This window comes from Miscanthus floridulus, chromosome 7 (assembly GCF_019320115.1).
Source record: "Miscanthus floridulus cultivar M001 chromosome 7, ASM1932011v1, whole genome shotgun sequence".
In the NCBI taxonomy this organism is placed as follows: Eukaryota; Viridiplantae; Streptophyta; class Magnoliopsida; order Poales; family Poaceae; genus Miscanthus; species Miscanthus floridulus.
Window position 1 is genome coordinate 26,699,582 of NC_089586.1, and position 65,768 is coordinate 26,765,349.

Here is a 65,768-nt window from a genome sequence, read left to right on the forward strand (position 1 = left end):
GGAGGGGCCTCCCTGTGCCAATGCCGGGGATCGAACCCGGGTCACCGGCTTGAGGGCTGGGCCGGCTGGCTCATGGAGCCACTCAACTCACCAACTCTATGTGGTGAACTTTACTAAAAGGGGCGTACCCAGTGCAGAGAGCTCCCGCTCTGTGCGGGGTCTGGGGAAGGGTGTCAATGGCAAGCCTTACCCTCGCCTGTGCAATGCGAGGAGACCGCGACTCGAACCCGGGACCTTCCGGTCACAGGCGGTAAGACTCTACCGCTTGCACCAGGCCCGCCCTTCATGTGGTGAACTTTACTAGTTAGCAAATTTACGTTCCTGTTGATTGAACATTAAGAGTTCATCAGAGACCATATTGATTTGGATAAAATGCTTAACACAGCGGAATGTGATCTAGACTCAATGGCAGCTTGGGCACACCTTAACGTGCTGCGTGATCTTATATTTGTGTAAAACTGGTGGTGTCCTATCCCATATGTACAGGGTGCAGTTGATAATGTTTGTTCTTCTATTTAATATGAACCATTTTGGATTAGGCCTGTTAAAAATGACCATCAAGCCTTTTTATAGGTGAGCATCTCCAGCAGTCCCCCTTTCCTGACCCCCAATGAGAAAAAACCGTTATTTTGGAGATCTTGTAGCTCCAGCAGTTTCCCAAACCCAACCCCAATGAGAAAATAAAATTCTCAGTCCCTCAAATCATAGCCTCCCACCTAGTGGCGGAGCCAGGAATTCGTGGCTGGGTATGCCAAATGTACAAAATTTTGAAGCAAATATGTAATATAATGGACGATAAATTATAATGGCCATAACATTTAACAAAAAATCCATAATAGTAACCAAAGTACAAGTTCGAAACATAAATAATTAAGAAATATTACAAAACAGTAACGGCTACTACAATATAACTCTACGATCCCCTTGTTGGAAGAGATTGATGATATCCTCATCTTTTACTTGACTGAAGAATTCCCTCTCAATAAATGTAACCAAGCAATTGTTCAAATATTCATCACCCATTTTGTTCCTTTGCTTGTTCTTCACATAATTCATCGTGGAAAACACTCTTTCAACACTAGCCGTGGCTACGGGAAGAATTAGCACCAACTTAAGAAGCTTGTAAACAACATAATATTGTTCCTCCAACTCTAATGCATCAATTAGTTCCTCAACCTGAGCCATTCGAAGCATTCTCATCTTTTTACAAGAATTGCCAAGAACATTTAACAAGATAGCAAGCTGTCCAGAAAACCATGTGCAATCCCCACTCTCCTTAGCAAGTGCTACCTGCAGATTGTTCTCAATCTCAACAGGAGGAGGATTTGGTGTAGATGTGGAGTTTTTTTTTTCCTTTGCAGCTTTCTCCCATAATGCAAATATGCTGCTAGTACCCTTCTTCTTCATCTAGATTACAATTTACAAAGAACTGAATGTTAGAAAATTACTGAACAAAGTAACACGCATCACAGCAGTAGCAGGAACAAATCAATTAGAGGAGAAAAATGAAATCTTTACCTAGCTGCCTGCTGCAATTGCGACGACGATGCGCTGCTGCCTGCTGGTCACCGCCTCATCGGTCACCGGCCGCCCGCCGCCGCAGCAAAAGCAGATCGAGATGTGCCGCCGGCCGCCGGCAGCCCGCTGCCCGCAGCAGCACGCCACTGCTTGGGACGGGAATCGTGACTTGTGATCGAGACGAACAGGATTACGGGAGTCGTGACTTGTGAATGGATGCCGACGCGTGGAATTCTGGCCGCTTGGGCCATGGCCAGGTTGGCCTGCTCGCTGCTACGTTTGTGGACTTTTGGTCCAATTAAAAAATAGAATATACATGTATACTAGTATATGTATTTATTTTTTGTACCAAAATCTTAAGCATACCCTTAGCGCCGCCAATGCTCCCACCCCTCAAATAAAGGGGAGACCTCTCCTCCCCCAATCCACTATTTTTCTCATTGGGGATTGGATTTCCTCGTTCTGCTGGAGGGAAGACCTTCAAAACCCCAAAACACGTTTTGTATATCCCCCAATAACTAGTTTTTGGGGTTGGAGTTTTCTCCTACTGCTGGAGATGCTCGGGTAAAAGGAGAAGGTAGGGTTGGGAAAAGTTGAAGAAGAAAGCCACAGCCCACAATTAGTGTTTGGTACCCTCATAAAATTATTTGAGTCTACTGTACTAATTTTGCACAGGAGTACAGTGCAATATAGGCCTAAACAAATCTTACTCTATATGTATTAGTGTGCGATGGTGTTGGAATTTCCGTATCTTGTTTGGATTAGACATGTATTGTATATTACCTGATGCCTCACATGGATCGAACGAAATGCACGTCTTCTGTGTGGATCTGAGTAGTAGGCTAATTACTTCTCAACTGCAACAGCACACTCTATCATTAGAGCTTCCTGCCTGCACTCTAGCTATGTGCCTATGTTAGTGGAACTGATTTTTTCAGACCAATATTTACGCAATATAAGATTATGCCTTAGCTGTTGCCTGTGGGATCCTATGATTGTGGTGATGTGTCCCTCATAATAACATTGTAGGATATGTTCTGGTAATGAATCAAACATTGGTAATGTGACAAGCATTCTGGTCTATTGCAATGCATAATTTCCATTTTGAGTTCTTCTGGAATCTTGTTGTGTTGAGACTCATTTATCTAATTTCATGACCATTTCATCTGTATGTGTTATATTGATTCTCAACTTATGAAACTATGCAGGTTCTCTTGGCCATAAGATCTCAAGGTGGTGAACAAGCTCTCATGCAGACAATGAACCGAGCGCGTGAACTATATGCGCAGAGATTGCAGGCCACTCCTAGTGTTGATGAGCTTGCCTCTTTGCTTGCCCAATGTGCCATAGCAGAGGCTCAGTCATCAAATACTAACCCTCCACAAGGACCTGGGTCAGACCCTGTCGATATGCTGAATTCTGATGAGGCCTGCATTCTTGCTGAGAGTGGAAGGAAGCAGATCATCCTGGATGCGTTTGCTGATGGGAGCAGCTTCATTTGCTTGAAATGTGGCGGGCTCTTTAGCACATCTCGCAAGGACGAGCACTTAGCCTACTGGTGCGGGACTGCATGATCCTGGTTACATCTTGCTGTGGTTTATCTATGGTCACACCTGGCAATGAACCGATGATCATGATACCCGTGAGATTTTGTAAAACCTTTGTTCTGTTCCTATTACTGCTTCTTTACTGCAGGGATGCCAGAGATGCATCTGTTAAGTCGTAGTAAATACATTGCCGATGCCTAACTTTATGAACGAAAGTTTCCATCTCTATCTGTTGTATTTTTCTTGTGCTTTCGGCTGATGGAAGGTGTTGATATGTTTGGCATGGTCATCAAATTCCAACAGTTGAATGTCGAAAGAATGTTCTTGCGGTTAGCTTCGACCGCACAAATACTGAAACTGGATAGAAAGTATGGAGGAACTGGTAGTATGCCCCTTCGCTTTTGATTTTTCGAGTTGAATACTGGCTTTAGCAGTGATATTCTTTAGAAAATCTGCAAAGAAGAGCATTGCCATCACTACCTGCTACCATAAAAGGTTCGTTTTCGCGTCCCTCTGTCTGTTTATCAACTAATCTTCTGTTTGGATGAGGATGACTAACCCATGCTTTTATGGTATTGTTACTGGCGTCGGTATGTTGCGTCATCGAATTACTTCCTGTAAATGTGAAATGGTTCTGGTCCTTTTGGACTGCACAGGGAATGGGGGCGGGCGATGCGTGTTTCATGCCCGGTTTTGCCGAGGCTTCACTTAAGGCAACGGAGAGAGAAGCTGAGAGCCACCTCCTATCTGCTCCTGCCACGCCTTAGGCCCTATTCGCTTCTCTTATAATCCGTACTTTTTAGTTTGTTTTTTTAGCCGAAACAATATTTTTCTCTCGCAATAAATCTGCGAGAACAGTATTTCGGCTTATTTTTTCAGCGAAGCGAACGGGGCCTAAGTGTTTGCTGCTGGTAGCATCTTGCGATCAGTCAAGGAATTCCAATCTTCATTTGTTAGCGCAGTTTTACTCACCAAACCTGATATGCTCAGCTGGCTGCTTTTGTTTCATATACGTCTGGTGGTGCTCAGAAAGCTGCCGGCTGCCCTTCCAAAACCGGTCTTCTGTTGCTTTTTGATGATGCTCTTGTATCATCACTCATCAGGCAGTGGCAGATTGGTACTGTGCAATGCCACAAACCATGGGTCCTCACTCTGCCTAAAAAAGTGTCATGACTAGGTTGTCCGGGGAATATTCACATTCATCTCATTCCAATTTTTATGGGCCTATTTTCAACTTTGAAGGATCTTCATTTAGGAAACACAAGAGTTGAGAAAAAAATATCGCATTCTAATTTCCAAACGATTTTTTGTTGTGCTCTCATTTTCATTTTTTTCAAAAACAGGTTAGAAAGGAAATGTTATAGTTAATGTTGTGAGAAAGATTTGGTGTCAAAATCAAAAGAGCGCCATCAAAACCTACCCAAATTTGAGCCACTCTGAAGCAAAGCCTTGCAGGTTGCAACCCTCGAGCAATTTTTAACCTGGTTTGCTTTCCTACCAAACATGCCAACTACTAATCCAACAGAAGCTTATTTAACTTTGCTTAATTCAGCTAGCTTGGCATGCTGTCAGTCCCTCTCAACCCCCATCCCATCCCAACCTCCATTCCTTCCTCCCTTGCCAACTCTGATCTCTCACCTGAAAATGTCAGTGTGAGTGGCCATTCCATCTGCACAACATCCTTCATCTACTAAACCTTGTTAGTGTTCACTCCAGAGTCCGGACATACACACGAGCACACAAAAGCCAGAGGCGGAGATGATGAAGGCAATGGCCGGGCCGAAGCTGCTCGTCGTCCACACGCCGTCGAACAAGGCCCTGAACGGGATGGTGCCCACGTCGCCGGCGTCGCCCATGCCGTTCCTCGGCTGGTCCCGGTGCCTGTGGCTTGTGGTCTTCCTGGCCTTGTTCACCTGCGTGTCCCTCCTGACCGTGTTCTCCACGGCGCGCGCCTCGGCGGGGGAGGCGTACCAGGCGGCGCCCTTCACGGTCAGCGGCGGCGCCGGCGCCGCGGAGGCTGGCCTGCCGCGGTACGTGTTCGACGCACTGGTGCATTACGCGGCGGCGGCGGGGAACTCGTCGTCGAGCATGCCGGAGCCGGACGTGCGCGCGATCGCGTCGGTGCTCCGGCGGCGCGCGCCGTGCAACCTGCTGGTGTTCGGGCTGGGCGCGGAGACGCCGCTGTGGCGCGCGCTGAACCACGGCGGGCGCACGGTGTTCCTGGACGAGAACCCCTACTACGTGGCGCACCTGGAGGGGAAGCACCCGGGGCTGGAGGCCTACGACGTGGCCTACGCCACAGCGGTGCGCGAGCTCCCCGGCATCCTTGACGCCGCCCGCGCCGCGCGCGCCGCCGAGTGCCGCCCCGTCCAGAACCTGCTCTTCTCCGAGTGCCGACTCGCCATCAACGACCTCCCCAACCAGCTCTACGACGTCGCCTGGGACGTCATCCTCGTCGACGGCCCTCGAGGGTACGTGCCAACGCACACGCACCATTGCATGCACGTCGGATACTCGGATGCCGCGTCGTCCATGGTTTCTTGGATTGATTAAGGAAAGAGTCCAATTCATTAATTAGCTGATGATTTTGTCATGGTGTGAAGGTTCACGGAGGGGTCGCCGGGGAGGATGTCGGCGATCTACTCGGCGGCGGTGATGGCGCGGACCAAGGGCACGGAGACGGAGGTGATGGTGCACGACTACGAGCGGGAGGTGGAGCGCGCGTGCGGCCGGGAGTTCCTGTGCGACGAGAACCGGGTCACGGCGACCAGCACGCCGTCGCTCGGGCACTTCCTCCTGCGCGGCGGCGCCGCCGTCAACCGGGAAGCCTTCTGCGGGCCGCCCGCCGCTCAGAAATCGAAATCGAACTAAGCGACGAGTAGGTACTTCTCCTTCCCCCGTTTAGCCCCAACATGCTCCAGTTTTGTGATGCATGCATGATGCGTAAAGAAATGTTGATGCTTGTGACGATCTGTAAAATTGAGTTCTTTGAGCGATGATCTTCCTCGTCCAAGCAGAAGGTAAATTGACAAGGAAAAAGTAATGAACTCGCAGAATTGCGTCAATGAAGCATAGAGATCAGTGGTTCCTTGTGTTCTTTTCGAACAAATTGTGGTGGTCCAATGATCTCTCCCATATTGTAATGCCTGACGTGCCAACACATTTGACACACTTAAAGAAATTTTGCACTTACGATTCTTATATATCCAACTATTTAAAAAGAAAAAAAAGTCTACGTAACCCCCACCTATTGCAACTCGACTACTTCACCCCAACCTATAAAATCAGGTATTTAACCCTCTCACATTTGCAAAACCGTTCAAATAACTCTTCTGATGGTTTTACAAAATGGTTTTGTCATGCCGACACGATGAGGTAGACTTTAATGCTAACGTGGACGACTGATAAGTGGGCCCGTTTATAAGTGGGTAGGTCTTTACCCATGTTTGGGCTATTTAGGTTTGGGTTTTTCTGTAGGACCCACAGCTTATAATAAATTAAAAAATGAAACGTCCTTATCCTTCGTCCCGGCCTGGCTGTTTCGTCCCCAATTGGAGCCTGTTTAGTTACCTTCTATTTTGCAAAAGTTTTTAAGATTTTTTGTCATATCGAATTTTTAGATGCATGCATGAAATATTAAATATAAATAAAAAATAAAACTAATTACACAGTTTAGACAAAATTTACGAGACGAATCTTTTAAGTCTAATTAAACTATAATTAAACACTAATTATTAAATAACAACAAAAATGCTACCGTACTATTTCGCCAAAAATTTCACCAACTAAAGTTTCCTTCGTCCTGCTGTAGCAGCAAGCAATTAGAGTACCTCCTCCGTCCTGCTTGCCAACAAGAAAGAAGCCTTGCTCTGGCAGCTTCGTGCGGGGGGTGTGACCTGCAGCGCCGGCGGCCTGTGCGGCGGCTTCGGTGTCCTCCCGCGGACGGAGCTCCGCGGCTTTCTCCGTGCGCCTGGCCTCCTGGACTCGGCGTGGCGCGGACGGAGCTCAGCGGCCTTCTCCGCTGGACGCGGCGCGGACGAAGCTCACCATGAGGGTCTTGGCACGGGACAGGCGCGGGTGGTACGAAATCGATGGAGTCCAATCCAGCCAGCCGCACGGTTTCCTCGATCCAGTGGAGCGTCGCGCCACTTTCTGCTTCTCCCCGGCTGCTGTGCTACATACAATAACCAGAGCTGCGCGGAGGCCTGTGGCGGGGGCGCGGCGGCAGGACGAGCTCTGCTCTGCTCCAAGCTGTGATGCGAGCAGACTTCGGCAACCCACGCGATGACGACGGCGACCCACGCGATGACAACGGCGACCGCCTGCAGCACGCTCCTACGCCGTGCACCAGCTCACGGTCAGCTCGCCCTCGCCACGCCGCCGTTGCCGAGAAGAGGCAACTCCCGGCCGCTTGGCGCCGGTACCGCCATGGCCGCAGGCCTCCAGCGCCCAGCGCCGTCGCCGAGCGAGCCACGGCACCACGCCCCACGGCGCCTCGCGCTCCACATCTTCCCCACCTACCTGCTCCGGCGTCGACAGGCCCCTCGCCCCTGCCCCTGCCCCTGCGTAGCTCTGCCGGCCGCGCTCAGCCCCGGCGCAGCTTGTCCGGCCGGCCCCGCGCGGCTCCGACCGCAAACCCTTGCCCCGGTCGCGCCCAGTAGCGACTCCACCTGCATGCCCCTCCCCCGGCCGCCATGGCCGCCGTCCCTGCACCATCCGCCGCGTTCGTGCCGCCGCCCCTGCTCCGCCCGCCCCGAGCACGCGAGCAAGCCCGCGCCAGATATCGCTAGGGGAAGATGTGGAGCGCGAGCTCGCCGGCCACGGGTGGGGAAAGAAGCGCCGGAGAAGAGGAAGAAGACGCCGTCGGGAGAAGGAAACGTCGTCATCGGCTGGCAAGCCGGCCGCGGGAGGTAAGGGGAGAAGACCTGCCCACTTACAAGGCCGCTTGTCAGTCGTCCACGTCAGCATAAAGTCTATCTGAGCACGTCAGCATAACAAAACCGCTATGCAAAATTACTATTAGCGTTATTTGAACGCTTTTACAAAGTTGAAGGATTTAAATATCTGATTTTATAGGTTGATTGATGGAGTAGTCGAGTTATAATAGGTAAAGAGGTTAGGTAGACTTTTTCGTATTTGAAAAGGTACTGCATCTGGATCGCAAGTAAGTCGGCAAAAATAAATGTGGTCCTTTGCACAAATGGCAAAATCATTATTACTGTTATTGATCTATTGAGCGGCATTTTTTTAGCCCCGGTTAGCTTGTGTCCCCAGTGCTTTCAGGTGAACATTTTGTAAGGCTTGTGATTTTTTCTTTAAAAGCAGGGTTTACCTTCATAAAAAAATTATTAAGCTATAATAAGGAATATTTTTTATTGAAATTAATGATATTTTATTGACACCAGAAAATTATGCTTCTATCGACAAAGTCGTCCGGAGACGATTTTCTAAAATCCCAAACAGTGTTCCAGTACAATGCAGACGCTCACAATGTGCACACACTCTCACCTCTACAAACATACGTACGCAAACTCTACTCCTACGAGCTATGAATACACGTACGCAAACTCTACTCCTATAAGCACCTCCGAAGACACTCACCCCTATGAACACACGTACACAAACTCTACCCCTATGAGCACATCCGAAGGATTGAGTCGGCAGATCTCGAGATTCACGAAGTCACCACTGGCGCCTCGCGGTCGACGGGGACGTTGCCTACCACTGAAAGCATAGCGGCAGATCTCGAGATTTACGAAGTCACCACTGGGGCCTCGCTGTCGACGAGGACGTCGCCTACCACTGAAAGCGCCTTGTTGTCGATGGGGACGTCGCCTACCACTAAAATCATAGCGGCAGATCTCGAGATTCACGAAGTCACCACTGGCGCCTCGTTGTCGACGGTGACGTCGCCTACCACTGAAAGCATAGCGCCGTTAAATCCTGGAATAAATCCAGAAAATACAAGCACCCGTGCCAAGTCGAGAACTTGAACCCGAATGAGTAGGTTCCAATACAAGAAACCTAACTAACTGATCTATGATTAGTTCACCCATTGATTTTAAATTTGAATATAGGTGAATTACAACCACAAGTAAAAAAGGAAAGATTTTATGGGGAAACAAAACTTGTGTTTTTTTCATTATCGATGTAGAATGCATTATGTAGGCTGAATATTTTTGGAGAACTTGAAGGTAGAATTCTGTACAATTTAAAAGTTTTCATAATTTGAAAGGTGTCTTGAACATTGAGAGCAAATGAACATAACAACATTACGAGTTTCGAAAATTTTTCCTATTGAACGGGCGACTTCACACTTTCTTCGCAAACTTTTTCAAACAGCGCCCTAATAACATTAAGAATATAGTAAATTATGCGTGCATAAAACAACTTGACAGGTGGATTGCAAATTGATCCAACAACTTGTAATGGCGTTAGGTTAAAAAATATTCATTTTTCTAAAAAAAATCTCGCAAACAGGATGCAAATTATTGGGCCTTCGACTGAGTGGCATGGACAGCCCATCTCTTAGGTTTCGGCCCGTAAAAACGCACTGCCACCTACACGTGCCCCGAGACAGACAGCGCCTTGGCCTGCCACCATAGTGGGACGAGCGGGGCCAATTTTTTTTTATTTTTTAGCCTTTTTTTTGAAATTTTTTCACAAATATGCCTCTGGAGGTATGAATTCAAAATCTGGACCTTTAGTTCGGCGCCATTGTTGCTGGCACCGAGCTTACACTTCTTGGCGCCATCGTTATTGGCGCCGAGGTCTTGGGCTCGATGCATACGTGGCGGTGACTTGGTAGGCAGCTCGGCGCCATAGATCCTGGCGCCGTATATCCTGGCGTCGAGACTGGCGCCGTAGATCTTGGCGCCGAGGTGGTGTTTTAACCCGGCCCCAACCTTCCTGCTCGAGCCTTCTTCCTCTTCTTTCTTCTTCTTCTCGAGTTTTCTCTCTCTCCACTTCGCCCTACCTCACGAATCGGCACATTGGACCTTGGAAACTTTGATTTGATCCGTAGATCTTCGAGAGCAAGGTATCCTTGCTCCCCTCCTAGTTTTTTTGCATCGATTCGGTATATATTAGTCGGATTTTTCAACCTAAGAATCGTCATTACTTAGGGTTTCATGCAATTTTTAATATTTGTATTATACAACTGTAGGATGCCAATGCGTGGAAAAGCTAGCAAACCAAGGTAAACGCAGCGCATGTTGTTATGTTATGGGTTCATTGTTGTGCATCAAATGGAAAACCCTAGGTTTAAGGTTTAATGTTAATTATTTTTGGTTCTTAGAATGAAATTGGTTGAATTGTAGTTATGGCCGGATGACCGAAAATACCTTTGACCCATTGCCTTTGCCTAGTGGTGTTCCAGTGCCCATGTGCTTTTACAGCGATCCTTGCAAGGTAGCCAAGTCCGATGAAGAGGGCACTTATAGGCAGAGGTATTAGATATGTTCCAATTTTGTGTTTGAGCCTACACTTCGTCAGCGCCACATTAACAAGATAGCGAGGAATTGATATTTGTGTCATATAACATCTTGCATGATTTTTTTGTTTTGTAACAATTGCATTTTTTGCAGACCCCTCCACCGCTCTGTGATTTTGAGCAGTGGATCGACACTGAGATCAAGCCTGAAGATAAGGAATGGATACAGAAACTGTTGCAGTGGGAGGCAGAGGATAAAGAGATGATGGAGAAGATACACAGAGAGGAGGCTGTAAAAAAGGAGCACAAGGAAGAGGAGGAAAGGAGGCGTGTTGCTACGTACAGGGAGGAGAGGGAGAAGAAGCTTGAGCGTGCACGCCGAGCGACAGCAGCGATGGAGGAGAATTCCGATGTCCTAAGGAAGGAAAAGTGGCCTCATTGCACTTAGTAGTCTCCATGACTTGCTAGTTCTATGGTTTGTTCATGAACAATGTTGTTTACTATCGGCACGTACTTCTAGTATTATTGTGTTGTTTAATGTGGCATAGTATTGGACTTTTCATTATGTAGTTGTTTTCATTATTTGTGATTATAATATTCAGTATAATGTTGCGGACGTAGTGAAATATGATCACGTGCTGCAAACACAACCTAACAAAGTAGGGCATTATATAATTCAACACACAAAACATATGAAATGGCATGTGAGAACATGTACCGAACTAGGGTACAGAGTTCCTTTGACTAAACCTAACATGCCTTAGGTAATTAAACCAAACAACAAACACATGGATATGTTAGGTGAATAAGATAGGGTCGTCCTAGTAGTGTGGCCATATAGCAAATTGTGTTGCAACTTCTCCACAGTAGCCTCCCATTGTTGGTGGTGGTGGTGGCTGGGGTGACGGCGGAGGCCCCTTGTTCTTGTGGTTAGGGTAGGTACAATATGGATCATTGCAAAATGCCTTCTGTGAATCGGCACCATTGTTGTTGTCATCCTGTTCGTTGTCCTTATAACCGCTGCTAACTTCCCTTTCTAGATCGAAGATACGGTCCTGCAGGTAGTAGATGTACTCTGCATGTAGATAAATAGGTCGAGGATCGACCCACCTAGTGAACTCATAATTTTCTTCGGCCAAGGAAGACTGCAATAAGTATGTCATATAAGTTGTATAGAAGAGAAACATATTGAAAAAACAAATAGTAATAGCAATTACCCATGCTCACGGGCATTTGAAGAAACGACGACCTCCATCTATTCCCTCGGTGAACATCTGCACTAGACAGTCCTCACTATGCATGCATTTTGGCCACTCTTCTTTTCGTTAATCGTATTCTCTTAGTGGTGCCTCTTTGGTGAAACCACTTTTACTCTCAACTAGGAACCTCTCTGTAACACCCCGGTGTTACGATCCTTTTTAGCATCGTGATTTAGGTCTAAGTAAAACTTTCGAAACGAGTTTCTCGAATTTTTGATTTAAAAATATACGGGAAGCGATAAGCGAAGCTGGTGTAAATTAGTAAACCATTGTAAAAGTTACGACGGACGAACATACTCCGAAGCAAAGTGCTGTTACGGTGATATATATATATATATATATATATATAAGAGTGCCTGAGCTAGAGGCACGTGGTCCTATTTCCGAGTCGACTCATGTTAATCTCGTCGCGCTGTTCTTATTTTAATGAAGGTTGGCCAAACTTGCTGCAGCGCCGTCCTTCTTGTCCCCGTTGCTTGCCGAAGTCCCTATGTTCACTGCGTTGTCTTCATTCATCCGGCTGTTTCCCCTTTCTGCCTCCTTCCCGGACATAGTCACAGCACCATCACGACCGTGTGTACCGGCGTCCTCTTTTTCCTTCCCCGCTCTTCCCCTGCTCGGCCGCTGGCTACTCGCCCCGCTGGGCCGGTCACGTGCCACCTCACCTGGGCCGCGCATTCCACGTGGGCCATCAATGCTGGCGCCGTCCGCCTGGGCCAGGCTGGTGCCAACTGGGCTGCCTAGCTACTAGGCCAATTTAGTTGCATCGGCCCTTTTCGATTTATAGAGCGATTTCCAATTTAGCTGATAAAGTAAACTTGTAAAATCAATATAAAATGGTACGGGAATCCAAAAATTGTAAAACTAGTCTTGTTGCATTTCTAAAATCATGATCTACCCGCTAATATAATTTGTTCATATAGTTGGATAATATTCTTGGGAGCTATATAATTATTCTAAGATACTTAATATTATAAAAATATAAACTTGTAGGAACTTCCGTGATAAATCGGTAATAGGGTTGACTCTAAAAATTTGACAGTAACTACTAATATTATTATCTACTCACTGTAATTTTTATAGCAATAATAATTAGTTTGCTAGGTAGATAATGATGCTCTAGTTCAAATAACGAATAAATCGATAAAATGAAATAACGAAATCACTTCGAATTATATAGCTAAAACAATTATTGGGAAATAATGCCTTATTCGGCGACGTGGATGCGTAGACCAGCGTTAGAATTACCTCGTTAGCTTGTGAGGCAGGATCGGATTTCGAAGCATTTTGGCTGTCGTCGATTATTCACATCTTTGCATTGCATCGCATGCATATCGTATAGGTACGATGATGGATCAACGGATCGAACGAAGGATGATTGGGAATCCGAAGATAGTGTACTGGTATTCTCTCCAGGAGATGATGTAATGGGCTTTCTATCCAGCTACTGCTGGATGATCTGAAGATGCAGATTCTAACTTTTTAATATATCTTACCCAGGCAAGCCCCGGTGCATAACCCCTACTTTTCTGCAGTTTAAATTATAGTTGTGCATTAAGTTTTAAGGAGTTGAATGAAACACACTTGCATATATATATCTTTATCCTACGAGTCTTACTAGTATGACAGGATCGTGTAGACTGCTATGCTATAGGACTCCGGTAGAAGTCGAGTGATTGCCTGTCACTCGCGAGATATAGGAAATATGTTACTATATGATTATCACTTGGAATATATAAAATGGTGGAAAGGAAAATGGTGACCGGGCAGGGATATGGTTTGGGTATTGGTGAGTGTAAGGAGTTGTGTCGCCGTGGACACGGGGCATAGCTTGGTTACACTATTTTTCCCTGTCTGGTCGGTTAATGACCGATCGTTGCATATGACTCTAGGCAGGTCACAGACTTATTATCCCAAGCACATACTTGTGTATGGGCGCTTGGAAGACTTGTTGCTCTCTTGTTGCGGATCTAGCTCTTTCTGGACCGACTGTTAGGGTTTGTTTTGGTGGAGGAGGTCCTTGCACCGCACTGAGTCCGGGACTCAGGGGCGGGGGCTTGGAGTCCCAGTTTGGACGGGGACCTAGACACCCGGGACAGGAGAGTGATGTGTTGGTCCTGCTTGTGCCCGGGGTACAAGCGGGGCGTGTGTTTTCGGGGTACCCAGCTGGGGGCATTGATTCGCGAATCGCCGGGCTATCCGGTACGGCTTGTCAGTGGTTTAGCATCGTAGTAAGAACTGAAGATGAAAGATAGAAAAGAAAATCTGATTGCTTACCACCTGCTTGAAAGTAGCACAGGTGCTTACATAGAATGGTTAGTTAATGAACCAATACGGCTATTAATAAAAATCGAACATAAGGACGCACGCTTAGTAATGCTTCCTACAAATGTAATAAACCCACCAGCCAGATAGCCTTGCATATCCTTGGAGTCTTTTCTTTTCTCATGTCGGATAAGTCTTGCTGAGTACAATTGAGTACTCAGGGTTTCATTCCCCCTGTTGTAGGTGACAGGTGGACGCTTGAGCTGACCTTTGTGTGTGGATTCCTCCTGGTGGGCTCAGAGAGGATTTCCTTTGCGCTGCGATCGTAGTTGTTATTTATAACTCTCACCAAATATTTTTATGAATGAAAGTACTACAACTGTGTCATAATTTACGTATCAATAATTCATCATGCCATGATTAGATATTTATTTCCACTATAATTCTGATCACATGTCTATATTCCGCTGTATATTAAATTGTTTATAACTCTGATAAGATGATTTCATTCCGCTATTATATTAATAAATATTATACTCTGATATTGTATTAAAAGTGATGTAAGAAATGGTTACGAATGATGTAAGCTTTATTCTCTCATTTGTGATCCTGATGGCAAAAATATGGATTTTCGGGTTCTCCCCTGGGGTGTGCCCGACGGAATCGAGTAATTTAGTGTTCTCCCTCGAGTGCTTAGTGTCTAATGGAAGGCAAGTACTCCTATGAGGTATTAAATTAGGCGGTTCTGCCACAGGTGGTATCAGAGCATAAATAAGGAAATAAAGCTTCAAAAACCTTTTCTAAACTAAAATTTGACAACCCATTGTTGCAAGAAGTTAGGACGTTTATATGTGAAGTTATATAAGTAGCCCTATTACTATGGTTATGTATCCAAGATAGATAGCACTCTGCTAATTTAGATAGGATTAATCAAGTTTCTGCAGGTACACTGACTCGAGCATAGTTCGATAGTATCGACTAGTTACAGGGAGAGAACGATGTGCCAAAAATCTGAGAACAGTTGCCCTATATGTGGCAACAGTGCAAGGATGTATAGGACGTGCATTCATGCATATCCTGTTTATGCATTGTAGTGTCGTATTGCTGGTAGATATGCCATCCATATGTGTCACGCGTGTCGTATTGTGCACGTTTGACTCGTTCCTATCCTAGAGTTAGGTCTACACTATGGCTTCGTGTTTTGCGTTCGCCTATGGTTCATGCCGATCGTGACCCACGTCTCTCTATATCCCTTTCTGCGCTCTTATCGGACCCTTACCCTGCAGTCGTACTAGTCAGTAATGGCATCGCATGTCGCTCGCCTAGAACTCACGGAATTTGGTCGATTCGTCGTAGCGATCTCATGTGGGAACCCTGGTGAACCATGCTAGGACCACTGAATGCTCCGCCTTTATAAGTAGAGCCTGGTTTAGCCATTGGTACCACCACTTGGCGCACTTTAGCTCGCTTAGCTTTTTCCTTGAGCCAGCTTTTCGCTCAGCCTTCCTTGCAACCACCGCTAGAGATGGCAGGAGCCTGGGTTAGTACCTATTGCCTGAACATTGAGGGTTTTCCCAAAATCCTGCATGCCACCCTGCAAAAGCTCGAAGTCAATGATTGCCCCAAGTATGAGGGCCATGAGTATGAGGAGCATGGCACCGAGCGGTGTGAGGTTACCATCTACATTGAGAAGAGTGAGGAGTTTCCCGACATCACTGAAGCCTAGAGTGTGACCACAACCAGGTTTTGCTTCATCGACATCTACCAGGTTGTGGCCCGCAAAGCCTTGCGGTACCTCTACCAGATCTATGAAGAACCCATTGCCCGTACCCCCCATGAGGTTCTTTCCTCCTTTGGACAAGAATCGGTGGGCATGGAGGGCCCGCATGGAGGCTTTGCAAGGATGAGATGTGTAAGAGGACAGTCCCACCGTGGTGCACTTGACCACGTACATGCTCGCTCTGGATGAGCAGTACGATCGTCAAGCCTTGGGGCTAAGGGCGTGCCTTCAGCGCGCCGAGGAAGCCGAGATCTTCAACCGAATGCTTCAGGTGCAGCTCGCCGAAGCACATGCCAGCGCTGCAGCTGCTGAGAGCCAAGAGGCTGCCATGGAGGAAACTCTAAAGGAGGCCGAAGATCGGCATGTCCATCAGCTGTGGGTGGCCTATCTTGTCACCAGGGCCAAGCGGAGGACGTTGGCTGCTGAAAGGCAGGATGCCCCGATCTTGGAAGGGATCCCTATCCACCCACCTAAGAGAAGAAGAACTGGTGTTGCAGCACCGCCAGCACCTCCACCCTTGGAAGTATCAGAAGAACCTTTGATTCCTCTCGCTCAGCCGTTGCCCCATGAGGATGTAGACTAGTTTCCTTGGGACGTTGTGCCGTAGTAGTAGTGTTTTTCATTGCTATCCCCGGTCTTGTACTCTTGCCGTTGTTGTCGTCCGTAGTTGTTAAGATCGTCTGACCATAGGTGAATGCTGTGTCATGAATGGAGCCTAAATGCCTGTACGTTGTACCCGTGTAAGATCGTTGGAATATGCATTTTATTTATTCCGTTGTGTTTATTGTGTTTATCTACCTTAAGTTCGTTAGATGTGCTTAAGTTTTCTAGGGTGATATTAAGTGGGTTACAAGAAAAGTTGCCATTCAGACACCAGCAGATCAGCCATGATTGGATGTTATTAGACACTGTATCGACTAATTGTGGACGTCCCAACAGAACACTTGAATCTTTTTAAATCAAATCCATCGTTGGATTTAAATTTCTTGTCCCTTGTTGTGGAGGGAAACCTTTGTTGTTGAATTTTTCCCTTGCGATACCCCTTACTCTGTGGTCTATGACCCCACTGCCTTCATGGCGTGTAAGTTGGTAGTAGTTGCCTGGTTAATAGCTTACGGTGCCGCGATGAAACCGAGGGCTCCCTGTGGAACAACTGCCACATGGTGATGCTGCTTGGCACGTGCTGGTATCGATGTTGTTGACCAAGTACCTTGCCGAGTTACACCGCCATACCATTTGTTTTAAAATTTTCTCCTTGGAAATGTTCCAGTGTTCAAGTGGGAAATCCACAACGGGGTGATGCAGAAGTGTTCTCTCAAGGTAAACAAGAGATGGTTTGGAGAAAGAAAGTATGACATGATATGGGTTTACAGAAAAGACGGATGCGGTCAAGGAAGGAAAGCAAAAGAAGAGTAGTAACGGAAGGTTAGCCATGGATAGTCATAAAAGTCTGAGTGGACGTCTTGTCCCAAGCCCTGTGCTTAGTTGACCGCGCTACGCATGCTAGGTTATTTCGCTGCGTGTCCTACGAACATTGTCTGTATCGGGTCTTTTGCATTTTGTTTTTGTGTGGCCGCGGCATCGTGCAGTGCTCACCATCTTTGTGCACTGTGCGCTTCTCCTTTTCCCAGCATCCGGTTGGCTCTCGACTCTCACGCCTCGTCCCTCGTACCGAACCCTCCTTTCCCCTCTTTTCCTTCTTCTTTTGGTGACACGACCGCCCGCACGCCTGCCTCGTCGAGCAGACCTCCTCTACTCTCCTTTATTTCCCCCTCCACCGCTCGCATAGGAAGCACGCCATGTCTCTGACCTTATCTCCACAACATGCACCATCTGTGTATCCCATCCCCGCCGCAACAGCCTCCGGTGTGTTGCTTCCCACCTCCGTTCGCCTATATAAGATACCCTTGGTCCTTGCTCTTCCCTTCATCCCCATCCCTCTCGCTTTCACAGCAGAACTATGAAATCTAGGCGACGTTGGGAAGCTAGGTTCGTCTGTATGAACAGATAGTGTGATCTGAGAAGAAGGAAGGATCCAATTCGTCAAAGAAGTTCAAGTTCCCTTTTTGGGTAGTCAATCTTAGGGTTCACGATGTTTTACTTCTTAGTCGACTGTTTCTGGATCTGTTGGTGCTACGCCATGTTTTGGATAATCATTTTCCTGCTGTTTCTCCATTGCCCTCGTCTATCTCGACTTCTAGAGTAGGTCTCGGTTGTATCAGGTCGCTCTTAGCCATGTATCTCTAAAGCCCTGCGTGGTTTAGTATTCGAAGTCATGTAACCTTTCGTGTAATCTCTGATCTATGAAATGTAATTGTGTTTTCCCCTTCTGGTTCTTGCTTTGAATCTCGGGACGAGATTCTTTTTAAGGGGGTTGGTTGTAACACCCCGGTGTTACGATCCTTTTTAGCGCCGTGATTTAGGTCTAAGTAAAACTTTCGAAACGAGTTTATCGAATTTTTGATTTAAAAATATATGGGAAGCGATAAGCGAAGCTTGTGTAAATTAGTAAACCATTGTAAAAGTTACGACGGACGAACGTACTCTAGAGCAAAGTGCTGTTACGGCGATATATATATATATATATATATATATATATATATATATATATATATATATATATATATATATATATATATATAAGAGTGCCTGAGCCAGAGGCACGTGGTCCTATTTCTGAGTCGACTCATGTTAATCTCATCGCGCTGTTCTTGTTTTAATGAAGGTTGGCTGAACTTGCTGCAGCGCCTGTGATAGAACCGCCCAATTTATACAAGATCAAGTACGGTTGTCCCCGCTAACACGTTGACACACCCATACTTTCACTCATATAAACCCAGTAGTTCGCCGAGTGTCCCGAAAGACCTCGGTAAATCAACATCACAACCAAGATCACGTGATTAAGCAAATACACATCACATACATCGGGTTGCAGCGGAAATAATATTACAAAGGGGTTAACAAATAATAGTACAAGTTTGGGTTTCAAAACCGCTCAGTGAAAACAACATAGCTTTCAAATGATTACATTAATATAAGTTCCAAATATATTGCTAGCATAGTGACATCATCCGACAAAAGCATATAGATGAGAAGTAAGTATAGAATCACCGAGCCCACCGGTGGTTAGCCACCATCATCAACAGGTCGAGAACATCACCTGCAACAAGGTGGGATAAACCCTGAGTACTCGAATGTACTCAGCCAGACTTACCCGTCTTAAACCAAAATAAAGCGACACCAAGGATTAGGCAAGGCTTTCTTTAGTGGGCTAGCTAACTTATTTGCGAAAAGCATAAGCTATCATGAAGAAACCATTTTAAATACTTTGCATCATCTTTATTATGACCTATCCATCTAGGTAAGCACCTGTACTATAGCAATCACTTGATTAACCAATAACATCCAGTTACCAATTTAGATTTAGCATATCCCATACTATCCAGATAGCCATCATTGTTCTATAATAATTACTACGATGAAGTAACTCGAGTCAAGTGCTCACTATCTAGGAGCGATGGCGATTCGAATCGATTCCTAACCAGCTAGTGATTTATTCCTTACACAAACCTCACTCACCCGCTAAAGTGAGATATTGATCAACAAGTCAACTTTCCAGGAATCTCAAGTTTGCCAGGAACCACATGTACCCGGGGGCCGACCGACTGCACTTTGGTCTTATCATCTCGCCCCCGTATCCTACCACACCTGCTCCGGCATAGTGCGTTGCGGGCAATCTACTCGGCCCGAAAAATCTCCCAGCTTCGCGGTCGGAAGGTACTTTATCCGGCCAGCTAAATGTAAGGCATGCGTTCAACATGACTCGAGGCCCAACAACGGTCGGTCCTTAATCGACACAGACGGAAACTAACAGCACCCCAGAACCCTGTCTGGTTGCCTCCAACTTTTTCCGTCCGGTCTCCAATTATCCATCACACATGGTTAATTCCAGGATATCATTCTTTCCATAGCTAAATTCTTCCAGTAACCACCTATAAATATAGGTGACCGGATATCGCCGATCGCTACCGGTCTAAGCAAGGCTAAGCAGTTATTCGATCCTGACCTAACAGGGTAAAAGGTAATAAGGTAGGCAAGGATAGTAATAAATGCATCAACGGTTTCAATCAACTCCTACAACTTAATGCAACAATATATAACTCATATATAGAAAGAATTGCTTTTATAAATTAGGAGACTTATAATGCTCCGGGGCTTGCCTGGGATCCGACACAAGTCAGTTCAGTTAGCTTGCACCATCCTGGTGACATCTCAGATCCTAGCACTCGCTTAGTCCTTCCATCTTCGGGACAGATTCATCAAACACCGTCTTTGGGTTTGGCTCCAACATCACGTCCTTCACGTGATTCATTTAGCGCACCTAGATGAGATGCAATACGCAAGTGCATAAATATGAAGAATAGTACCATGAGACACATCACAAAATAGCAAGCAAGACAAGCATAGTTTACAATAACACACTTAAGTACTTTGCGATGCTTAACTTAAACATCACACAATCTATCATGCTAAGATGGCAAAGAAGACGACAACACCAATCATGACATAAGTTTCCCAAGATCTCAAGTGCTCTAACTCAGTCATCATTCAAGGCATACGTCACACTTAACAATATACAAGCAAGCACTATAATTGGAATCTGTCAATTTCTAGACATGCAAACAGCAGCTACAAGATTTAGCTATAACTAGAGTTACACAAATCCAAATGACTTTCAAGAAGACATTATGGAAAGCTTATGAAATTTTCTACAATTCATCTTTAATCATCTTAGCATGATTCTCAAGTTAACTAAGTCAAATATATCCTTTTACAGAAACTGGTCCACAATTGACAGAAAGCAGCCATTTCTGAAACCCAACTTTAAACAGCTGTAACTCTTAAACTACTTGGCCAAATGACACCAAATTTTAATAGAAGCTAGATACATGAATTATCTACAACTTTTGTATAAACAAGTTTCACAACAAAGCACATTATCATGAAGAACTTTGCTAAGTTCCCAGATCTGTCCATAAACCACACCGGCAAGAAAATAATTATTAACTTATGTTGCAAATTCATAATTGGGCTAAACCAACTTTACCAACATTTCACACATGACTAAAGAACACCAGAAAACCTAGTGTCCATGACCAAATAAATTCTTTTAATGCATTTCTTAATTTATTTTAGATAACAAGGTGACTTAATGAACATATACCAAAAGCATATAATAAATTCTACAAAAATTACAGTGGCTCACATATCCTCTCAATAGTCTACTGTACAAATTTCACTCCATTTGGATATGTATAGCAACCTCTATGAAAAAGACAAGTTGCTAAAGCAAGAATTCATGTGAGAGCAAGATAAACCAATAACTCACTCATACTTCATCCAATACTCATGAAATTTTTACCACACATCAACTATCACATAAGTAGCATGCCACAAAAATTTCACTTCATTTGGAGCCCTAGATCTACAGTTATGAAAAATAACAAATTCAACTAGCATTACAACCTTACTGCACAAATCTATTTTTATCGCAAAATATTTAAACTAAAACATGCCATATTATAAATCCACTGCATAGACAATTTCACAAGGATTTCAAAAAGTCCTCATTTACTATTTTACGAATTTTCTATGATTTACTATGAATTTCCAAAGTTCCTGCAAAATAATTACAAACCAGTCCTTATGGCACTATTCACCTGAGTCTATGACATTGCAGTTACACCCCTCCCTTTAGTCGAATTGCTGCGCGAGGTCCCTGGTCGGAAAAACAGAGCAGAGGATGGCCAGAGCTTGCTGTTGCGGCCGGAGAAGGTACGTCGGCGGTGGCTGAGGGGCGGGAGAGCACCAGGGGGCCCTTGCGCACCCACTGGTGGTTGGAGGCGGCCGGGAGAGGGCTCGTGGCGGCCCAGCCATGTGAGGTCACGGCGTCAAGGTGACCGCGCCGGCGACGGCTGCTCTCCGGCGGAATTCAGTCACGACAAGCGCACGCGAGGGAGAAGGAGAGGCGAGGCGGAGATGGTGGCTTACGCGGGGAAGCTCGGAGGCAGCGAGGACACGACGACGGCAAGCTCAGCGGCGGCGCCCATGGTGGCTGCGCTCTGGCACTCGCGTGCAGGCTCTGGAGAGCGAGAGGGAGCGAGCAGGGAGTGGAGAGGGGGATAGAGAGGGCGTGCTGGTGCCCCTCCTCATCGGCAGCAGGGCACAGGGCGCGTGGCCAAAGGTGGGACGCGCGGCAGCGGCGGAGGCGCATGGCGGCCACGTACAGGGCACGTGTCGTCTGTTGGGGCATTTTCGCAAACAGTTGGTGGGCGACAACGGGATCAACGTGGGACGCGATTTTGGGCTATTTCTAGGCCGAATCAGGACCTGGGCCGAATACGAAGATCGAAGCCCGCACAAAGCTCTACGTTTTTCATTAAGGGGGTTCAGCCATTAGCAAAACATATTAGATGATAAATGTATGTCAAAACAGCAGTGTCAACACCTTGACGGTAGTCACGGAAACTCGCTTTTGATGGTCAAAACTTCTTCAAACCGAATCCAACTTTTTGTATGCTCTTCACCAAGGTGTAAACTCCAACTTTTGTTTTTGTACCAAATCAAGTTGCTTAACAAAATTTGGAGAACGTAGAATGCCAACGTCGTTGCTTAGCGAAACTCCAGACTTAGAATAATTCTAAGTGTTGAAATCAGCAGTAGGTTCCAACTTCGAGCCTCTGTTTGACTTATTTCCAAGTTGATCTAGCTCTTGGTCCAAAAACAAAGTTTGTCCTACATGATATGTACTACAATTTTCATTTAAGGTCCAACCTCAAAAATGGTATAGAACCTACTGTTCTACTTTGACCAAGGTAGGATCACGATGAAGCTTAAATTATCCTTTTTGATCCATTGGAGTATTTTCTTGGCATTTGCCCAACATGAACCTTTCATGACTTTTGTTGTAGAGTTCATCTAGAGTCATTTTGGCAAGGTTGCAAGGTTTGGTTGACATCTCATGTTCTCATTCACTTAATAGTGCAATTCAAGCACTTCGCAAAGTCATTCCAATAAGGATATAACTTATCATTTCATGTGACTTTTTGATTCCAAACTTCATGAAACTTTTCGAGTGTCCAATATAGATGGGTATTGATGTGAGACATATGAAGATATCCCAATCACACCACCCAAGCATATATCTTGAAAAGGGGTCTATAGGCGAGCAAAAGGTGCAATATCCAAGTTTAGGTTGGGGCTCGTTTCTATAGGTTTGACCTTGACATCTTCATCATCACTTAATATACCTTGTTTTAGCTCAAACCCATTGCTTAACTGGTGGCAAACACCTAGGGTGTTACAGCGCCGTCCTTCTTGTCCCCGTTGCTTGCCGAAGTCCCTGTGTTCACTACGTTGTCTTCATTCATCCGGCCGTTTCCCCTCTCTGTCTCCTTCCCAGACATAGTCACAGCACCATCACGACCATGTGTACCGGCGTCCTCTTTTTCCTTCCCCGCTCTTCCCCTGCTCGGCCGCTGGCTACTCGCCCCGCTGGGCCGGTCGCGTGCCACCTCGCCTGGGCTACGCATTCCGCATGGGCCATCAGCGCTGGCGCCGTCCACCTGGGCCGGGCTGGTGCCGACTGGGCTGCCTAGCTACTGGGCCAATTTAGTTGCACCGACCCTTTTCGATTTATAGAGCGATTTCCAATTTAGCTGATAAAGTAAACTTGTAAAATCAATATAAAATGGTATGGGAATCCAAAAATTGTAAAACTAGTTTTGTTGCGTTTCTAAAATCATGATCTACCTGCTAGTATAATTTGTTCATATAGTTGGATAATATTCTTGGGAGCAATATAATTATTCTAAGATACTTAATATTATAAAAATATAAACTTGTAGGAACTTCCGTGATAAATCGGTAATAGGGTTGACTCTAAAAATTTGACAGTAAACTACTAATATTATTATCTACTCACTAGCAATAATAATTAGTTTGCTAGGTAGATAATGATGCTCTAGTTTGAATAACGAATAAATCGATAAAATGAAATAACAAAATCACTTCGAATTATATAGCTAAAACAATTATTGGGAAATAATGCCTTATTCGGCGACGTGGATGCGTAGACCAGCGTTAGAATTACCTCATTAGCTTGTGAGGCAGGATCGGATTTTGAAGCATTTTGGCTGTCGTCGATTATTCACATCTTTGCATTGCATCGCATGCATATTGTATAGGTACGATGATGGATCAACGGATCGAACGAAGGATGATTGGGAATCCAAAGATAGTGTGCTGGTATTCTCTCCAGGAGATGATGTAATGGGCTTTCTATCCAGCTGCTGCTGGATGATCTGAAGATGCAAATTCTAACTTTTTAATATATCTTACCCAGGCAAGCCCCGGTGCATAACCCATACTTTCCTGCAGTTTAAATTATAGTTGTGCATTAAGTTTTAAGGAGTTGAATGAAACCCACTTGCATATATATATCTTTATCCTACGAGTCTTACTAGTATGATAGGATCGTGTAGACTGCTATGCTACAGGACTCCGATAGAAGTCGAGTGATTGCATGTCACTCGCGAGATATAGGAAATATGTTACTATATGATTATCACTTAGAATATATAAAATGGTGGAAAGGAAAATGGTGACCAGGCAGGGATATGGTTTGGGTATTGGTGAGTGTAAGGAGTTGTGTCGCTGTGGATACGGGGCATAGCTTGGTTACACTATTTTTCCCTGTCTGGTCGGTTAAGGACCGATCGTTGCATATGACTCTAGGCAGGTCACAGACTTATTATCCCAAGCACATACTTGTGTATGGGCGCTTGGAAGACTTGTTGCTCTCTTGTTGCGGATCTAGCTCTTTCTGGACCGACTGTTAGGGTTTGTTTTGGTGGAGGAGGTCCTTGCACCGCACTGAGTCCGGGACTCAGGGGCGGGGGCTTGGAGTCCCAGTTTGGACGGGGACCTAGACACCCGGGACAGGAGAGTGATGTGTTGGTCCTGCTTGTGCCCGGGGTACAAGCGGGGCGTGTGTTTTCGGGGTACCCAGCTGGGGGCATTGATTCACGAATCGCCGGGCTATCCGGTACGGCTTGTCAGTGGTTTAGCATCGTAGTAAGAACTGAAGATGAAAGATAGAAAAGAAAATCTGATTGCTTACCACCTGCTTGAAAGTAGCACAGGTGCTTACATAGAATGGTTAGTTAATGAACCAATACGGCTATTAATAAAAATCGAACATAAGGACGCACGCTTAGTAATGCTTCCTACAAATGTAATAAACCCACCAGCCAGATAGCCTTGCATATCCTTGGAGTCTTTTCTTTTCTCATGTCGGATAAGTCTTGCTGAGTACAATTGAGTACTCAGGGTTTCATTCCCCCTGTTGTAGGTGACAGGTGGACGCTTGAGCTGACCTTTGTGTGTGGATTCCTCCTGGTGGGCTCAGAGAGGATTTCCTTTGCGCTGCGATCGTAGTTGTTATTTATAACTCTCACCAAATATTTTTATGAATGAAAGTACTACAACTGTGTCATAATTTACGTATCAATAATTCATCATGCCATGATTATATATTTATTTCCGCTGTAATTCTGATCACATGTCTATATTCCGCTGTATATTAAATTGTTTATAACTCTAATAACATGATTTCATTCCGCTGTTATATTAATAAATATTATACTCTGATGTTGTATTAAAAGTGATGTAAGAAATGGTCACGAATGATGTAAGCTTTATTCTCTCATTTGTGATCCTGATGGCAAAAATGTGGATTTTCGGGTTCTCCCCTGGGGTGTGCCCGATGGAATCGAGTAATTTAGTGTTCTCCCTCGAGTGCTTAGTGTCTAATGGAAGGCAAGCACTCCTGTGAGGTATTAAATTAGGCGGTTCTGCCACACTCTCATAAAGAGCTTCCTCAAAGAAATTGGGACCAAGAGAACCCTCCCACACAATTGTAGTTCCCTTCCCCTTTTCTCTCCCTCTGAATGACTCTCCAGACATTGGTAGTGCAACGAAAGAAAATACTAGTTGGGAAGTAAGTAGCAATACATCTAACATTGCATATATATAGGCAGAGGCAGGTTTAGTTGCTGTTTCAATGTGTTATAACTAGTCACAAGAAGCCTAATTAGTTTCACTGAAGAGCCTATTTCAATGGACACTGAAAAGCCTAAATTCATTTTCTAAAAAGTCTATTCGTCGTTGACATGATAAATCACTAAAAAGCCTAGATGCTATAGGTGTACTATGTAAGTAAAGTGATAAATCGCTGCTATCATCGTACTCCTCGTCCTTGTAACTGAAAAGTCTATTTTCATTGTCTGAAAAGCCTAGATTCGTTTGCTGTTACTGAAAATCCTAGATGCTATAGGTGTACTATGTAAGTGAAGTGATAAATCGCTGCTGTCATCGTACTCCTCGTCCTTGTAACTAAAAAGTCTATTTGCATTGTCTGAAAAGCCTAAATTCATTCACTGTTACTGAAAAGCCTAGATTCATCTGCAAAGTGTCTGTACGATACGACTCTACTATACATGTTCTAATGAATTTACATTTAATCTGTGTACTACATTTGTGCCTTTTTAGCAGTATAGTATAATTAATATTTCATGAAAAAAATTCGCAAGAGTTTCCCTTATTTCAGGAGCATCCACAGTTACAAACAGAGACATCATTATATAATCCAAACATTTAATCGTTCAAAGAGCACAATACAACCATATCGAATATCACAATCAACATAACATGTCCTGCATAGTACAAATAGTCCACAATGTCCATACAGTCCCAAATAGTTATAGGAAAATAACTACAAAATCTATAATAGTACATACTAACATCTACCACAAACCCTCACTGCCTCTTAGTCTTACCCTTACCCTTATGACCAAGAGCGCTGGTATCTGGAGTGTAAGGGTTAGGTGGACGGCGTCGCCTAGTGCCTGAAGGCTGTGTAGGCTGAGTCGAGGGAGCGTCCTAGAGCTAAGAGAGGCCAAGCTCCTCGTGCCTCTAGTCCACATCATCGTCGTCGTCGTCCTCGTCTCCTATAGGTGCTTGGCTAGAAAACCTAAGCCTCCTCTGCCTGTGGAAGGAACATACACGTCATGCGTCATGGGTGTCCTACAACTACAACGAGCAGCCACACGGCGTAGCTGACATGACAGCCTCTGTTGTACAAAATTATGTTAACTAAAAGAATCTAACGTATTAATAATATGTTTGAAAGAAAATTTTGAATCTTACGTCTAGGAAGCTACGCGTGTTGTTGTCCCTGACACTCGGACAAAAGCGCTCAATGTCTTTAACGGAGCATTTGAGGGTATTGCCCTGCAACAAAGTTCTCAATAATAATACTTCTCAACAGATAGCAACAGGTTTTGTTTTATTTTGTACAAGAATCTAACGTATTATAAGGATGCTACGGCTCGAAGGTGGCACTAACTAAAATAGATACCTCTAATGCATAATGTATTGGTATGCAATTAACGTAGAAAAATAAAGCAATTGACTTATCACTCTGTCCAAGATTGGTCCTGCCTCCACCTGCCATCCTGCATGAGTAGATTGGTCATACGCCGTGTCTTCATCATCAGAGGACTCGATATTGGCGTAGTCATCTTCTGTCCATTGTATCCTAAGCCTGCAACGTGTCACACATTGGTACCAAGCTTGGTAGCGCCTGAAATCACGGTTCATGTGCGGCTTGTTGTTCTCATCCACGTTGTCATACAACAGCTCCCATTGCTCAATATAGTACTGGTGGTGCTTCTCCTAGTAAAAAATCTTTCTGTTCTTCTGATAATCCAATCTACATGTATGTCATCATTACTTGAATTCATGTACATATCACCATATTAATGGAAATGGACCATCACGAGACAATTGAAATAGCAAAACACTTACTCGTGTAAGTCAACGCCAGTCGAGAATGGAGCCATTAGCCAAAGCTGTCTCACTCTAAATTGACATGCAACTCCATCTGGCAGGTGGAACTCAACAACATAGAAATAGATTAGAGGGCACCTCATCCTATAGAAGTTGTCGTCGCACCCACACATGTTGCTCAACTAAAAAGGAAGTGCCCTCTCTCCGTCGTACGGCTCCCATGACACCTGCAACATGTCCAAACAAGATGTTAGATGCTATACTAAACCATTTCAAACCAGCATGGGAAATAAAATTTACTTACACTAGATGCCATGAGCGTGTCTAGCTCGTTCATGAACTCAATATATGCCCACTCTAACCTCACATGCGGAACCCTAACCTGGTTCTAAAGTTACGCCCACATCGGCTGCCGACGTGGAGGCTGACCTAGGAACCACTCACGATGAGCTAAAAAAGAGATGACATCCAGGCCAGCTCTTGTAGGAAAGGAGTGTACCTATTGTCGTACTGCATGTCCAAAAACCCATTGTGGGTTCTAGGACGAAGGAGCGAAAGGTCCTGCATGGAATAAAACATAGTCTCCCGTTACTTCACGAACAATATACGCTCACAAAAATTTGAACAAAACGTATAGATTATTACCAACCCCTCCGCTATGAGATGTCCTCGGTGGGTCACCTCGTACATCGGGTCGAGCAGGTGGAATTGCGCCATCCTACAAAAAAAGTTAATGGAATAGAAATTCAATATACAATGAAACATGAACTTAGAAATGTACAAGTAATTGACACAATTACATGCATAAATTGAGACATGCATAATTAATTAAATAAATACGACAAATATGAAATAATGAAAACAACCAATAGTCACACCTCACTAATCTGTCAATAGCAAGTGCGTGAATTATGGCCCAGTCTACCACACTTGCCGCACTCGTACTACTTGGGGTTAGTAAGAAATGGGGTTCCTCTCTCACGTCTCGTTCTTCCGGGTATCTGATCCATAACCATCTTGTGCCTTGTCCTCATCCTTGATCCACGCTTGTTCCAACAGTAAGCTAGATCCGCAATGTACTTTAGCCTATCATATGGAGGCCACTCTCTAGGGTCCCAGAAAGGCACAAGTGTGTTGACACTGAACTCATGAGGTATCCTGCTCTCTATATTATAGTTGTGATGTCTAGCTGCTGCCACCAAATGGGAATATAGAAAGTGGTACTGCCTTGGTTTACCACAAGTGCATGTGAAAATTTGGAGGATAACCACATGCATCCTTGACTCTCGGACCTCACCATTGGACGTTGTACCGCCCCTATGCTCGATCTAATAAGTCCCTGTGGCATGATCAAAGCATGTAACCTCATATATGCTAGCCCTTTCATTTGCCTTCTCTAGGTGTGCCTTTGGTTTCAGAGTCCATATCTCTCCATCACTCCGCAACTTCAATGCATGGGCATGTCTATCGTTGAATTAGGCAATAAGCTTATAGAAGGTGAATTGAACGATTGCATTCACGGGCATACCACGTAATAGCAACTTATTGAATGACTCCGCTATGTTGCTGCACTGAAACTCATACCTCCATCCACCGACATCATGAGCTCTTGTCCATTTCTTCAAATCCCTCATCAAACCTGTGAGCCATTGTCTACCTTCTGTATTTGATGAGGTTCTGACCTGATCCAACTTTTTCTGAAAGTACTTGTCCTCAAGCTGTCGAGCAGCCTCCTAGAACAGATCAAAGTTATCCTTCACACCATCCTTTCAGAGTAGATTCTTGGTAAGATGCCGAGTACACCAACGATGGTGCAAAGGTGTATACCCCCCTATCTGCTCTCGCACAGCATTAAGTATGCCCTAGTGCCTATCAGATATGACACCAACCTCCCTGCTAGGCCCAACCACATGTATCCGAACTAGCCTCAAGAATCATCCCCAACTGTCACTGTTCTCCTTCTCAACCAAAGCAAATGCCAAAGGAACCAACTTATTGTTTGCATCACAGGATATGGCTATAAGAAGTGTACCCTTGTATTTGCTAATCAAGAACGTACCATCAATGAAGAAGACGAGACGATAGTGCCTAAAGGTCTCGACACACTGAGGGAAGCACAAAAAAGCATGGAAGAATATCTGCCTCCCATTCTTCCATGCATTTGGTTTTGGGATGTACTCATAATGCATACCTGGATTCACCACTTTGATTGCATTGAAAAGTACTGACAGTTGCTCATACCCATCCCCCCAATCCCCATATATCATCTTCCACGCTCGCTGCTTAGCCCTCCAAGCTTTACCATAAGTTATCACATAACTTTCATACAACGCCTCAACGGTCCCGATAATTGTCCTAACCTTCATGTTGGGTTCTCCCTATAATATTCTCATCAATTGCTTGGCAATGAGAGTAGATGTCAACTACCGATGCTTCAGTGTCAGCACATGGTTAGCATAATTGTGTGGTTCGACAACTTTTGTGATCTTCCACTTTTCGGTGACCTTTTGCTTCCTTGCACAAACCCTCCATGGGCAGCGTTCCTTGTCACACACAACTGTGTAATGGTGCTCTGCATATGAATGCAAGACCTTGTAAGATCTCTTTCGTATCACTGCAAACGCCTGTAACCACCTCTTCAATGCAGAGAGGTCCTTTAATACCCTTCCATTCTTAATTACCATGTTAAGGCCGGCCTCAGAAGTTTCTAGGAGCTCATCATCACGTCCTTCTGCACACGCCTGATCAGAATGAGCAAGACCATTAAACTTGTGAACTCTTAAATCACGGCGGCCGGAAAAGATATGCCTCAGCATCTCAACATCACTCTCTGTTAACTCTCCAACAGGGCGATCATCATCAGAATCAAGAGCCCTTACCATCTCATATGACTCCGAATCATTCATAATTTCAATACTATTTGAGCCATGAAATCCATCTCCATAGTGCACTTGCACAGCAACAGGGGGCACATCCACATTGTCAGAAATGTCTCCTGCAACATAACTAGAGAAATAAGGAAAGAATGAAAGAAATAGATGTAAGGAAGGGGGTAAGCTCCCAATAACGATGCGGATAAGACACTTACTCGGATGATTCTGTGTCAAAGGGAACTCACGAGGAGGATTTGCCACAACATCATGAGTCTGATAAGCATCTCCAACTACCTCATTGGGGGTAGATTGAGCTTCCGAAATCGTAGGTGTAACCTCCACATCCATATCAGGTTTCGGGACGGGAGGGTCGAAGTGTGCCTGCTGACCTATTGGTGGGGAAAACCCATGAGGGATGGGATCAACTAATATCCGACGCATAACCACATCCAAACATTATAGCTGGCTCTTCATAGCCGATCTCACATAGTTCTTCAACTGATCCGCACACCCAATTGGGATCATTCACTTCAGGATGTTTGGAGGAGAATCTAGACGTAGTACACCCTCAACTGCAATGCCATCATCATCATCATCTCCAAGGTAATGCTGCTCCTCCCAAGCCCTTGCAACCATCTTACTAAATGAATGTCTATCATTGAATAGCATAGGCACGCTTTGCATGTCAACAAACTCAACATATCCATAGCAATCGCATTCAACGGTGCCTCCATGATATATGGTAACTCGGTTATTCATCTAGTTCAAACACATAACGGAACACATGTTATTTAGTCCAAATTAGACAATAGATAGTACCTAACAAGTACTTTCTAACTATAAACTAAGTAAATAAGATAATAACTATATATATATACAGTGTGCTCATAAAATAGCTATGTCTATATACCTATGTATCTATGTTTATATCTATCTACATATCTAACTATACCTATGTACCTATATATTTATGTTTCTATCTATTTACATATCTATCTCACTAGATCGCTAACAAAATCAACTACCAGAGTCATCACATTAACTAGTAAATAATAAATAATCAAACTACTACATTACAAGCAAAGCTAACTAAGTACCTACATTGCATATTCATAATTTTTACTTGGCGCGGCCGAGCGCTGCAGGGCCCGGGGACAACGCGGGCGTGGGCGAGGACGGCCGCGGCGGCACGGGCGCGGCTGGGGGGGGGACGTCCGGGGCAACGCGCGGCGGTTCGACAGCGGTGACGGCTCGGTAGAGAGAAAGAGAGAGGAAGAGAGAAAGGAAGAGAGGGCATGTACGTAAGAGAGGGCTTTGACGCTAGGATTGTTGAAGCCGAACTCGGCGCTAAGATCCACGGCGTCGAGCTGGTTGCCATGTCAGCGTCTACACTACAAACGTGGCCCCGACCTCGGCGCCAGCAACGATGGCGCAGAGCTAAGGGTCCAGATTTTGAAATCATACCTCCAGAGGTATATTTGTGAAAATTTTTCAAAAAAAGGGCTAAAAAATAAAAAATTCGGCGAACGGGGTGCGGCCGCGTCGGCCTGCGCAGGACGGGGCGCCGAATCAGTTGGCGGGGCGGGGCGCACGGCTGGCTGGGAGCGGCAACGGTGGTCGGGGCGGGGGACGGCGAGGACGAGCGGCGCCGACGGCGGGAGGTGTCGGGCGCGCAAGAGAGTGGGAGAGAAAGGAAGAGAGGAAAAGAAAGGAAGGAAGAGAGAGAAAACGGACCCACCTGTAAGGCCCGCTCGACGCTAGGATCTTTGGCGCCAAGCTCGGCGCCAAGATCTACGGCGCCAAGCTTGGTGCTAAGATCCACGGCGCCGAGCTGGCTGCCATGTCACCCCCGACTCTATTTTGATGCCGACGTGGCCCCCAATCTAGGCGCCAAACCCTTTGACGTCGAGACGTAGGGTCCAGATTTTGAAAATATACCTCCGGAGGCATATTTGTGAAAAACTTTTTAAAAAAAAGGGCTAAAAAAAATAAAAAATTCGGGAAACTCGCTCGCTCCCCCAGTCGTCGGCGCTCGCTCCGGTCGCCTCCGCCGCGGCGACCTTCCAGGCGACGAGACGATGCTGCGGCTCTCCCGCTTCCTCCCCTCCGCCTCCAGGTGAGCCGCGGCCCTCAACCCTAACTCTATGGCTCCCCACACCTCGCTTCCCGGAGCGGCGGCCGCCGCGGTGCCATTCGTCTATCCGTGTGTATAATTTCCGGGCGCGATGTTCGGCGCACTCGGAGCCATTCGGGTGGGTTTTCGACCGGGTGAGCCGGCGCGCGTACTGTACTGCTGTGCCTGCTGCTGTAGTCAGGGTGGCCCAGGGTTTTAGGGTTTATGCACAGGCGTGTCGTTCCTGTTGACCTCGCTTCCACAGACGATGTGTTTTCTGGTAGTTGCAGATTTCGCTGTAAAAGAGGATTCCCCCGTTTCCCTTGCGCGTGCAGATTGCACATTCCTGTGCGATTTTCTGCGGCGCTGAATGATCACAGGACTTTGCTGGCTGTCGTGAGTGAACATTACTTATTTCCCCCTTGTAGTGAGCGGAGTTATTGTTCAGTAATATTAGTAGTATCCAGTGTTCAGGATGTGATTGCCTGTGTCCCTAGTTTAAATCAATTTGCCTGAAGTGTAATGTGTCGATTAGTTGATGTGCCTAATGCCTTGAATGAAGAGTTAATCTTGTTAGGCAAAATGGCAAATCATTAAGATCAAACTTGCCGCTACGAAGAACTTATTTAGGATTGGACTTGACGCTGCTATGTAATTACGAGAATACAAGTCATGCTGAAAAATAGCTGTTTTATACACTGATGACCATTTCTGTTATTTTTCAGCTTTGATATGTTTGTGTAGCTCCCATTTTAGATTTTACACCCAATGTCCACTGTTCACTGCTCTATGATTAACGCCATGCAAAGGTCTTAGTTTTTATAAAATATCAGTGAACCTTTGAGATTTCATATTCAAGCCATTCTTTTTTCTGTGGTATTTTCTGCAGTTCAATCTATGTATCAATGAGTTAAATGGCTATTTTAAGTTATTAAAGCTTGTTTTCCTTTCACAGGAGGGGTTTTGATCTAAAAGAATCTCTTTGGAGTGGTTCATTGACATTCCAACAAGCTGTTTCAACTTCAGCAGCAAATCTTGATGGTGAATTCTTTGTTTCGTTCTTTTATTAAACAACCTTCCATGCTGAATGCTAACCTCAATATTGATGTTTGCTTAATCCCTTTATAAGCAGAGAACTTGTCTGGCAAAAAGTATGCAAGCTATACCGTGTTCAAGGGAAAGGCTGCACTTTCTATACATCCTATACTGCCAAGTTTCAGCAAATTAGAAGTATGTTTCCTTTTAGATTTGATTGTTTTTTGGCCATACATCGTTCTTCCTACACATCATAATTTCTCTGTTTTATTAGTCCGGAGGATCTCGAGTGAGCAGAAATGGATCAGTAATGTTGACCTTTTTTCCTGCTGTTGGACAAAGGAAGTATGACTATACAAAGAAACAGGTAGCCATTATTTCTTGTGCAGTTTAATTGCTCGTGAATATAATATTCTGAATATAAGACCTATTAGTATTTTTTGCCAACCACATGTGCCTTGATTTTATAATTGTGGAATATCTGTTATGTAGCTCTTTGCCCTGTCACCTACTGAAGTTGGAAGCTTGATAAGTCTTGGGCCTGCTGAATCCTGTGAATTTTTCCATGACCCATCCATGAAATCAAGGTTTGTGGCGGTACTGCATGAGCACAAAAGATCAGACAGAACTTATGTTTGCGTATATCATTCTAACTCCACTCTTTTTGTGCATCAAGTAATGAAGGAATGGTGAAAAAATCGCTGTCGATCACTCCACTTGGCAGTGACAGTGGATACTTTGTTAATATAAGTAAGTGGCTGTCCTATTTCATTTTGGGTTCAACTGCCTGTTTTTGTGATTGTTAGGTATTTGATCTACCAAATATTGAGCACTGCTGCTAGCCTAAAAACTTTATCAGAAAGGACATATGAGAATCTTGTGAATACTGTTGAGGCATTGCCCATTGATCAGATAGTCTCTTGTATTAAGTTTGAGCTTTTGCCACTGTCAAAGCAGCTTCCTGAAATGAAAAAGGGAATGCTTCAAGCTATAGCTAGTTAGCACTTACCATTATAGTGTGACATCAATGTCCTTTTATCTGATATGTTCCGTTGTACCTGGTTTAAACTTTCTTTTTCTACTGATTGGTTCTCCTCGGAAATGCACCAATTTTCTTTTCTTTTGCAGCTGTTGTGAACAGTGTAGAGAAGACTAATGATCGCCTTTCAGTCCCTGTCACAAAAGCTGAGTTTTCTGTGATGCGCACAGCTCTGAGTGTAAGTTTCACTGTTTCCATTTGTTATCTACCAATGTTACCAGAACCATAAAAATATATATCAGCATTGCCATGAAGTTCATCCGTGTCATTGTTTTCAGGCATATGGAACTTTCAATGCTACTGAGCTTTACGTTGTTGAAAATGATTGGTGTGTGCCTATGAGTCATGAATGCCTCGACACTTGCACATAACCATTATTGTTCATTAAGGCCCCGTTCGTTTTATCAGGAATGAGTGCCAGGAAGAGTTCCCCTCCAGGATTGCTATTTAATTTGTATAAGCTTTCAGTAGCCGGAATAATTCCTGGTGTGGTTTTGCCTTAACCGAGCGAGGCCTAATTGAATTGCTTACTTTCTAGTAGGAGTATATATTGATAGTGCTCTATTTATTACTTTCTGACTGCCTGGCCTTTTGTATTCATGCAGTTTGCATTGCCGCACATCATGGGTTGGGATCAGGCTTTAACCAATCACCATCCAGCTCCTCCAGCTATCGGCAAGCCCAGGGTAGAGCGTCCACACCTGGGTTCTGAATGGGAAAGGTGAAGCTTCCTTGTAGCGGCTAGATGATGGAGGCTTTTGGGCATCAGTAGACGTTGCTGCTGCGAAGTATGGAGCATTGGTGTGCTTGAACAATGTCTTAGGACACTGTCTGCCGTTTGCATTAGATTCCTGGAACTTAAAGACTTAAGGCCAGATGAAGCACGATGAACCATTGTGTTTGTTCAGTGCATGTATAACTCTACCACGCCTACTAAACGCATATTTCTAGTCGAGTTAGCTGTTTTATTTTACGCGTGATTGTGAACTATGTCTGTGCTTGGTACGCATCAACTGAGCTTGATGCTATGTCATCTAGAAAAGATGGACGTTGTGTCGTTGTCTGTATGCATTTGAACATGTTTAAGTCAGTCTAAGTACGTGAGCTCAGTCTGCCACACCCGGATGCATTAAGAGAAAATTTTAAATTAAGTACAAAACACAAGCATTATTAAACAGCCAACTGCAAAACAGCAGTGTACCATATTCCTCTTATCCAACACTATACATAAGGGTACACTGAAGAGTCTAGGCTCCACATAAATACTCTAGCGATAAAACGTCTCTGGTATGTACTGGGCGGCAAGGATATCTGCAATTAGAACCCGGTAAGCTGGCGCATAAGCTTACAATCCAGCAGAAGGTGATGATGCCACAGAAGTCTACAATCCGGCAGAGACCAATCCATGCAATGTGATGATCCCACACACGATGTTGTTCTCGTTGACAACAGGCAAGAACTGTACAGGTGAAGGTGGTGACTCCATCTTCTCCATGGCTTCAACTGCCATTGCCTCCGCAGTGATTGTTCTTGGATTCCTGTTAGATAGTGCAGGGAAGTTAGACAAGACTCGCATCTGGCTTATACTAGGAACAGGTTCCACTAACACAATGAAAGATATGACGCCACAAATATATGGAACTGAGCATTATCTACACAAAACAATTGGATATTGAATACCAAAGGCATTTATTTTCATTGAATGTCACAATGAACAGACGAATATGCAGCCTGGTATATCGACTTGAAAGATCAGAAAAGCAGGAGAGATGTTCCGAATCCAGTTTGATAATGAGACAGAATTTTCTTTCTTTGATAGTGTATCTTACATCAAAGCTTGAACACACAAACAAAGTTCATATGAGAAATTAACAGAACCGAGCAATGAAAACCAACTCTTGAAAAAACAAAACGGAGGTAGCAAGAAAACTACTTATTCTCACTCAAAACTGTTTATCACAGTATTGTATATTGAAGTATATTGCTGCTGACAAAACAAATGTTTATTCTCAATAAAACACAATGTAGCTATATACATATACAGTTCTGCAAAAACAATGAACCCCAGAGCTATATAATGCATAATAAACATTTAGCATATTATATTGAATTTCATTTATTAGCATGATGTATCGAGGATAGGCAACTCGGCTATTTTAGGGAGACAGAGAGACTTGTGTTTTTCATAGTACAGCTACTACTGCAATCTGTAAAGGTTAATACATGCGGATTTATATGGTTTATAAAACAACAACACTTCAGAAATTGGATGTAAACAATAGATGGAAAGAACAAAAAAGTACTGCTTGTACTTTGCCATTTCCAAATTCCAGATGTACTGAAAAGATCTCAGTATCCTACAAATACCGCTGTACTTATGAGAGAAGGAATTCATACAGGCCAGGTAATATATAGCAAGTTAATGTTGACAAACCTGTTGCACATCTCTCCAACTGTGAGACTAAAGATAGCTGGTCCGCTTGCCTTCAGTGTCCGCCGGAGATCACCATCAGTGAAGGTCCCAATCAAATGATGCTCTTCATCAACCACAAGCAGACAACCACAACCTTTACTGGTGAGCTCGGTGAGTTGCTCCATTATCATATCTCCCTCCTTGCACAGAGGAAGTTCATTCTGTTTCTTCATAACATCCTTAACCTGCAAGGTATTTGTGTAAGAACAAAGAGTCTAAAAGACACACCTCACCTATAGAAACAAGAAAATGACACACATGCTGATGCTGGATCAATAACAACACCCACAGAAATCAGATAACTGGGACAACAAGATCTAAGCTTGTTTTCATTTTCAGTAACTACTTTGCATATGAACAAGGCTAAGGCTTCATTCAAATATGTCATGTCATGAACAGCTGGCCTTACACATCACCCAGAGCTACGTAGATTCTTAATAACTGCCACTATTAGACATTCGATAATACACACAAATGGTTAGGAACTTTTTTTGTTTTGTTTTTCTTGCAACAGAGAAAAAAAGGCAAAAAATGGCATGTGCATATAAAAAGGACCGCGGCAGGTAACCATAAACAGAAAAAATATGTTGGTTGGATGGTGACAAAATTATCCAATCATAAAGCGCGTTTCACCAGGGCTATTTATTGGACCAATCCTACCGACACTGACACGCAACGACACCGACACACAACGGTAAAGGAATCCTAGTAGTAATAAGCATCTGGGATCTTATGTCTCCCAACCAGGTGGCAGCACAAGATATTGCACATGCTGATTTAACAACAACAGCCCAACAGAAATCAGATGGTTGAAGAGACAAGATCTACTCTTGTTTTAGAATTCAGTAACTACTTTGCAGATGAACAAAACAAAACATTCATTCAAATGTGACAAGTTATGCACACCCGTGACCGATTCATCATCCTCTGCTATGACATTTGTAGATAGCGGCCACAATTAAACAATCAACAATGCACACAAATGATGAGGCACTTTGTTGTATTTTTCTTCTTTGCTTTGAGAGCTTGTTGTATCCTTCTTGAGACAATGAAAAGACTGCGAAAACGACAAGTAATAAGATCTCCTCCATATGCACAAAAAAGAACATGATAGGTAGCCACAAACAGAAACAAAATGTCGGTTGGATAGCGACAAGACTATCGAATCATAATGAGCGTTTAACCAAGGCAATTTTGAACCGATCCCACCGCCACCGACACGCAACGGTGAAGGAATCCTAGCAGTGATAAAGCGTCTGGGTGTCTGGGATCTGATGTCTCACACCGGGTGTCGGCACAAGGTAATTGAGCGTTTCTAAAAAAACAACTAACTGTAATGCCAGCAGCCTGTTTATGTTAGGGTTAGAGGTGATTGATTCACCTTGAAGATGAGGGTCTTGCCGATCTTGCCAGCGGGATGGTTGGAGGCGTACTGGTCCCTGGAGAGTCGCCTTGCCTCCATGATGGCGGCGATGACGGTGTCCCCAAACACCATCTGGATGGCGGTGGAGGTGACGGGCGCGAGACCGAAGGGGCAGACCTCCCCCTGCAGCGGCAGGTGGACGTTGAGGTCGCAGGCCCCGGCGAGCGGGCAGTCCGCCCCCGAGGCCGCGGAGGTGAGCGAGATGAGGTAGGCGCCCTTGGCGCGCGCGCAGGGCGCGAGCGCGAGCAGCTCGTCGGAGGCGCCGGACTTGGAGAGGAGCACGAGGACGTCCCCGGGGAAGAGCGCGCCGATGTCGCCGTGCAGCGCGTCGACGGGGGCGAGGAACCCTGCCCGCGCGAAGCCCAGCGACGCCAGCGTCTGCGCGATCTTGCGCGCCACGATGCCCGACTTGCCGACGCCCGTGAAGAAGACGGCGCCCGGCGCGTCCAGCAGCGCCTGCGCGAACGCCGCCGCCTGCGACATGTCGAGGCGGTCGAAGAAGTGGTCCAGGTGCCGGCGCTGCGCGGAGAAGAGCGGCGCCAGGTCCGACGCCGACACCGTGGCGCGCCCCTGCGGGGGGGCGCATTCCGCCGGGGCCGGCACCGGGAGGGAGCCCATGGGCGGCGAGGGCGCGGGGTGCGCGGGGCGTTCGAGGAAATGCCGCGGTGAGAGGGCGGGTCGCGGTCGGGGTTCGTTCCTTGCTATCTGGGGAGACGCGGGCACGCAGGCCAAACGGGGGAGGGGAGGAGGGAGCACGAGCACGAGGCGTGCGAGTGCGACGCAGCAACGGAAACAGGGAATGCCGGATGTGTGAGGCTGCTCGGTCATTATTTGGTGATGATGATTGATGTGTCATGTTTCTTGTACTTTTACGAACTATAAAGAGGGAGTAAATTTAAAATTCTACGAGGATAAATGGATAATTGGGAGTTTGGCTTTTAGATATACATTTTTAAAAACAATATATCTATTTTCCCACAAGGATCCTGTTTGGGGATTGAGGTACACCTATACTACTTTTAAATATGATGGAATACACTATGGGTCTTTATTTTTTCCTACATTCTCATTTACCTTTATAAACTCCTGAAATGATCATATAGGGCGTGTTTGGTTGTCCGCATAAGGGCAAACTAGGCTCCCGGGATGCAGCCTGCTCATGTTTGGTTCCCTGGCCACCCTCCCGAGCCAGGCTCCGCTCGTGCAAAAGTCTCCTCCTGGCCGGGCTCACGAGGAACGCCCAAATCGGCCGTTTTTCTTCAGCCTGGCTCGCTCCGTCCTCCCGCGAGCTCGCGCGCCTGGCGATTCCGTGCGCGGGGAGATGGCGCGAAGATCCTAAGGTTACCTCCCCCGTTCCCGCCATTCACCGCCTCTATATCTTCCCTCCCGCCGCCTCCCTCTCTTCTTCTTCTTGTCGCTCCCCGTCTGCGCCGCCGGTAAGCTCCACCTCCTCTTCCTCCTCCCCCCGGTGTTCTTGATGGATTCGTGGCCTCCTAATGCCTACCCTCTCTCTCGATTTGTTGCAGGTGCCGTGGATTTGCGTCCTCTCGAAGCAAGTGAGTTTTTCCCCTTCTCTTTCTCCATTTTTTCTGTGCGATTTGAAACCCTAGGTCACCATTGATTGTTGATCTCGCTGCAGGCACACCAGATCTGATTTCTTGGCTGTTATTGCGGTATGGATCCTTGTTCTTAGGTCTCATTTTTTTCTTGTTTTTTCCAAGTAAAAATCCTATTTTCTGTATGCTAATCCTCTTTTCTTTGCTTGTGTGCTTGCAGATCTGAGCTCTCTCACCTGCTGGGTTGGGCTTTTGCTGGTGCTGCTGCTTGTTGACGTGGGTATTTTGTATTTCTACTCCCCCTCTCGTCTCCCCCCTAATCTGTACCGTGCGATAGTGAGTCCTGCGTTCTTGGATTTGGATGCATGTCCTACTTTGTGAGATTATGAGCAAGTATATGAAGTTGCCATTTTGTCTGAGCTATTGTCCAAGTCTGTGATGATTCTTTTTGTCCTGAGCTATTGCCTTAGTCTATGATGATGCCTTTTTCTGAGCTATTGCCCTAGTCTGTGATGATGAAAGTCTTATTTTTAACATGTTCTAGTATATGATGAATCCTTTTTCTGAGCTTTTGTCCAAGTCCATGATGATGACATTGTCATTCTGAGCATTTGTCCTTAAATTCCATTCATTTTTTCTAGATGGACTTGGAAGAGAAGAGACACATTATTTTTGCTCGTGCTGCTTGCTACACTTAGAATGCTTCAGAGTCAGCGGCCTCAGATCAGTTATGGTCCAATGAGCATTAGGGATGAGGAGCGCCAAAGAAACTTGAACTTAATTTACAACTACAATGATATAGAGTGTGTGAACATGCTTAGAATGAGAAGGGCACCCTTTTTCCTGTGATTCTTCACTTGATCTGAGACTTTGGGCAATAGCAATGATGTTTTTTTCTATGATTCTTCACTTGATCTGAGACTTTGGGCAATAGCAATGATGTTTTTTTCTGTGATACTACACTTGATCTGAGACTTTGGGCATGTGCAATGATGATAAATTTTCTGTGATACTACATTTATACTGAGGCTTTAGGCATGTGCAATGATGATAAATTTTCTGTGATACTACACTTATGCTGAGGCTTTGGACATGTATCCCGGGAGCCTGGTTTGCCCTTATGCAATGATGGTGGCCTGTCCCTGTGCAGTGGTGGCATCTTTTGTGCATACCTAACTACAGCTGGTGGATGTGTAGTGGGTTGACCTTCTCTTTTGTGCAGTTGATCTGATCCTGCATAGCTTACTTACTAACACTAACATATAGTTAGTGTCTTAGATAACCCTGCACCTACAACCTAGATCAACCTAGTGGTGGCAATCTGACCATGAGTCCATTGCCAATGATGTGAACCTTGTGGTTCTGAACTTGATATGGGCACCAGCCTATGCCTGTGATTTGCACAATTTTATTCTGAGCACTTGCCTTATTGCCTGTGATGTTTGTTTTCTTATATCTGAACACATGTCCATTGCCTGTGATGCTTTATGACTGAACTGAGCACTTGTCCATTGCCTGTGATGTTTTTGGATTGATCTGAGCATATATTCATTGCCTGTGATGTTTTTTGATTGATCTGAGCACATGCCCATTGCCTGTGATGTTATTTTGATTAATCTGAGCACATGTCCATTGCCTGTGATGTTTTTTTGATTGATCTGAGAACATGTTCAGCTATGGCTTAGTATGTTGTTCATGTTGGGAAGGAGCCTGGGGTCTACTCCAGCTGGGCCGAAGCACATGCTCAAGTAGTTGGTTTTAAGGGAAACTGCTACAAAAAATACGAAACAAGAAATGAAGCTTCGCTAGCTTTCTATGGTGATCAACCTCAAAATCCACCTCCCCTCCAACCTGTCAGTGCACCTCTACTAGAAAATGATGGAAATGACAACTTTCGCTTGTGCCACAGTTCATTTATACTTGTAATAGCAGTAGTTATTGTCTTGCTAGTAGGTTTTTTCATTTGGAAATTGATGTAATATATGATGTCAACTAGTGGGTGGTAATGTTACCACTACATGCAAGAGGTGACTAGAACTTGTTGTATGCAGCCAACCAAACAATGATCCATGCATGGGCTTTTTAAATCTGCAAACACATGCATGCAACCAAACACTGTCTCAGCCCAGCCTGGTTCCACAGATGCATGCAACCAAACAACCCTTGTTGCATGCATCTGGCCTGGGCAAATGCAGCCTGGCTGCCTGAAGCTAGCCTGGCTGGGCTGGGAAGGGTACCAAACACGCCCATAGCTTCTTCAGCGACAACCTAAATGTTTTATTTTGTACACCATAAAAATTAGCTTCACCCAGCAACCCAGCCCTAATAAGACATCATTTTTTATTTCAAAAATAACTTGTTTGGGAAAAGTTTGAGGTGTCGCCAGTTCGCTTGAATTTATGAGTCTGCCTTATCAGCCATGGTATAGTGTTTTTCTCTCCCATCAAATCAGTTTCAGTCGCAACTTTGGATTTTTACTGACTAGTACATTGTAAAATATTGATCGTTTTTAGCTTTGTTCTCCTACGGCTTGTACTAATCTTATATTTAAAAAAATGCACTGAAATCTGTAAACATTAAGGGTCTGTTAGGCTGGTATTAAAGTCGGCTGAACAATTTTATTGTAAGAGAAAAATACTATAGACTCTAGTTCGGTTCGAGCCATCGTTAGATATGGCTTGATATCACAATTGTCTTGGACTAGAGGGCGGGCCGGGACTGGAGCAATGATGCAGCGCTAGACGCAGACGCCTGACTAACGTGTGGTGATGAGCGAGCGAGCCAACGGTGCGGGACATGAGAGGGAGAGGCACTCGCTCGCTCGTTGCACTCATCATGCATGCTGATCTGCTGACTGCTGTTTCTAGTGCGGAATGGGCTTGCTTTCCAGTGAGGACGTACGTCAACGAGACAAACACAGGTTGCCTGGGCGCCGCATGCAGACAATACTAGTTTATTAGGTGGATCCCAGCGACAGCAAGCACGGCGTTGGACCTTGGTGCTTCTGCACCGGCCGCCGAGCGCTCAACTTGCACTGGATCATTGGATGGATGCGTGCACGCCGGATCTGAGCTGCCGCGTTGGTTGCCGTTCCAATTCAAGTCGATCTGTGTGCGCGGTGCGGTGCGCCTGCAGTTCCAAGCCCAGTGGACGTGGAGCTCCTCGTGATCAGACTGGTGATGACGCACTTGCCGATGGACCACGACGGACAGAGGAGGACGAACCAGCAGGCAACCAGGAGCGGAAACTGCCGGGCCAGAAGCATCCAGGGAAGTGGTCACTCCCTCCGTGCTGCACCGCCTGCATGGGACTGGGAGGAAAGTTCCTACGGGCTTCTGCTTCTGCCTTGCCGGTTGCCGCGCCGGACGTGAATACGTGACGCTGGACTCTGACGTGCACCATGGGCCAAAAATGCATTCATGCAGTCCAAATTTGACTGTTTTAGAAGAAAACAGGAGTCCAACAGATGCTCTATCTTGTAGTCTAAAATAGCATGCTGTCCATTCCGCATATTTCGCTCGCTACAGAAAGCAAGCCAGGGGCGCTCGCCATCACCTCCCTGCGTCATAGATGCAACGGACATGAATGCAACATAGATTAACTGTGAATGCATTCATGCAATGCATTTCGTGTTGGTTGCGTATTATGTTTTTTTGTTGCAAAACATTTACAAAACATATTTACATATCAATTAGAATGTTTCGAGGATTTTTCAATTTTTTGGGATATTTTTTTTCATTTTCCTAGAGCTAATCCATTTTTTAAGAATCTAGTAATATTTTCATGAGCTCTAAATATTTTATTTGAATTTCTCATATCTCAATCTATCTCTATATTTTTTTGAAAATTTTAAATCTTAGAGTCATTTCTAGGGTTTAGAAACCTTGTCAAATATTTATCGATTTTTATATTTAAAAGATACAAAATCACCTTCAAAGCCACTCCAAACTAGGATAGTGAGGTAACTTGAACGATTTTATATAGCTCGAGGAGAAAAACTAGACTACAACAATAATTCAGAAAGATAAAATATATATATATTTTAGAATTACACAGTACAACGTAGACATCCACAATACGCACGCACACTCACCATATGAACACACGTACGCTAACCTCTACCCCTATGAGCACGTCCGAAGGACTGAGCTGACATATCTCGAAATTCACAAAATCACTACAGACGCCTCGCGGTCGACGGGACATCGCCTATCACTCAAAGCATAGCTAAAATATAGTTTCCCATCAGCATTCAGCGATGCCGTCAGGGCCACCAGCGTTGATAGTCGTGTTCAAGCTGTTGAAGCGGGCCACTAGACTGAGGAAGCACTAGAAGCTGTAAGGCCCAGGGGAGGCCCATGTCTCGAATTCAAAAAATAAAAACGTGATTAGTTTGAAACTCGATCCGGATCTGGCAACATAACCAGGGAGTTAGGCTGTTTCAAGGTGGAAGTGAATGGAGTTGTTGGGCTTGGCCTGTTAGGCGTAGGGGCTCGGCCCATGGCTGTTGGAGGCGGCATCCATATAAGCCGTTGTATTCTGTTTGGAATGGGGCTATGTCTGAAATGAAAAGAACAACTCCCTAACAGAATACTCTGTCGTTGTAGCGTTCACGCCGTGTCAAGACAAGGACGCTGCTTGCCTCGTGCCGACCGCCAGCGCCATGGTGGTGACTATGTGCCTCGGACTAAGGTTGGGGCGCAGGGCGTGGCGGGAGATGGCGAAGCGGCAGCGGCCTTCGGCGTGGAAGATGACATGGTTCCAGAGCCTGGACTTAGAAATGGACGACGTCCTCGGGTGCCTCAGGGAGGAGAACATCATCGGCAGAGGAGGTGCCGGCACTGTGTACCGCTGCGTGACGCGGGTCGGCGCGGAGGTGGCGGTCAAGCGCCTCCCGGGCCTCGGCCGCCGCGACCACGGCTTCCGCGCCGAGGTGACCACGCTCGGCGGCATCCGGCACCGCAACGTCGTGCGGCTGCTCGGCTTCGCGTCCAGCGCGGAGGCCAACCGGCTCCTGTACGAGTACATGCCGATGGGGTCTCTGGGCGCGGTCCTGCACGGCGACAGCGGCGGGCTCCTCCTGGGCTGGGCGCGCACGCTGTGCAACCTGCACCACGAGTGCTCGCCGAGGATCCTGCACCGCGACGTCAAGTGCAACAACATCCTGCTGGGCTCGGCGATGGAGGCGCACGTCGCTGACTTCGGCCTCGCCAAGGTCCTCGGCCGCGGCGCGTCCTGCTCCGACGGAACGAGAGCGGTGGCGGCGGAGGAGTCCGTGTCGGTCGTCGCCGGCACGTACGGATACATCGCTCCTGGTAAGAACGAAGAACGTGGCGTACACGCTCGAAGTGGTGCGTGAAGAGTACGCGTACACGCTGCGGGTGGACGAGAAGACGGACGTGTACAGCTTCGGCGTGGTGCTGCTGGAGCTCGTCACGGGGCGCCGCCCGCTCGGCGACTTCGGCGACGAGATCGACCTCGTCCACTGGGCGCGGAGCGTCGTGCCGAGACCCACGGACACGGCAGCAATCCTGGCCGTGGCTGACCCCCGGCTGCCGCTAGAGCCCACCGGCCTGATCGCTGGACTCTTCAGGGTGGGCATATCCTGCGTCCGCGAGAGCAGCCACGCACGGCCCACCATGCGTGAGGTCGTGCACGTCCTCTCCAGCTTCGTTGTACCACCGGCGGACCTGGCCTGCTCGACTTCTGCTCTTCCCCTGTAACTAACGGCACCACCAAGTTTATCAGGCAAGCAACCTTAGAGCAATTGACGCCACTAGCAGTGTGTGCCCGATGATGAATCCTGTAAGAGCCAGGAAGGATGATCGATCACAGTCAGTACTTCTTCTGAATGCGGCGACCATCCGGCATCTCACTTTCAGTTGGGCTTGAAGCTTGCACCGAACATCATACTCTGGCAGTGCTGATGCCCTTGGGCGGCAGGGCGAGCTGGGCGCGGTGGCACAACCACACCCAGTCACGACATTTATTAAAAAAAACAAATTATGTGCACAAGATTTTGTGAATAAAATTATGCACAATACTAGTGAAACAAAATTGTGCGCACAAGATTTGTAATAAGAAAAAAATGCATACAAGATTTGTGAAAGAAAAAAATATGCACACAACTCTTTAGGGTATATGCCTTGTTAAGATCGGTATAATCAACACACAAGCGCTTTAGTTCAAACAAACAATAGAAAAGGAGCTACAAGTTTATTTGGAAGAATATTGGTGCTTCCTGAAAATAGTAGTAAAATAATATATCATGCAATCACACAAATCGATCTCATGCTCTAATGCACAAACCACCTAATGGATGCAGCAGGAGAATCTTCAGTGGGATGATGATGCTGCTTCACTACAGAGGAGCTTCTGAAACTTCTCTCTAATCGCTTGCAACTCTTTCAGAGCATCTCCAATTGACATACGATCCATGGGCATCTCCTCCGAACAGGAAATCCCTACTTGCAGAATCGAAGTGATGCAAGAAATTCTGAGCTTGGAGTTTGAAGTGGCTGGTTCGCCATCTTCTATCTCCATCCGAAGCTGTTGGTCCATGATAGTACTCACTGTGTCTGGTAGTGCCATTTGAACATACTTGCGGAGCCCCATGGCTTCACCAAATTCGTTGTCTGTCGGTCTTTTCCCGGTAAACATTTCCAGCAATAGTATGCCATAGCTGTAGACATCACCCTGGGTAGATACTTCATTGCCCAGTCCATACTCTGAAAAAAAACAAAATGAGATTTTCTTTTAATTTGATAAAGTAACATGTGTGTATTAAATTAGTTTCTTGTAATTCCACGGATATAAGATTTTCAAATTTCGTAAAAAGCTCAACACCAAGAAAGGCTTGAGCTTTGGTTGAAGCCAACATGGTGGAGTACATTTATACAGAGCAAATGAAAGGTACCTGGAGCTGCATATCCAATTGATCCTCTCATTGATGCCCATCCACTTGATGTACCTATATCTTGATGTAGAAACCTCGCAAGCCCAAAATCACCCACATGAGCAACCAAGGAACTGTCCAGGAGAACATTACTTGGTTTAAGATCACAGTGAATAATTGGCGTTGGCTTATGTTGGTGAAGGTAATCAAGTGAGGACGCCACATCAATTCCAACATTTAATCTTGCAGTCAGATCTAGTGCCTTTGGTTCACCATCTTCGATGATATGTTTGTGCAGCCATTGGTCCAAATTTCCATTCGGTAGAAACTCATACACGAGGGCCTTGAAGTCATGGCCCTTAAAATCAATGCTTGAACAGATAGTCAATATCTTTACAAGGTTCCGATGTCGAGCACATCTTAAAGTCTCGCATTCTGCAACAAAACTTTGAGATGCACCACGCTGCATGAGGTTGAGAACCTTAACAGCGATCACTCTTTGCTGGTCGTTGCTTCTCATTGTTCCTTTGTAAACTGACCCAAAGCTCCCAGCTCCTATGAGGTTCTCGGATGCAAAACCACTTGTTGCATTAGCCAATTCGGCATAAGAAACCCTCATATATTGCTCACTCAAGACCGACCTTTGAAGGTGTGCTTTTGTCTTCTGGCGGCTCCTTTGTCGGAGTGCAAACAATGCAAATACTAATGTGACACAAGCAAATGCACTGCATACGTAGACTGTTATGACAAGTTTTCGATGTGGTTTCTTGGTGGTCTGGGTGGGGCAAGGTGGCAATCCCAGTTGAGGGATACCACCACAAAGACCATCATTCCCAGTGATTAAGATCGCTGCTGCGTTGAGAAATACCCCATCACTTGGGACTCCACCTTGGAGTTTATTGAATGCGAGACTCAATATAGAAAGGCCAGTTAGTCTGGCAAGGGTCTCAGGAATGGTCCCCGACAAATTATTGTGAGAAAGATCAAGCCCTACAAGGCCCTTTAGATTTCCTAGTGACTGTGGAATTGTCCCCTGAAGGATGTTTCTAGACAAATTGAGAAATTCTAGGCTTTGACACTCACCAATGGAGGATGGAATCTCACCAGAAATCATATTATAAGACAAATCAAGTCCATTCAGATTCTCTAGTTTTCCAACTTCTGATGGCAAAGCCCCAGATAAGGAATTATGAGAAATGTTAATGAAACGCGACAAGGTTGATATGGAAAAGAGTTCTTTAGGTGTCGGACCAGAAAGATTGTTGTGAGAAAGATCCAATACTTCTAAAGGACAATGTCTGAGACTAGATGGTATAGGTCCACTTATAGCATTTGTACTGAGGAGAAGTTCAGTAAGTTGTGTAAGATTGCCAAGAGTCACTGGCATGGGTCCAGACAAGGCATTATTGTACAGAAATAATTCAGACAACTTATTGAGGTTGCCGAGGGAAGCCGGAATAGCACCTATGAGAATGTTATGAGGCATGTAAAATGTTTGCAAGTTGATGAGGTTACCGATTCCTTCTGTTATTGTTCCAGTTATATTGTTGTATGCCATGCTGAGATACTCCAGCTGTGTTGAGAGATTACCAATTGAAGCTGGCAGCACGCCATGGAGATTATTCTCGCTAACATCTAGTTCAACTAAGTTGCTACAATTGGTCAGACTAGCCACAAAGCTCCAATCAGCGTCGTTTGTTGCTTCAAACTGATTTACTCCAATTGACACTGCAGACAGGCTCCTTTGGTGAGCTCCTAAGCATTCTGGAATCGTTCCCGATAGGAAGTTTTCTAGTGTTTCAATATATTGAAGCATGGAGGCGTTGCAAAGGGATGACGGGAGCATGCCTTGAAATTCATTGTCTGATACAAGAAAATAGTTTAATTTCGGAAGGTTGTTTCCAATATTAGGTGGAAGAGTCCCATTCAAGTTGTTGTACTCTACATCTAGAACTTCGAGAGAGGAAAGATTATTGAACATCAAAGGGGGCAAAGGGCCTTCTAGTTCATTGTTCACTAGATCAAGTAAAGTGAGGGCATAGAGGTTGCCAAGCGCACCAGGTATGGAACCTGAAAGATTGTTTCTTGCGACAGAAAGGTGTTCAAGCATCTCAAGATTTCCTAATGATTCTGGGATCTGACCAACTAGACCATTTTGCTGAAGATCTAGGAATACTAGTGAAGAGAGGTTGCCTAACCAAGAAGGGAGGGTTCCTTGGAGTTTGTTTCCCCCCAATCCAAGTACATTAAGAGACGAGAGGTTTTGTAGTGGTGGTGGAATGCTTCCTTCAAAACTATTTTTGAAAGCATAAAGAGTCATCAACGCTGAGAGGTTTCCCAGTGAACTGGGGAACGTTCCTGAGAACTGATTTGCACCCAGGTTCAGCACGTTGAGGTTGGCAAGGCTGCCTATCTCTCTGGGGATTTCTCCTGTCATGTTGTTATATCTTAGGACTAGTTTTTTCAGGTTTACAAGGCTGGCAATGCTGGAAGGGATTCTTCCTGTAAGCCAATTTTTGCCAAGACTGAGTACCTGCAAGTTGCGCAAAGAGCCTAACTCACTGGGTACTCCCCCATGTAAATTGTTGTCGTCGAGGGAAATCTCTATCAGGTGGCTACAGTTTGAAAGTGACGGTGGAATCTGGCCAGAGAGGGAGTTGTAGGTAAGTTGTAGAGTTTCAAGGTCATGGATGTTACCGAGCTCTGGAGGCAAGATCCCTTGGAAGCCATTCGATGAAAGATTGAGTCGCCTCAAGAAAGTGAGGTTTCCCAGCGCAGGGGTGATGGTGCCAGTCAGGTTGAGCTCGGGGAGGTCCAGAGCCACCACATGGCCCCGGCGGTGTCCCCTCAAGCCGCACGCCACGCCGCGCCACCGGCACATGGGAATGGACATGTTGCCCCACGAAGCTAGGGCTCCCGATGGGTCACTCCTCACGAGTGACTTGAATGACATGAGCGCGAGCTGGTCGGAGTCGGCGATGTGGGGGGCGATTGCTCCATGAGCTGCCAGTGATGTCTGTGCCACGAATGTGGCAAGGAAAATGTGGAAGAAGGCGAGCATGCTCAAGAGAGGCTTGATGAGGAGCACCACTATGGTGATTGGATAATCTTTGCAGACAGCAAGCAGCCTTTATTAGATAGGCAACCCGGCCGTATAGACATGGTGCTTATATGGAGGCTACAGTTGCTACGAATCAACCGAAGAGGACGACGACTTCGTCGAAGCGTTGACACATTATAATTTCATCTCTTCCACATCCATGCTATTTTCTACGGCTGTCACGTACAAAGACCACTGTCAGGCATGTGTGCCTACGGAAAGACATACGGACGTCAAGTCCGCGTCTCCTCGGTCAGAACGAGCGTGCCCGCGGGGAGGGGAGCATTTCAACGTTCCCCAGACCATACGGCAAGGCACTGGCAGTTGTTTAGTACATTACATTACATCCGGTTTGTGTGTGTGTGAGCAGCTAGCGTGCATAATGCTGTATTATATATCACTGGTTAGAACTGCTAAACAGCTGGGTTAGCGATTAAACAAGCTGATAGCACCCATCGATGTTGGCGAAGCCCCAGTTTTGCACATGACATGAATCCAGAGAGATATTTTTAAGCTCCCCCCCTCCGGTTCCGGGGCAGTTAGCCGTTGTTTTCTTGCTGTAATGCTGCTGCTTCGTCCTTTATTTCACTGTTACGAGCGCTGACATGCTGCATAATCTCCCTCCCATTGCTCTCCAAACTGTCAACAGCACAACTAGCCAAGTGAGTACTATGAATACGAATGATCCACGAGCAGCATAAATCCTTTCCTTGTGCCCTCGGCGTCAGGAAAGAATTTACTGTTCCTCAAACAGAACCGAACCAATGGCCAATGCAAAGCAAATACTTCTTCCTGATCGATAAACACGTAGTACAAGTACAACCACAACTTTGGCGATGACCTCAAGATTCTGAATTTCCTTCCAATTGCAAGCCGACACCCCGGAAAGAGTCACACGGCAACAGGGCTCCTATTGTGGGCTGTCCCTTTCCTTTCCTGGCCTAGCTAATATATATCTCCATCGATTATTCATTCAACTGCTGTTTTTCTTTCTCTCCCGTGTTGCTTTCAGGTAGAGAGAGATTCGAGCAGAAGCATCATCCGTGATGTAGCACAAGGTTTCTTTTATAAGAGTAAAATAAAATGAAATACTAGTCCCACTTCCCAAACCAAAACCAAAAACAAAAACGGTAGTCAAGCTAGATGATCACATTGTGGCGTGGCGCCTGTGTTTGGAACCGAGACAGTTTGGCTTCCAAAAATTACACAGATCGTCTTCAGATGGATGGAATGACACCAGCACACATGTGAAAACTACTAGGAGTACTATTCTTGTAGTATTTCCCTACCCCATTTGGACTTTGTGTAGCCGGCCGGCAGTCGTCGGATAAGGAAATCAACCAATCTCCGATTCTCCATCCATCCTTCCTTGACCACTTGTTCATAGTCAGTCAACCCTGCTCGCATTGCGTATGGAAACTTGCTCGCTTTCACTTTCAGAGAGAGCTGTTCCAATTGTTTTCCTTCCTTTCGTCTGCACATTCTTGGTGGATTCATTCATGCGCTCTATCTAGCCTTTCCTACAGAGCTAAAACGGTCTGAAAAATGTGTGGCAGAGCCTCTCTGACAGGAGCGTCATTCAGAGTTTTGGTTTGTACATACAGTAAGTAGTACAGTGCAATTTCAGGGGAAACAACGGTCTGAAACTGAAACATGCCTGCCTCTGGTCCACACACACACACACACAGTTCACCCAACACGATTGGAGGCATAATTTTCTCTTGCCGTGCCAGTTCCCGTCCACGCTGGGCAAACATATCTGATGGGAGTATCTCCGGGGCATGGCAAGTCGCTGCGCGACTTGCCACTGCTTTCTTTCTTCCTTCCTTTCATTTTCAGCTTTTGCCATGGTGCGCAAAACGGTGGACTCGTCAATGCACGCGCGCGACTTGCCACTGCTTTCTTTCTTCCTTCCTTCCCTTGGTTCATTTTCAGCTTTTGCCTTGGTGCGCAAAACGGTGGACTCGTCAATGCACGCGCGCGACTTGCCACTGCTTTCTTTCTTCCTTCCTTCCCTTGTTCATTTTCAGCTTTTGCCTTGGTCGCAAAACGGTGGACTCGTCAATGCACGCTGCGCATATCTCCAATTCCATCACCCCGCGCACGATCCGGGTGCTCGTGCGAACAGCTGCCGCGCGGGAGCGTGTGCGAGCAGCCAACGCCGCCACCACCACGGAAGCGCGCGAGCACCTGCAGTCCTAGTACGCCGATGCGGAGAATGAAGGAGAGGGCGCTGATGTCCGTGGGCCTCCAACCCCGTCCCATGCTGCCCATGGAGGAGACTGAGGAGCACAAAAGAGCAGGCTGCGGCACCTGCTCCAACTCACGTCCAGGCCTGTGGAGCTCCCTGTTCATGCCTGTGGAGCTGGTGGCGTGCTGGCACCTCCGAGCGAGGCCGCGTCCTTCGGGCGCACCAACCTGCAGGCCGCGTCGAGACTGGCAAGCCGCGGGTGAGCACTCGTCCTCGCGTGCAGGCCGCCGCCGGCGAGCGCGGCCTCTCCGCCTCCCGTAGCCGGGCGCACTCTGCGGCGTCGACGGTCGAGAAGAAGAACGGCGCACGCGAACAGCAGGGCTGCCAGGACGCCTCCCACGCTGGGCCCCGCCGCCGCGTCGAAGAAGTCCGTGAGCCGCGCCGCTGCAGCGTGGCGCCGGGCCGCCGTCTATAGAGAGGACGCACACCTCTCCCGTGCTGGCGGCTGCCCGTGGGGGCCGGAGGCGGAGTGACGGCGCTGAATCGCTCATCCGCGGCGGCCTGCGTGCGAGCGATAGCGGGCTCGGTCGGAGGAGACGGGGACTTGACATCCGTATGCCTTCCCGTAGGCATACGTGCCTGACTGTGGACCTTGTACGTGGCAGCCATAGAAAATGACATGGATACAGGAGAGATGAAATTGTAATAGCAAATCTTCGAATAGGTAAATTATAATGGCGTTTGTCAGAACTCGAAGAATTGTAATAGCCTAATCAAAATAGAGGCCTCATCAAAATAACCCTTATATAAGTATAAAGCAAAAATATCCCGTACCAAGCAGGCCGGGATCGGGAAGGCGATGGGCGCTTAGCAGCCGGGGAACGGGAACGTGCCCACTTGGTTCCGATTCGCGGAACAGGAACATGGCGGGACGCCGTCCTGATAGACGATGGAACGTGACTCGCAACCACGAGCAGGAACGTCGGGTCCCAAATGAGGATGGAACGTGCGGGGAAGAACACACCTCAGGTGAAGTCAGGTCGCGTCGCTAGTTGCTCTCGCCGGCTGCCCGGAGCCCCGGACGCCGAGCCCGCGAATGGGGAACCCCGCACTCCCGCTCCGTAGCGCCGCAGCTTCTCGACGCCGCAGGAAGCGCCCGAGGCCGCCGTACGCCGCGGCATCCGATGACGTCACAGCCTCGCAATCTTGCTAGAGTGGCCGTGCGCTCGTCAGCTCGTGTGGTGCGTCGTGCGCGCTGCGCCATGCCCGTGCGTGGGTAGCGGCGGCCGGCAAAAACTAGAGCTAGCGATTGGCCTGGAGCCTGGACTGGAATGGGCTTCACAAAAAAAAAAAACACGAAAAAAAAACTGGATAAAAAGATGACATGGTGGGAGAGTTAAAGCATGTCAAGTTTGACGTGGACTATTTAATTGGTTGCCAAGGCGAGCTAAATTTTGCAAATGAATTTTTATATACTATCTATATGACGTGTGTATCATGTACATCGAGTCTTATTGCTGCTGTGAGTCTGTGACCCTGGTTTGAGTCATTCTTGGAGCTAAATTGTTTGATTTTACTGTCATTTGTTTGGTTCTTTATTGATTGAGGTATTAAATATTGATCGAACCAATACCTTTACTGTAGGTGAGCCATTTAATTGGTTGCGAAGGTGGGCTAAATTCTGCACTTCTGAGATGGGGAGGTTCTATTATTTGTATGTTGATTTTGACCTTCTAGTTGTTTTATCATACCATTGTTGCGTTGAAAAAATTAACCTTCCCTTAGCAACGCACAGGCAGGTGGTAGAGTAATTGGCACTGTTGCTAATGGCCTATAATAAGAAAACAAACACTAAAAAGGACATATTTTGATATCATAGGCTAATTGTTAACTAGCTAATTTTAGCTCAAATTAGCTTTAGTGCATCCAAACAAGATGGTTAATAGATGGGCTATCCAAACAAGATGGTTAATAGATGGACTAGTTAGCCGAGTCTCAAACAAGTTTTCAGCCTACTAGTTATCCAACCAGAGCTAATTTGACCTAATCTTTACCCAACTGGTAATAGCCATATGTATCAAATATGCCCTTAGTAGCAGAGAATTGGCGTCATTAGCACTGTAACACGCCAATTCCTGAAAAAATTGCTCTCGAGCCACTCATTGGTGTGAGCAAACAGCATCTCGGGTTACAAACGTACAAGCACCTGTTTAATGCTTTACGATTGAGCGCACGAGGATCACAAACGATCATTCCATTCTCACGATTTCGGCCCTAATCAGCTTACCCCATATCCGGCTTGTTCGGCTTTTTTTTTTAGCTGAAACAGTATTTTTCTCTCACAACATTTCGTTTTTCAGCCAATTTCATCAAGCCAAGTCTGGGCCAAACAAATTGTAACCAAAGGCTCAGGTCTCCCTACTACTATACCACAACAGGAAAGCTACAATGATAAACGCCTGGTGTATCTCTGAAACAAAAAGGCTGCTACTGCTCTTCCCAACCAAAAGCACACAATAATAAGTGCGTGTCCATAAACTCACATTACATGTGCAGTACGACACAACAGCACCGCGCAAAGAGGCAAAAAAAGAATCTGATCCACAAAGGTGATCAAAACATAATGTTACAGGATCAACGTGGCTCAGTTCATCGCCTGCGCATGCCCCTGCCACCACGTCCTCGCATTGCCCCTCCACCACGACCAGCCATTGCACCAGCTGCAGCCTCACCTTGTGCGCTCTCCGACTAGAGTATGCCACAATTTGAGGAAAGGAAATATGGCAATTAGTTCATGTGAAGAATCAATTGCTTTAAACAAAACAAATTGTTTGCAAGGAACATCCAAAATATCTAATAAGAACTTAGTGACCGTATAATTCAAAGTCACAAAGCCTTAGGAGAAATGCTATGGTCTTCATCAACCTATGGTTTGAACATGTGCAATTTAAAGTGGCAATGTGGAGTCCTTTGCCTCCTTGACAGTCAAACCAATCTCTAAAAATGCAAAAGAACAAAAAGAAAGAAAGAAATGTTCTTTCAAGTACCGAATCTACTACACTATTTCTATGATCATTTTTTGTTTAGTGATTCGGAACTTTAGAGGAGATAGATTGGATTAAATAGAACATAAGAGATGGCCTAACAATATATCATTATGGAGGGAAGAGGATTTGCCACAAGAAAATGAGTCTAAACTCCACTCATGAAACAAAAAAAAGAGTAAAGGCATTGTTTTTTACTATAATGGACCCTAGACATTTGCATGCCTCCTTACCTTTGGGTTTTTCACTGTTTCGTCAACACTAAGAATAAGGCAGGAAGCTTCGGTTGCAGCATTTATAGCATTGATCTGAACAAAAAAGTTCTCAAGACATCACCATGTGAACTTAAGATACATGGATACCCTCAAATGAATGAAACCAAATGTGAAATTACCTTTACAACAGCAGGTTCCCACACAAAGTTCGCAAAGGAATCAGCAATTCCACCAGTGTTTATGTCTACACCATAATTAGCACCTTCACCTGAACAAATTAGCCATGAATCACGCATCAGTAAAATAGATAGCTTTCTGCTTCACAACTGTACTATCATGAATAAAAGTGTAGACTAAGTTCAAAATAAAACTTAAGAAAACCAACCAGATGCGTGTTTCTGCCTGAGCTTATTGAGAACGTCAGTAGCGTCAAATCCAGCATTATCACAAAGTTGACGTGGAATAACCTGCAGGATGATTTTATTGAAAATGGCTAAATGAGTGGATACAACGTTGCACATATAAGACGTAACATGTAATAGTTGATCAACAATATAACCCTTTTTGACAGAACATTAAATACAACTTAAAACCAGCAGCAGCACATTTATTGTATCCTTAAGAAGTTAGTGGAAAGCTTTGAGTGCAGTGCATAAATAAAAGCACAATCCTGAATCCAGTAAGGAAAAGTATGGACCAGGAATATTGTACCTCGAGGGCTTTAGCAAACGAATTTACAAAGAACTGAGACTTCCCAGCAATTGTCCGCGCATGCTGCCTGAGATACTTGCTTATTTCCATCTACACAAAACATAAAAAATCAGCATAAAATTCTATGAACTGCTGAATCATTCATGTTGACATGTTGACCACCAGACATACATCAATAGCACCACCACCCGGCACAACTGTCGAGTTCTTAAGTGCTCTCCTCACAATCATGATGGCATCATGGAGACTCCGTTCAGCTTCCTCAATGAACTAGCACAGAATAAAAGAAATGTAAGGACATTCATAACATGTTGTTAAAAACAGATGATGGCTAACAGAAGTGTATCAATAGAAGACCTGGTCTGCACCACCACGGAGCACAATAGTTGCTGTCTGACCAGAAGGGCAGCCACTAAATATGTTGAACCTTTCATTGCCTACTTGCTTTTCCTCGAAGACCTCACAGGAACCAAGTACCTTTACAAAAGAAAAAAAAGAGAAAGAAATGAGCTTGCACTCAGCACCAGGTAGCTGACATTAACCCTAAATTTCCAGTCAACAATACATAAAAAAAGACAATTCAACAGATCACAAGCAAATAAAAAATGTCATGCTTACCTCATCGATGACATTATTTACAGAAGTTTGAACAGTTCCACCAGTTGCTGCAGCAACACGTTGCAAATCTTCTTCTGTAACACGACCGGCGCAGAAAATGTCTCGATCTGCGAAATACTGTATAGACCCAAATTATCTGAGATTGGCTGCAGAAGTACATTACAGAAGAGCAGAAGGTTATTTGGATAAATAAAAACATCAGGCTACCTGTGTTGCAAGATCACCAATAGCTAGCCGAGACAGAACTATCTTCGCTCCACTTTTCACACATTTATCCAGTTTGTCATAAATAATGTTCCATTCAGCATCAACAATTGATTGGTATTGCAGAGGGTCAGATAACCTACAGGTATGTTGGAAACATAGAGCCAGCATAAGCAAACATTGAAAAGCATAAACATAAGTAAAGAATGGAGCACACATTCTGTTCTGTAGCAGGTGGGGCTTGAGTAATCAGTATGGATACCTGATCTCTGCATTTTCCTTCTCAGATTTCAATTCTAGTTCAATGTTTAACAAAAGAATCTTCAGATTCAGGAACTTCTTTGGTTGTTGCTCAAATCCAGCATACGAAAATGTCTTCTTGAACGCAACACCATTCACCAGAAAAGAATCTCTCATGGTACCTCCAGGAACCTAAGATACATCAAAATATCAGGTGTTAATGTCTTATAGTGAAAAATCAAATGTATACTATATTACACGGCATTCCTAGTATGAAAATCCTATAATCGAAGGGAAAATAAAGCAATGAAAAGCATCAGAGCTATTAAAAATTAATGGCAATCGGTGCTGGGTTCATCATTAAATTTGTAACATATATCCTAGCATAGTTTTTTTCCCCTTAAATGAATTCCTTACATTCTGCATACTAAAAGCTTTGTTTTATGGATCAACCCTGGGAGCCTTGTGGAACAAAATCGATAACTAAACGGCTAGCTTATTTTCTTTAGGCAAAAATGGTTTATCTTATAGCTCCTGAATCCCAAGTATGTCCCTTCAACAGCTTAAAACATAAAGAATGGTACAACCCTTCTAGATGAAAATATTTGTTTACTTGATGCCCAGTAATCAATCCTTAATATCAGTTCCAAAGTCAAATCAAAATGATATCAAGAGCTAATATCTTAAAACTTTTCAACCCAGAACAACATCTTGGAAGTGAACATTGCAATAATTACCTTCTTAATCCCGATAAGATTAAGCCTGTCATCATTGCCAATGGCAAGGACAGCATCCACAACCATAGAAGCAAAGAATTCCTTTTCACCACCTATAAGTTTTGAAGAGAGTGTTGTAGCAGCACACTTGGCTAGCAATGTTTTCTTCTCTTCAAGGCTTTTTCCTTCAATGCTAACTGCCAGCTCTTTAACCCTTTGAATTGCCTGACAGAATTCATGTTAATGAATAATGAACTTCAGAAAATAGTTGCAGAGAATCAAAAGGTTGGCTGTTAAAAAAGAAGATGGTAGTTACAGACCATATTGCCTGCAGTTCTATAACTGCGAATTAGACTGTGGGGGTGCACCCCATCCTCAATATAAGGTTTTGCTTCCTTCAAGAATTCTGCAGCTAGAAGCACCACAGTAGTTGTCCCATCACCAACCTGAGTAAGAAATTTAAGGTTGAGCTTAACATGCATGTCCAAGTTCCATAGTCCAACAAACATAAATCCAGCAAAAAAAAACGGAAGCCAAAACTGCAAGTCAATTATACAGCATCATCGCTTTATAAAAGGAACACAGAACTAGAGGTAAACTCAATTGTTGTGATACATACAATTTGATGCTTGCAAATAAAAACTGCAAGAAAGATTAAAACAGAAAATAAGAAACTTCTGTGAATGTCAAATTCATTCGTTTAACGTAGGTTTGTACGACTCAAAGTGAAGCGACGAAGCTCTTAAAAGCCAGTGAAAAGAAAAGAAATGAAACAAATAATAAGAAAATAAAAAATACAACAAAAATGTCGTGGCACAAAATCTCAAAAGACACCATTGCATTGAGCCAAATGCCTGTAGATAACACTGGACATATCTTAGTCCCAACAGAAGAGATCAGTGGGTTGGCTAGCAATGGATTTGGCCTGTCATCATTCCCACTATTCAAATTGCAATTCCTTGGCTTATGCCTCAACCGCGCAGACCATCCATGACTAAACTATGAATTTATGAGCCATTCCACCAAAATCGTGTGCCTATCACACCTTAACAAACCGATCCTACTTCACTAAGATTAAATGTCACGAAATGGTTAAGGATTAATTGATAAGGGTTCTTATTTTCTTAACTGTCAGCCCACAGTGGCAACTGCCATAGCCAAAGTAATGCAAAATCTAATAGATCGCAATGAGGCAGATTTCCAGAGCTCCAGGTAAAGATTTGTATCTAGATGGATACCTCGGAGTCCTGTGACTTGGCGATGTCGACAAGGATCTTGGCGGCGGGGTGCACGATGTCGAGAAGGCGCATGATGGTGGCGCCGTCGTTGGAGATGGTGACTCCGCCCTTGTCGTCGTGGATGAGCTTGTCCATCCCCCGGGGCCCCAGCGTGGTCCGCACGGTGTCGCCCACCGCCGTGCACGCGTTGATGTTGCTCACCACCTGCGCGCGCCCCTGCGACGTGTCCGTGCCCTCCTTGAGCAGGATGATCTGCGGTTGCTGCGGAACACCAACGAAAGCGTCAGCACGGCCATCAGGATCAGCGAATCGGAGCTTGCGTGCGAGGGCGGAGGCGCCAGCTGATTGGGGCTTAGGGCTCCGTGGAGGCGGCGCTTACCATCATCGACGCCATGGTTGGGGGCTGGGCGGAGCTAGGGCTTCAAGTGTGAGAGAGGGGAAGAGATCTGAGAGGAGACGGGAGTAGGGTTTTGAGGTTTCGGCCGAGGTTTTTTAATGGAAATCCTGGCGTCCGTCTGCCGCTGCGCCACAAGCCCACGACAGCCTGGAAGCTGGTAGACTGGTAGCGTCGAGTCTGACTGGTGACGGCCTGGTGGGCTCCTCACAGTTTTGGGAATGATCCATGGTCCGTCGGCCCATCTGGGCCAGATATAGGCCCATGTCTTTTCCTCTTTACGTTTGAGATTTTTCAAGTTTGAATTCAGGTCCTCCCAAATGCCATCCCTATTTGCCTATCGGTCATCATCAGTGACATGGGCATCGGGGAGCGTCCAGCCCCATTTTTTTTCCTACAACTAAAAAAAATAAAAGTAAGACTATTTTTTCGTGCGACTTTTTTTTGGGTCGCTCCTCCTTCCCGTCCGTGCGATACCGCATCACGCGCAACACTCCATCCTCCCCCCGCCGCCAGCCTCGCACGCCCACAGCCTCCCTCCACGCTCGCGACCCCTCTGTGCCGATCCATCTCCCTTCCAGATCGGCAACGCGATGGCGGCGGGGTGACACGGCGCTGCGGCCCCCCGTGGCAGACGCCCACCTAGAAGACGCTCACCACCCGTGGCTTTGTAAAAAGGAAGGGGCATTCTCCACTCGCAATCCCATGGTGCGCCGCCCTCGCTCCTCCGTCCCTCTCCATAGCCCATCGCACACGCCCTCGCCACCGTCGCCGTCGATGCCGTGCCACCCCTGCTCGACCCTCGTCGCGGACTCCGACGCCGCCCACCTCACACCCAACCATCGCTAAATCTGAGGATGCCCCCACTCCCGACGCCGGTCAGATCCCAACGGGAACATGACGACGCCTCCAAGACTGTGCAGCCATTCGATGTCCTCCGATTGGCGCCCTACGACTCCAATAAAGTGCTCAACATGGCCATGATTTTTAGCACCGGCAACCACGTCAATGCACCTTCGGCGCCGGTACGTCTCCCACTCGGTCTCTCATCTGCAGTGCGTAGCTCCAGGATCCTGATCAGGTTTGTGTTTCTCGCGCCCAGTTCCACAGAATTTTGTCGCTTCAGTACAAGTGTTCATGGTGCACCGCCCCCACCACCGCCCCCTTCGACTGCTGCTCTGATTCGCCCGGCGCCTGCTCCGCTGGCCCCGGTCGGCTGGCCAGGACCGTGCGCCGCCCTCACCAACAAGTTGCTGGACGTCTGAAAGCTCTAGTTTAGTTTTGGTGAATTGATAAAACCCTAAGTGTTAACCTAGTTTATCAAAAGTAATTATGAGATAGGTAGCACTAGTCCAAGTGGTGGAGCAAATGAAGATCATGACATGATGATGGTGATGCCATGGAAATGATCAAGTGCTTAGACTTGAAAAGAAGAAAGAGAAAAACAAAAGGCTCAAGGCAAAGGTATAAATGGTAGGAGCTATTTTATTTCGGTGATCAAGACACTTAGTGAGTGTGATCACATTCAGGTTCAATAGTCATACTATTAAAAGGGGTGAAACTCATATCGAAATACGGTTCTCAAAGTGCCACTAGATGCTCTAATTCATTGCATATGCATTTAGGATCTAGTGGAGTGCTAACACCCTTGAAATATTTGTGAAAATATGCTAACACACATATGCACAAGGTGATACACTTGGTGGTTGCCACATTTGAGCAAGGGTTAGAAACTTCAAGGGCGTAGTGTTCGCCCGTAGAGTGCGGACAGTCTAACGGTGCCACCGGCGCCCTATATAGAAAAGATGGAGGTCACTGTAAGTGACCGGACGCTGGTCTCAGTTGTACCAGCGCATCCGGTGAATGGCAGCAGAGGGCACGCTGTTTCGGTCTCATGACCGGATGCTGGCGTGAAAACTGACCGGACGCTCAGGGCTTGAGTCCGGTCAGTCTGACGTATGATGATGTTGAGTGACCGGACACTGGGTGTGTCCGATCGAGCATGATCGGACACGTCCGGTCGTGATTTCTCGCTTCTGGATGCTTACTGGAAACGACCGGACGTTGAGGTCCAGCGTCCGGTCACTTCGCAGCAGCGCTTCCGGTCATCACTTAACCGTTGGGATCGGGCGCTCAGTATTTAAAGAGAAGGAACACGTGGCGTGCATCACACAACCGGACGCTGGGGTCCTGCATCCGGTCGATATGACTGGAGCGTCCGGTCACCCCGTGTTCAGTGTAGTGAGTAGCCCAACGGCTCTATTTCATGGGGGCTTCTATTTAAGCCCCATGGTCGGCTCAAGCTCACTCCTCTTGGCCATTTGCATTGACATAGCAACCTTGTGAGCTTAGCCAACGCCCTCCCACTCATCTCCATCATTGATTCATCATCTTTGTGAGATTGGGAGAGAATTCAAGTGTATTGCTTGAGTGGTTGCATCTAGAGGCACTTGGTGTTCGTGTTTTTGCTGCGGGATTCGTTTGTTGCTCTTGGTGGTTGCCACCACCTAGACGGCTTGGAGCAGCGGAGGAGGATTGACACGAGTTGGTGATTGTTCATGGCCATCTCCGGTGATTGTAAGGAGATTTGTACCTTCCCTGGCGGAGTGCCAAAAGGCAACTCTAGTAGATTACTCGTGTCATTGAGTTACCTCACTTGTGAGTATGTTCTTGAGGTATCCAATTATGTGGACGAGGTTCGTGCAACACCTCTTAGCCGCCGAACCACCAAGTGTTGGTCTACACAACGGGGACGTAGCGTGTTGACAAGCACGTGAACCTCGGAAGAAAATTGGTTGTCTCTTGCCCTTTGATATTCTCCTAGTGATTGATAAAGTATTCATCTTGTGATTGATTCACTCCTCTACGCGGTGGTATAATCATCTCACTTACTCATTTACATTTTCGCAAACTAGCTATATCAAGCTCTTTAGTGTAGCTAGAATTGAGAGCTTGCTTTGTGGATTAAGTTCATCTAGTGGAGCTCTTTAGTGTAGCAATTGTGAGAACTCTTATTGAGTAGTGACCTAGTGGATTATGTGCCTAGTGATCATAACAACTAGAATTATTGGATAGGTGACTTGCAACCCTTATAGAGCTAGAGCAAGTTTGCATTTCACTATTTGTTATACTAATCAAATTGCTCTAGTTGATTTGTAGATTTTAAATAGGCTATTCACCCCCTAGCCATATTAGGACATTTCAACGTCGCGATCATAGCCTCGCCCGATTGGCTGGTTCCTAGCTGATGTCGGCGACGCTCTCTTGGCTCCTGCTCGACTGCGTCTGCGTGCTGGGGTACCCTGACCCAGACTTGGTACAAGGAGGGGGGTACTGGGGTAGCTTCCCGTGGCTTTCCTGCAGTTCGCTGACTATGTGGACGTCTGGACGAGGACGAGGGTGCCAGGAGGAGTACCTCACCGAAGCTGAGGACGCTACCAAGTCCAAGCTATCCCTGCTCAACGGAGGTTCTGTAACACCCCGATGTTATGCCAGCATTTAGGCACTACAAATCATGCATATCATGCATCATCAAGCATCCTAATCATACATGCCTAATCATGTAAATAACAACTGAAACACTGCTTCGAAACATATGAAACATGTTCGTGAAACGTTAATGTTGCATACACCTGTTTAAGAGTTATTTTGCCCTGATTATGTTTGTTAGGCTAGTAAAACATGTTTGGCTATCATGGTAAATCATCTAGAACTGTTTAGCACAATTTTTGGAGCAAGGTTTGTATTTGAATTATTGCCTAATTTTGCTTTTAAAAATAATTCTCCAAAATTAGGGTTTTGAGTTAAAATTTACTTTAATTTTAGAATTTAAAATCTATCAAGAATTTGGCTTTGGTCTTAAAATCAAAGTTGTAGATATTGAAAAATGGAACAAATTTCATTTTTACACCAATTTGTGAAAATGATTTTAAATGGCTCAAAAATAGGAATTTAATTCTGTATATTTGAGAAATAAAAAGAAAAATTATTCATTTTCGCTTAACAGGCCGCCGCTCCGCTTCCCGGCCCACGGCCGAAGCCGGCCCGACCTGCAGCAGCGAGCCTCCCATGCCAGCGTCGCGTGCCTCGCCAGCCTAGCCCAGCCCAGTGCCGTGCCTGGCCTGCCTCCGCGCTCGCCCACCCGCTGACGCGCCGCGCCGCGTCCCGACCATGGCAGAGTGAAAGGTCCTTGTTTGGTTTTGGTAATTGAGTGACAACTTAGGTGGACTAATTGTGTTTATGTGAGATACACAGGTGATTAGTCCACAGGTACATGTGTGTGATCAACATATGCCAGGGAGGTGAAAATGGCTTGGAGATGTTGCAAAGCTCACACATGTGATGATGAAGGAGCTTAAATGCACATGAGACATGACATTGAGTCATGTGATCAAGGTGGAGAAGATCAAGACATGACTTGGCTTGATGGACCGGTTGCAAGCGTGAAGGGCAAGTCGAAGGCTTTGGAGTGATGGACCGCGTGGCGGTGAAGCTTGAGCAAGACTTGGCGCCGATGGACGATGGCAACGGTGAAGAGCAAGTGGAGTCAAGATCGATGAACCAATATGATCATGTGATGATATGAAGTGGATCATATCATTGTTGATCGTGTTGGTGCATGTGTTGCATCAACATTGAAGGAGATGGAATGGAATGCGCAAGGCAAAGGTATAACCTAGGGCATTTCATTTCACCGGTCATAGGTGTGTAGAGAAGTTTATGACCGGGTTTAGGATAGATGGCCGTACTATCAAGAGGGGCAAACTTGTTTGCATATCAGTCATCTAGTGCCACTCGAGTGATCTAACTTTGCATTGTCGCTAGGATCGAGTGGCGTGGCAAGTTGAGTGGCTAACATCCTTTGGGAAATGATTGTGAAAATGCTAACACACATACACATGGTGGTGTACACTTGGTGGTGTTGGCACATTTACAAAGGCGGTGGTGTTTGCAGGGTTGAGATGGGTTTGGGCGCGCTTTCGGGAAAATGGAATGCCTATTTTCTATTGCGCCGGATGCAAACTCTTGTGGTAAGCACACTTGAGCAAGGGTGAAGAAAATGGAGAAGATGCTGGCGTCGGTCAACTGACCGGACGCTAGATCTGAATGCACCGGACGCTGGCAGGCTGCGTCCGGTCGCGCTGACGTGGAGTGTAGCAGATGCTGGTGTGTGACCGGACGCTGGCTGCGTCCGATCGCGTTCGACCGGACGCGTCCGGTCATGCTCAGGAGCTTACTGGAAACGACCGGACGCTGAGGGTCCAGCGTCCGGTCAGTTGAAGTGCTGCGTCCGGTCGGCAGATGACCGTTGGGATCGGAAGATGACCGTTGAACGCAGGAGACACGTGGCGAGTATCGCGTGACCGGACGCTGAGGTCCAGCATCCGGTCGATCGGACCGGAGCGTCCGGTCAGCCCGAGTTTTGCCCAGTGAAGGGGTAACGGCTCTATTTGCCCATGGGGTTATAAATAGAGGCCATGGCCGGCCTTGGGCCGGGAGCTGAGCACCTCAAGGGACTTAGTGTCCATACTTGTGAGTGATTGGGAGCCCTCCATCACACACATACTTGATAGCGATCATCCGATTGTGTGAGTGAGCGATTCTAGTGCGATTGCATCGTGAGGTTGCATCTAGTGGCACTAGGTGATCGAGTTGCAAGCCGGTGGTGCTTGTTACTCTTGGAGGTTGCCACCTCCTAGACGGCTTGGTGGTGGTCTCCGTCGAAGCGCGCAAGAAGCTTGTGCGGCGCTCCGGAGAAGTGCTTGTGAGGGGCATTGTGCTCGCCCCGCGGGAGTCGCGAAGAGCAACTTTAGTAAAGCATGTCATTGAGCTACCCTCACTCAAGGGGTAGGTTCTTGCGGCGCCCGACGTGCGGGCTTAGCGGGTGATGCTAATTAGCCGCCGAACCACCAAGTGAGCGGTCGACACAACGGGGACTAGCGTGTTGGCAAACACGTGAACCTCGGGAGAAAAATCATC

General features: G+C 45.9%; 8 protein-coding genes and 1 long non-coding RNA gene across 15 annotated transcripts in view; 6 read left to right on the top strand and 3 right to left on the bottom strand.

Moving 5' to 3' along the window:
• The window catches only part of LOC136462900 (uncharacterized), a 5,271-nt gene extending 1,855 nt beyond the window's left edge, over positions 1–3,416 (top strand). The window contains exon 2 of the mRNA XM_066461943.1: positions 2,727–3,416. Within this exon, the coding sequence (XP_066318040.1) occupies positions 2,727–3,092 (366 nt within the window). The 3' untranslated portion in view covers positions 3,093–3,416. The remainder of the gene's footprint in view (positions 1–2,726) is intronic.
• Positions 3,417–4,653: 1,237 nt separating this feature from the next.
• LOC136462901 (protein IRX15-LIKE-like) lies at positions 4,654–11,008 on the top strand. Of its 7 annotated transcripts, none has more exons than XM_066461945.1 (3): positions 4,654–5,536; positions 5,669–5,947; positions 10,652–11,008. In XM_066461945.1, exons 1-2 carry the CDS (start codon positions 4,824–4,826, stop codon positions 5,934–5,936), a joined length of 981 nt encoding a protein of 326 aa, XP_066318042.1. In that variant the 5' UTR covers positions 4,654–4,823; the 3' UTR covers positions 5,937–5,947; positions 10,652–11,008. The 7 variants fall into 7 exon arrangements, with proteins under 7 accessions (XP_066318042.1, XP_066318045.1, XP_066318044.1 ...); XM_066461948.1 differs by having other exon boundaries at positions 5,669–5,943; XM_066461947.1 differs by lacking the exon at positions 10,652–11,008 and adding an exon at positions 6,877–8,348.
• On the top strand, positions 7,494–10,945 carry LOC136465257 (uncharacterized). The gene is made up of 4 exons (XM_066464065.1): positions 7,494–7,975; positions 10,231–10,263; positions 10,385–10,475; positions 10,652–10,945. The coding sequence occupies exons 1-4, from the start codon at positions 7,494–7,496 to the stop codon at positions 10,943–10,945; spliced, it is 900 nt and encodes a 299-aa protein (XP_066320162.1).
• Positions 11,009–32,571: 21,563 nt separating the features above from the next.
• On the top strand, positions 32,572–35,890 carry LOC136462903 (single-stranded DNA-binding protein WHY2, mitochondrial-like). Its single transcript, XM_066461951.1, has 8 exons — positions 32,572–32,700; positions 33,653–33,738; positions 33,830–33,927; positions 34,007–34,099; positions 34,225–34,319; positions 34,409–34,482; positions 34,861–34,949; positions 35,377–35,890. Exons 1-8 carry the CDS (start codon positions 32,663–32,665, stop codon positions 35,494–35,496), a joined length of 693 nt encoding a protein of 230 aa, XP_066318048.1. The 5' UTR covers positions 32,572–32,662; the 3' UTR covers positions 35,497–35,890.
• Positions 35,891–35,911: 21 nt separating this feature from the next.
• On the bottom strand, positions 35,912–39,301 carry LOC136462904 (probable arabinose 5-phosphate isomerase). The gene is made up of 3 exons (XM_066461952.1): positions 38,626–39,301; positions 37,206–37,429; positions 35,912–36,309 (listed from the first exon to the last, which is right to left on the bottom strand). Exons 1-3 carry the CDS (start codon positions 39,283–39,285, stop codon positions 36,153–36,155), a joined length of 1,041 nt encoding a protein of 346 aa, XP_066318049.1. The 5' UTR covers positions 39,286–39,301; the 3' UTR covers positions 35,912–36,152.
• Positions 39,302–39,940: 639 nt separating this feature from the next.
• Positions 39,941–40,619, top strand: LOC136462905 (uncharacterized). Its single transcript, XR_010760841.1, has 4 exons — positions 39,941–40,103; positions 40,194–40,223; positions 40,307–40,340; positions 40,444–40,619. It is a non-coding gene; the product is annotated as an uncharacterized lncRNA (long non-coding RNA).
• Positions 40,620–44,940: 4,321 nt separating this feature from the next.
• LOC136465258 (leucine-rich repeat receptor-like kinase protein THICK TASSEL DWARF1) lies at positions 44,941–45,995 on the top strand. The gene is made up of 2 exons (XM_066464067.1): positions 44,941–45,538; positions 45,585–45,995. The coding sequence occupies exons 1-2, from the start codon at positions 44,941–44,943 to the stop codon at positions 45,944–45,946; spliced, it is 960 nt and encodes a 319-aa protein (XP_066320164.1). The 3' UTR covers positions 45,947–45,995.
• Positions 45,996–46,340: 345 nt separating this feature from the next.
• On the bottom strand, positions 46,341–50,225 carry LOC136462906 (receptor kinase-like protein Xa21). The gene is made up of 2 exons (XM_066461954.1): positions 47,140–50,225; positions 46,341–46,951 (listed from the first exon to the last, which is right to left on the bottom strand). The coding sequence occupies exons 1-2, from the start codon at positions 50,177–50,179 to the stop codon at positions 46,560–46,562; spliced, it is 3,432 nt and encodes a 1,143-aa protein (XP_066318051.1). The 5' UTR covers positions 50,180–50,225; the 3' UTR covers positions 46,341–46,559.
• A 4,653-nt stretch (positions 50,226–54,878) lies between these two features.
• LOC136462907 (T-complex protein 1 subunit eta-like) lies at positions 54,879–59,909 on the bottom strand. The gene is made up of 14 exons (XM_066461955.1): positions 59,775–59,909; positions 59,396–59,656; positions 58,478–58,603; positions 58,179–58,382; positions 57,464–57,633; positions 57,205–57,340; positions 56,998–57,114; positions 56,737–56,856; positions 56,551–56,649; positions 56,380–56,469; positions 56,054–56,135; positions 55,848–55,936; positions 55,687–55,761; positions 54,879–55,157 (listed from the first exon to the last, which is right to left on the bottom strand). The coding sequence occupies exons 1-14, from the start codon at positions 59,787–59,789 to the stop codon at positions 55,059–55,061; spliced, it is 1,683 nt and encodes a 560-aa protein (XP_066318052.1). The 5' UTR covers positions 59,790–59,909; the 3' UTR covers positions 54,879–55,058.
• Between the last annotated feature and the right edge of the window lie 5,859 nt (positions 59,910–65,768).

Excerpts from the sequence above, each read along its gene's own strand:
- LOC136462901 (XM_066461945.1), top strand. The coding sequence starts at position 4,824 with ATGATGAAGGCAATGGCCGGGCCGAAGCTGCTCGTCGTCCACACGCCG. Across the intron at positions 5,537-5,668 it reads CTCGTCGACGGCCCTCGAGG|GTTCACGGAGGGGTCGCCGG; the intron begins GTACGTGCCAAC and ends CATGGTGTGAAG.
- LOC136465257 (XM_066464065.1), top strand. The coding sequence starts at position 7,494 with ATGGCCGCAGGCCTCCAGCGCCCAGCGCCGTCGCCGAGCGAGCCACGG. Across the intron at positions 7,976-10,230 it reads TGGCAAGCCGGCCGCGGGAG|GATGCCAATGCGTGGAAAAG; the intron begins GTAAGGGGAGAA and ends ATACAACTGTAG. Across the intron at positions 10,264-10,384 it reads GGAAAAGCTAGCAAACCAAG|TTATGGCCGGATGACCGAAA; the intron begins GTAAACGCAGCG and ends GTTGAATTGTAG.
- LOC136462903 (XM_066461951.1), top strand. The coding sequence starts at position 32,663 with ATGCTGCGGCTCTCCCGCTTCCTCCCCTCCGCCTCCAG. Across the intron at positions 33,739-33,829 it reads TTCAGCAGCAAATCTTGATG|AGAACTTGTCTGGCAAAAAG; the intron begins GTGAATTCTTTG and ends CTTTATAAGCAG. Across the intron at positions 34,320-34,408 it reads GACCCATCCATGAAATCAAG|TAATGAAGGAATGGTGAAAA; the intron begins GTTTGTGGCGGT and ends TTGTGCATCAAG.
- LOC136462904 (XM_066461952.1), bottom strand. The coding sequence starts at position 39,285 with ATGGGCTCCCTCCCGGTGCCGGCCCCGGCGGAATGCGCCCCCCCGCAG. Across the intron at positions 37,430-38,625 it reads GCAAGACCCTCATCTTCAAG|GTTAAGGATGTTATGAAGAA; the intron begins GTGAATCAATCA and ends AATACCTTGCAG. Across the intron at positions 36,310-37,205 it reads GTTGGAGAGATGTGCAACAG|GAATCCAAGAACAATCACTG; the intron begins GTTTGTCAACAT and ends ACTATCTAACAG.
- LOC136465258 (XM_066464067.1), top strand. The coding sequence starts at position 44,941 with ATGGCGAAGCGGCAGCGGCCTTCGGCGTGGAAGATGACATGGTTCCAG. Across the intron at positions 45,539-45,584 it reads GTACGGATACATCGCTCCTG|AGTACGCGTACACGCTGCGG; the intron begins GTAAGAACGAAG and ends TGGTGCGTGAAG.
- LOC136462906 (XM_066461954.1), bottom strand. The coding sequence starts at position 50,179 with ATGCTCGCCTTCTTCCACATTTTCCTTGCCACATTCGTGGCACAGACA. Across the intron at positions 46,952-47,139 it reads AATTGGATATGCAGCTCCAG|AGTATGGACTGGGCAATGAA; the intron begins GTACCTTTCATT and ends GTTTTTTTTCAG.
- LOC136462907 (XM_066461955.1), bottom strand. Across the intron at positions 56,857-56,997 it reads TAAATAATGTCATCGATGAG|GTACTTGGTTCCTGTGAGGT; the intron begins GTAAGCATGACA and ends TCTTTTGTAAAG. Across the intron at positions 56,136-56,379 it reads CGTTTGCTAAAGCCCTCGAG|GTTATTCCACGTCAACTTTG; the intron begins GTACAATATTCC and ends ATCATCCTGCAG.